Source organism: Natator depressus, chromosome 3, assembly GCF_965152275.1.
Source record: "Natator depressus isolate rNatDep1 chromosome 3, rNatDep2.hap1, whole genome shotgun sequence".
Taxonomy (NCBI): Eukaryota; Metazoa; Chordata; order Testudines; family Cheloniidae; genus Natator; species Natator depressus.
In genome coordinates, this window is record NC_134236.1 from 53,875,752 (window position 1) to 53,947,840 (window position 72,089).

Here is a 72,089-nt window from a genome sequence, read left to right on the forward strand (position 1 = left end):
TCTCGCCTCAACCACTGTAATCTGCGGTCTGGTTCCCATGCTAGTCTACCTCGCTTCAGTGTACAGAATGTTGCTGCTATAAACCACCCATCCTCCCTCCACTGCCTCCAAAAATAATTATTCATCTCCAGTAATTCTCTCTCAAATGTTAAACCAAATGAACAAGAGTTACTTACAACAATCCAGTAGGATCTAAAGAAAAGGCCAGAGAGCACCTGAAACATTGATTTTATAACCCAATGGATTCTTATAAGTAAATAAAATACCCTTTACATTAAGTTTGAAGTTTAGTAGAGAATTATTTGAATAATCACCTTCACCAGGAACATTCTTTGATTTTGTCATTGTTAATATGGAAGGGATCCAACAGCATTGGGGATACCCATGCACATTAATAAAGGAATACCTGAAATTTTGAGCATAATAGCACATCAAACCTCTTGGTCTGGGAGAAATGTTCAACACACTGTGCCACATCAATTATTGTTTCATATTTTACACAATGAAAATATTATAAGCTATTTAATCTGCTGTTTTTCCTAACTTGCATAATGGCGAACTAAGTAATCATAGTAGAAAGCCTGACTAACAATGAGGAGACTTAAGTGCATCTTAATGATTGCTGTGATGAGCGCCAACAAGCAGTGCCTGATAAATAAAAATCTCGTTGATTTAAATCAGTGGTAGTCGTCTTTGCACTGCTGGACAGATACACTGGCATAAAGCAGAGTCACTAAGGGTCACAAAATATATTTCACAAGCTTATTATACAAAAAATGCATATAAAAGTTTATGATAAAATAAAGGTGAATACATTCATCCACACAGTTATATAACAGTCACTTTATAAGCAAGATTATTTTGGCTGGTTCACTGCGATACCTAGTTTTCTACATTAGAAGTTTAGATCCTATAGCTCTGCTACCAGGAGGCCCCTTAGTTCTGGGACTGAACAGGAGGGGACCATGGGTATCTTGGAATACATGAGAGTTATTTGTACTGAAAAACTAATTTCTGCAAGTCCAAATATACTATGGGCTGGATCATCAGCTGGTATAAATTGTGGTGAAAGTCACCAGATGGGGTCATTTATATAGTGAGGTTCTTTTCCTTTAGAGTGTGAGCACTGTTCAGTGTTCCAAGTGTAGCTGCATTGCTAGTTTTGTAATGCAGTTTCTTTTTGGAGATCTGTGGTAAGCAGCAAGGGACTTTGCTCTCTGTATTAATCTCTCTAACGATAGTCAGTTCTTGAGGCAGTGTTGCACCCTGGGAAGTGAACATTGATGTTTTGCCTTGGATTCTTGGAAGATGTTGCATGTATGCTGTTTGTGATCATCTCTTATAAAGTCATATACTCTAGGGCAAGAAAGAAACATTATGATCATCCAGTCTGACCTCCTGTATACATAGGCCATAGCATTTTCCCCAGAAGCTGGTTAAAAGCATGTCATGGACGTCTCTGTTCAAGGATTGGAGTATACGGTGGAAAACAAACAAGTTGCATGAAGAAAATACCCAAAATCTGCATAATTGATTTCTCCTGCAACAGGAAACGAACTTGCAAGGCCCCAACATCTGTTATTGCGCAACTGAGGGGCAACAATATGCATAGCTCTATTGACTTCATTTTCTGGGTTCATTCTAAGGACAGCTAGTGACATCCCTGGGACCAATCAATCAGTGCTCTCTGTATGCCTGGATGACTTCATCAGTGCCATGCTGGTCATGGCAACACATTGTACCATATTCCTCATGGACAGGAACACACAGATAAAAATGTTACAAAATGTTTATGCCATCCCATAGTTTTGAGTGGAGCTATGCTGATTTCCTCCAGCTGAGGAAATTGTTCATACTCTGGCAGTATTCTTCCTGAATGGCACTTCAACACTGTCTTGCTACAAACTCCACCATCACTAGTTCTGCAAAGGCTCTAGAATCTGTAAAAGCAGTTTTAGTAATCTCATCTAAAGTACATATGTAAAAAGATTTTTTTTCCTACCTCTTGGAGTTTAATATTCTTGATTTATAATTGTCTGATAGTTAAAGACTTTCCGTATGGCAGAGTGACAGCCAACATTTTACTGCATTCTGCACCAAGAATTGGTAATTTTCACATTGCGGGCTTAATGCTTCACTACTCAGGTGTGGAGTGTTGCACATATGACAACATGGTTAAAAGTGATGAGAAAGAAATAGAGAGAGCCCTATCCTGTATTCATGAGAGTGCAGTTGCCAATGGGAGCTGCAGGAAGCGGCGACCAGCGGCGCAGCTGATGTAATAATCACTGCCTGAGTATATAAACACTCTCCAGCAGAGAGATAGCTGCTACCACTACAACCTTGGGAGGAATCTACCTGATCTTACAACCACCTCCAAAGCACAGTAGACCTTATGCTCTAAGGGTTCCATGCTGCACTGCTCAGCGGAGGAGGGCTGCCGCCACCTGTTTATCCTCTGCTGGGGGATAGTTAGGTGGAGACCCTATTCTGGGGTGTGTCTAGGGTATGGTTTGATTTAATTTGGCTCTGCTTATATAGGTTGTTACCTTTTATTATATAGGGAAGGGGCATGTTATGCCAAGGGAAGAATCGAATGATTGCAGTAAGAAAAAAACAACAATCTGAAACTTGTTTGATTTTCCATTTCATTAAAAAGTCTCAGATCAGCAACAAGTTCACTCAGGTTCATGCACCTTCCAAGCAAACCAGGTTCAAACCACACTCAACAGATTTATGGGTCTGAATTGAAATTCTATCATTTTTCACAGTTTCCCCCAATTTCAGTATGAAAGAGGAAAAAAAAACCTCGGTAGTTTTGCTTTGAAATTTTGGATTAATCTACACTTTAAAACACAGTTAGAGGGCTGCAAGTGCATGTCGATTGCAAGTAAAGTGTTTTCAGGAACATCTAGTGAAGCAAATCCGCTAAATTTGACACATCTAGTTATATATCTAAAGCAGCACAAGGTGGCAGTGTTTCAGTGTAGTGTATATATTACAACAAGGTATATATAGCTAGGGAGGGTTCTTAATTAGTTGTCAGTACTACCTTTTTTAATTCATGAAAGTTAAAATGATGCTTTCCTGAAGGATGCCCAGCTCAAGAGATTTTTAAGAGGGACTGGGTCAAGCAAAGACATGTTGAACTAGCAGCCACCTCATGTCTATCATTGAGTTTACAAGCCATGACAATACACATTAATGAAAACAGGCAGGTATTGAGCCTCCCTACATGGACATTTTTTTGAAAAAAGTCAAACGTCTAGTGTGTGGGTAATTTACAGTTGTACTCTAATGAGTTTTAACTTATTCTCCTGAGGTCCCTCAAACAATTCTTTCAACATTGACATGTCGTACACAGCTAAAGGAAAATATATTATAAACATGGCAGTTCAATTGGTTAACTATATAGCATAATATATGTTGCTTTGAATTATGCACATTTAAGGCCTAATCCAACTCTGTTGCATTCAATGGGAATCTATTGACTTCAATGAATTGCATCTTATCACAGTGTAAATTAGGGTAAGAGTTTTTGCTGAAGCATTTAATTTGTATAAAATGTCCCAAACCATGAAAAATATAATACCCCTTTAAAAGTCATAGATTTTTTTAAGCCATAAATAAGTCCCTCTCCTGGGGGGGGGATGAGAAAACTCTTATAAGGAAAATTGCTTCTGTGGATTTCTTCTCTAGACAAAACTTCTGCTAACTCTGTCTCTCCCTGAGCTACTCAAAATGAGGCTTTTATACTTAAAAGCAGAACATATAGGTGAACTAAGCCTTCTTCTTACTCCAGTGAAGTTAGACCCAACAAGGTCCCCCAGTGAAGTCATAGGTTGCCATGGGATTGCTTTAGTATTCAATAGAAATGGATATGTATAAGGCACATACAGTGAGGGAGGAAGTTCAGATTTCTAAATTACATAAGAAAATAAGATCACAGGAATGGCCATACTGGGTCAGACTAAGGGTCCATCTAGTCCAGTATCCTGTCTTCCGATGGTGGCCAATGCCAGGTGCCCCAGAAGGAATGAACAGAAAGGTAATCATCAAATGATCCATCACTTGCTGCCCATTCCCAGCTTCTGGCAAACAGATGGACCTGCCCATTCCATTCAGCAATCCTCCCTCACAATTCATTTCCCAGATACAAAAAGCTAACAAAGGGCCCTGATTTTGTAGGTCGTCTTTAACAGTAGTTCTTTACACAGATGCTGATACTGGAAGGGACTCTGCTCATGTCTAGCCAATGGGGATCAATGTAGGCTAACAAGAGTCTGCCTGTGTGGAGTCCATTGTAGAATCTGGGTCCCAGTGTGCCTGCAGGATCAAGCCCAATTCCTTTAATTGCCTTTTTGAATCCTTAGACTTTGTTATTGAAATTAATAAAAACTGAAATTAAAACAGAACTGAGGTTTGATTGAGGTATTTCTCTGAGATCTTTTAAAAAAAAAAACAGTTCAGCTCTGCTTGTGGATTCTGGACGTGAAGGAAGTTATTGCACTAAGAAATCTTTGCTGCAGGGTTTCCAACATGTATACTGGATTTTGAACTTCACAATGTGTGTATATTGTGTGCTTTCTGAAGTGTAAGGATATATTGCTATGTTGCTGATGATCTGCATTCTGTCAAGGTTCCTTCACCACTCTGAACTCTAGGGTACAGATGTGGGGACCTGCATGAAAACCTCCTAAGCTTACTTTTATCAGCTTAGGTTAAAACTTCCCCAAGGTGCAAACTATTTTACCCTTTGCCCTTGAACTTCCACTGCCACCACCAAACGTTTATCTGGGTTTATTGGGAAAACGTTGTTTGGAAATGTCTTTCCCCCCAAAATCCTCCCAACCCTTGCACCCCACTTCCTGGGGAAGGTTTGGTAAAAATCCTCACCAATTGGCATAGATAACCACAGACCCAAACCCTTGGATCTTAGAACAATGAAAAAAACATTCAGTTCTTGAAAAGAAACATTTTAATAGAAGAAACAGTAAAAAGAATCACCTCTGTAAAATCAGGATGATAAATACCTTACAGGGTAATTAGATTCAAAACATAGAGAATCCCTCTAGGCAAAACTTTAAGTTACAAAAAGACACACAGACAGGAATATTCATTCTATTCAGCACAACTTAATTTCTCAGCCATTTAAAGAAATCATAATTTAATGTATGTCTAGCTAAATTACTTACTAAGTTCTAAGACTCCATTCCTGTTCTGTCCCCAGCAAAAGCATCACACAGACAGACACAGACCCTTTGTTTTTCTCCCTCCTCCCAGCTTTTGAAAGTATCTTGTCTCCTCATTGGTCATTTTCGTCAGGTGCCAGCGAGGTTATCCTAGCTTCTTAACCCTTTACAGGTGAAAGGATTTTTCCTCTGGCCAGGAGGGATTTTAAAGGTGTTTACCCTTCCCTTTATATTTATGACAACATCTAAAGGTAATAAAGCGGTGATAAGCACCATTGCAAGATATTGCACCAAGGTCATTACTTAGCTCAGATATTTTTGTCTTGTTTCAGTCAAATGAATGAACAAGAGTTATTGCTCCTGAAGGCACAGTGTGACAGAAAAGCAGGTTCAGTACTGTTTCACAGGTTCAGGTTCAGTACTGTTTCACTACATAGTATCTAATGATAACCTTATCATAGGTTCTGACCTCTTGATGTTCTCTAATGGGTGTTGTGATTTATCCATTTCTAACTCCTTATACACCTAACTGAATGTGACCCAAGAAGCCATTTTAATTAAAACACTCATTGCCTACTCTCTGATATATGCATCTCTGTTGTTTCATTGACAGAGAAGCTGGAAATATATCAGAGAATGCAGGTTTTAGAATGAAAGTTCTCTCTGATAGCTAGGCTGCAAAGCAAAAAGCTATCTAATTTATTCATGTTATTGCCAGCCCTAGGAAACAACTTGACCTATACAAAAATCACAGATTGTCATCGTTGCTTGTTATATTGCTTCTTTAAAGATGTTTCTTTCCCTTTTCATTTCACAGAATACCTAAATCATTCTTTTCATCCAGGAGGATAAAGGAATTGTTCCATCTTAATGATCAAGTTCCTTATTTCCATGATTTTCAAACGAGTAACATGTATACTACCTGGTTAGCATTTCTACAAGTACCAACAATAAGCAGATCATAGACACACTCAGATAAATCTATGTATGTACAATAATATGATTTTTAGTAATATTATTCTTACTAAAGTATGCAAATATCATTTCGAAAATGACATGCAGAAATATAAAAGCAAGTTATTTCATATGTAGGCTCATTGAAACTGGAGAGCGTACTGGGTCATGGTATTACATAATCCATGTAGAAGTTTCTTACAACATATGTATTAATAAAGCATGGTGCTATGAATATAAAATTATACTTACTAAGAAATAGTGCCCGCTATTTTGTTACAAATAGGCATTCACCTCTGCACCTTTGAGAGTGGGCTCATGCCAAAACACTTGAACTTAAAGGGCAACTGTTAATTGATCCTACAAAAGTTTTCCCTTTCTGTTCAGCTGAGAACAGTTAACTCACAGTTTTAATACATTTCTTATTTTTATGCTCCACCAATTGATCTGGATCATAAAACAAATATTAATTTATTCTGAATCACATGATGATAGCAGGGAGAAAGGAGTATGAAATATGAATATATATTTAAAATCAGAACAGTAAATAAAGCTAGACACTATTTATTTCAATGCATGCTGAATTGAGTAGGATAGGGTGGAGTAATGTAAGGGCCTCATTTTGATCTCACTTATATTAAACTTAATTTGGAATAAACTGATTTAAAATGGGTTATTCGAATTTTAGGCCCTGATACTATATCTGGGTCTGTGCAGGACTAATGCAAAGTCCATGATGCTGCATACAGTAATAAATCCATTTGAAGAATCACACTTTTACATTGGCAAAGGAGAGATCAGAATCAGGCCCTCACACTGTGTATTCCTAAAAGACCATCCAGTTGTTGGCTAGGCCAGATAAAATATCCATCTCTGCTATGTGGCATAAACAAAATGAACAACAATAGCGCATTTAATAGTATGAATATCTTTTGTCATAGGGACAATTTTACGTTTTCTCCACACCGGGAAAATAGTGTGAGGAGCTTGAATTGATATAAATATTTTACATATGGAAGAAATGACTCTTCGTCTTCTGTCAAAACTTCTTATAAACGTGATTTTAAAGCATCAAGGTTTGTGAAATGAGACACCTCAGAGTTAATCAAAGGAAAACTAACTCAACACAAATTATATTTAATAGAACTTCCTGTGTTTCACTTGACATGTGGAGTGCCACGTTTTCCCTAACTTGTATGTGGGACCGAAACTACAGTGAAGAAAATTTGTGGTCTTTACTTTTTAATGTTTACCTGTGTCAAGGCTGATTCCCCACCCTGGCACTTCGAGGGCAGAAGGTGGGGGCCTGCAAGGATTCTAAAAATTAATACTGGCCACTCCAGGCTTGTATTAAACTCCCAAGGTTACAGCTTTTCTCTGACCTTGGATGGGTAGATGCTGCCACCATCCAAGTGCAAAACCCGTTTGAGAACTTAGGAAGGCGCACTTGGGAATTCCTTCCTGTGGGGTACCCTCAAGCCCTTATACGCCCCTCCTCCAGGGAAAAGCCGAGAAAGAAAAACAAAGGAAATCAGCTGTTGCCACCTGTCAGCTAATTAAATAACGTGCACAAAATTCTTAGGACACAAAAATTCAATGTTGTTCTTAAAAAAGGGTAATTTTTGTTAAAAAAACAAAAGGAAGAAAATATATTTGGGAACTTAGGCTATTGCTAGTTTTAAAAAGATCAATTACAATGATTAAGCATCAAGAATAGTTTCTTGAGGTCCAGCTTAAAGGTTACAAGCAAAACAAAAGCACCTGGGGTTAGCACAGAGGAGTCCACAAGCCATAAAGAAATAAAAGGGATAAACCTAAATGTGTCTTCCTAGACATTTCCTGATTTACTTACATATCTGGGGTTGTAAATGAGTAGTTTTTAGGTATGATTTTGATAATGTTTTCATACCTGGCCCCAAGCATTTTACAGCATAGTCTCTGCCCTGTGTGCCTCTCCCCAGAGAACATCAACAGACAAACAGAAGGGGAGTCTTTGTTTCAATTTTAAAAAGTTCTAGCCTTCCCATTGGCTCTTTTGGCCAGGTGCCCACTCACTTCCTTTAACCTATGCATAGCAGTGAGACTTTTTAACCCTTTAGAAGTAGAGCAATTAAAGAACAGCTAAGAGGGATTTTATAGCTATTGGCTGGCTGAGTGTCCATAAAAGGAAGCTACCGCTCCTTCATTTATCACAACATCAGAACAGACTTTTCAACTTCATCTACCCACCCATTTATTTCCCAAACTCTAAGCTAACTAAGTCAAATATTCTCCCTATATGGAAAGGAGTAGAACAACAAAATGTAAAGATGGTTCATCCTGCAATGAATTGAGCTATCTTACCTTTTTAAACAGGTTTGTTATCCACCAATAAGGAACAAGTATCTAGATGTCTCTCTTTCTCAGGAGCCTCTACCATAGTATCTTTTAAATAATAATCCTTTAGGCCCTTTTTTAAAAGTGACTGGAGATTTTGGGTGACAACTTTTAGGATGCCCAGTATGTGACACTTTAAAGCAGTGTTTCTCAACCTTTCCAGACTATCCCTTTCAGGAGTCTGATTTATCTTGTGTACCCCCAAGTTTCACCTGACTTAAAAAAAACACTTAGTTACAAAATCAGACACATAAATACAAATGTGTCAGAGCACACTATTACTCAAATATTGCTTACTTTCTCATTTTGTTTGTATATTTTAGCTTGTACTGACTTTGCTAGTGCTTTTTATGTATTCTGTTGTAAAACTAGGCAAATATCAAGATGAGTTGATGTACCCCCGAGAAGACCTCTGCATATCCCCAGGGGTACGTGTACCACTGGTTGAGCATCACTGCCTTAAAGAGGCCTGATTTTTGCAATATAGGTGCTCAGCATTTTCTGAAAATCAGGCTACTTTTAGGTGTCTCAGATTGGGCACTCAAAAATTTGAGATACCCACAATCACTAATGAAAAATTTGGCCTTAATGTTTTGTTTGGGTTACTCAAGATTCTTGGTATAGTACTTTTGCAAGTTATTTTACAAGTGGTAAGAAACTACTAGAAATAATAATGGTTAATACCAAAAATAAGGAATATAACAAACCTTTTTCCTACTTACTATTGTATTAGCAGGAATAACCCTACATTATTAAAGGGAGGAGGTTTAGGACTTGCCTAAAACTATCCCCAACACCTAAATCACATTCACCCAGATTGTCTGCTGTGCCCAGTCTCAGAGTGGTGCACAGGGAAAAATATAGACCACAAAATTGGTCCCCTTATTCCCAAATACCAAGAATTTTCAAACATACTGATTTATATTTGGTAATTGTTGTGGTTTAGGGGCTCCTCACAGCTACTGACACTAGAAAATATGTCAGAGGTAACAGCAATCAGGGATTGTCACAGGACAAATATCCAATGCATATATTTTAGAACAGTGTTTCTCAACCTTTCCAGACTACTATATCCCTTTCAGGACTCTGATTTGTCTTGCGTACCCCAAGTTTTACCTCACTTAAAAACTACTTGCTTACAAAATGAGACATAAAAATATGAAAGTGTCACAGCACACTATTACTGGAAAATTGCTTGCTTTCTCATTTTTACCATATAATTCTGAAATAAATCAATTGGAATATGAATATTGTACTTACATTGCAGTGTATAGTACATAGAGAAGTATAAACAAATCATTGTCTGTATGAAATTTTAGTTTGTATTCACGTCACTAGTGCTTTTTATGTAGCCTTTTGTAAAACTGGGAAAATATCTAGATGAGTTAATGTACACTCTGGAAGACTTCTACGTATCCCCAGGAGTATGGATACCCCTGGTTAAGAACCACTGTTTTAAAAAACTCAATTCCCCTTCAGAAAAATTGAAAAAGTCTGGAGGTTCCTTCAAGCAGAAGCATCAAGGAAATTTGCAAGAAAGGTTTAGCTATATGAAGTCACCATGATGGGTCTTGGGGGTGGGTCCTTCAAAATGCAAGTGAAATTGAACAAGATTCAGGCTCATTGTTCCAATGTCTGGGGCTTCAGCAAAAAAGCATCTCACGGTCCCCCAAGGAACTGGCATTATGTTCCTTTCTCCAGTGGAACAGGGCCAGTTTCCTTGCCAACAGAGGCACTTGCAATACACAGTAATCTGTTTTAACTTCAGAGATTCATGTTCACATTTCAGCCTCAGCTTTTCAGTTACCTAAATTACTTAAAGTAAATAAATGAGATTCTCAAAGTGTATGTGAAACTTTGTGAATGTTAATCCTTCATATTGAATACTTCTGACTTTACAGATAACCTCAGCTTATCTAATGGAAAATTAGACAATGTTTCTCTTGTAATGGAAAAGTCACTAGTTTATATGCATCAATTCAACAGTAAGGAAGAGATGGAAAACAGAGTATATTGTTTGTCTGAATACTAAAATAGCACTTTCTTTCCCCTAATATTGTATTTAATTATTTGTAATAAATTGGAGCATGTTTTATATTACTGGAAAATATTTTCATTACTGTAAAGGTATAGGAAGATTGTGCTGGAACAGATAGTAAAAGTGGTATGAACATTTTTCATGTCAGTGACTGATAATCAGATTTGTCAGACTGGAGACATTGCACCTTGATGTCTGGTTTAAACAATTCACAGGTGTGTCTATCTATTAGTGACAGTACGGAGAGTCCCAAGAGATGTTGAACCTGATTCTCCTCAAACAGGTGTAAATCAGGAGTAGCTTCAATGATGTTAATGGAGTTACATCCACTGGAAAGTGAGATCAGAACAAGTTACTTGTTCGTGTAACCCTATTCATATATATACACTGCAACGTGATGGCATCAGCTGCATCATATTATTAGATTCGGAACTGTTCCCCTCCAGAGGGGTTTATAAACCAATGCATTTTTAAAATTGCCACAGGCTTCAGAGAAGAACAACAAAAGCATAAACAGCAAAAACATCTAGGCTACTGATGGTTGTTAGTACCTGTTAGGAAATAGTAATACCTTTAGTTATTTTCTTTCAGTATATTTGATGAAAATATATTTACTTTTCTTTAGAATCTTCAGCAAAGAGTATGTATGAATTCTAAGGCCTAGAACACTGGTCTTGATCAAAAAGTAACCCTATTTAGGAATTTATTCATTATGCATACATATATAATAATGCTGACATAAGCATATATAGACGAGGGAAACTAACAAGTGATGATTGTTAAAGCACATGTTTTCTGTTGGAGAAATCAACATGGAAGAATGATTGTGGGGTAAGAAAGACCCACTGAGAGATAGTAAGACTTGTTAGTCCTCTCAGCTGTAAATAATTGTGCCTTCTCACATGAGACTGAGACTGTGTAGAAATGACATCACAACCTGTGTTTCTGGGAGAATATTCTTGGCAACTAGGTTTCCTTTGTCTGAAACCCCATATAATGATAGTGATAGGAAACCTTAGGGGAATGAACACTGCACCTCCCTTCCAGATGCAGGACGAACATATATCCAGCTCTTAGTCTGACAATAAAGGGTGATAAAGTATCTATTTATTTCTGTACTCTCTATAGTGCTGTGCTAATCTCTGATTCATAATCTTAGATTAAATCATTTCAGTTGAGCCTGTTATTTAGTCGTTAGCTCAAACACACAGCAAGGTGCAATCCATTAAGGGATTTAGGCACTGCAGTGTTGAGTGTCACAGCACCTACAGAATAACACTGTGATCCACAAAGCCTGTGTTAGTTGCTTAGGCTCCCTACACAATGAATGGACACATAAGAATGAGATCCATAAAAGACAGCAGGTTAGGCAGCTCCCTATCTAAGCTAGCCAATGGAAGATGCTGATGTGCTAAACCTTTCTCCTTTCTCAATATAGGCACCTAAGTCCTGGCTACAGAGACGGGCCTCGCTCTGCTAGCAGATTATATGTAGGAACCCCTGTCCTGGCTTAAGTGCTTATGTAGTTTCTTGTGTGAATTAGTTAGGTGCCTGCATCACTTGACAAGGAAGCAGAGGTGCCCACCTTATAACTTTGATCCTAATGGTAAGAGTACTCACCTGGATATGGAGCCAGGAGACTTGACCCCGGGTCTCCTGCCCCCACATGGGTGCCCCATACCCTGGTCTACAGACTCATTCCCACACACTCTTTCTCTGTCCTATCACTTTTTATTTATCCAGAGTAGAACAGTAAAGAATGAGGGAGGCTCAGATAAGAGTATCCCATAGGCCAATGATTACAGTACCTTCCTGAGAAGTAGAATTGAAAGTGCGGTCTCCTTTCTCCCCCTTAGCCTGGGAGTGGGGAATTGAACTTTTCTCCCATATCCCAGATGAGCACTCTAATACCTGGGCTAAAAGTGATAAGGTGGATCATTTCTGCTTGTCACCATTGGTTCTGTTTGCAATCCTATCTGACTCATTTGCTACCTATAAGCCTGTACTCATCAGTGTATGTATAAGCAGGCCAAAAACTCAGTTAACTATAAGATGACTATCATTTATGTAAGCCAAGGGGCAATACAGCTAAAAACAGACAGAGCCTAAGAGTATGGAATTGTATGCCTAAAGGAAGAGAAAGATTCCTATATATATGAATTAGCTGTATTCACTTCAGTAGAGTTTCTATAGGCATTCTGGAGCAGATCTTCAATAGGAGTTAGGCACCTAAATACCTTTAATAAACTGGGCCTCAGATATCCTGAGGAGTGGCATCGTATAAGAACCTCTACAAATAAAATATAGATTTACACTGGTGTAACCGTGATGAAAAATTGGTTCTCTACCTCAGAATACTGTAACTTTAATATATAAATGAAATGTAGACCTTGAATAGGTGGGGTAAATTTTGTTGCAACATTCCATAAACTCTAGCACTTGTTCTCTTGATTGATTTCCCCTGCCCTGTAATTGTTGGGTCTCCTATTGTGCTGATGAAGTAACAGTCAGTATTTGACATGGTGGTGCATTGATTCATTTTAACTAGGAACACAATTTAATTGATGAAGACATGTTAAAAACAGCTGTTAAAAATCTTCACTGGTGAAGACATTATATTGAAAGTAGTATCCAAGTGTTGTTTAGAACGCTTTGTTTTATGAAGCCTTTATGGTTTTTTTGAGGCTATTTTAGAAGAGAATTTCCATGACAATATTCTATACCTCAGGACTTGGGATCTGCTCCTACTCCCATTAAAATACCTACTCATTACTATTGGAGCAGGACAACTGAGGCCTTAACAAGATGTCCAGAAAATTTAAAAGAATCAGTGAGATTACATCTATGTATCTAATCCTTAGAACTTGTGGAAAATACAACCCTCTTACACTTACACACACACTTAATTAAAAATAAAATGTTTGAGCATAGAATACACCCTTATTATTTTCTTTAAAAAATTTCATGCACTTTTTTTAATAAAAAGCTCCAAAAATGTTATTGCAATTATTATCATTACCATTATTGATATATTTCATTTACTCCTGTTCCTACCTCCCTGTCTATATCGTGTACATTGCAGTGCTATCTTAGTGCCTTCCCACATGGGTGGATCCTTTGAGTAAAGGTTTGCACAAGTCAACTCTAGGCCCAAATCCTGCAAGCAGATGCGCTAGCACAGACTTCAGTAGGATTTCAAAGGAGGCCATGTTTCATAGAATCATAGAATCATAGAATATCAGGGTTGGAAGGGACCCCAGAAGGTCATCTAGTCCAACCCCCTGCTCGAAGCAGGACCAATTCCCAGTTAAATCATCCCAGCCAGGGCTTTGTCAAGCCTGACCTTAAAAACCTCTAAGGAAGGAGATTCTACCACCTCCCTAGGTAACGCATTCCAGTGTTTCACCACCCTCTTAGTGAAAAAGTTTTTCCTAATATCCAATCTAAACCTCCCCCATTGCAACTTGAGACCATTACTCCTCGTTCTGTCATCTGCTACCATTGAGAACAGTCTAGAGCCATCCTCTTTGGAACCCCCTTTCAGGTAGTTGAAAGCAGCTATCAAATCCCCCCTCATTCTTCTCTTCTGCAGACTAAACAATCCCAGCTCCCTCAGCCTCTCCTCATAAGTCATGTGCTCTAGACCCCTAATCATTTTTGTTGCCCTTCGCTGGACTCTCTCCAATTTATCCACATCCTTCTTGTAGTGTGGGGCCCAAAACTGGACACAGTACTCCAGATGAGGCCTCACCAGTGTCGAATAGAGGGGAACGATCACGTCCCTCGATCTGCTCGCTATGCCCCTACTTATACATCCCAAAATGCCATTGGCCTTCTTGGCAACAAGGGCACACTGTTGACTCATATCCAGCTTCTCATCCACTGTCACCCCTAGGTCCTTTTCCGCAGAACTGCTGCCTAGCCATTCGGTCCCTAGTCTGTAGCGGTGCATTGGATTCTTCCATCCTAAGTGCAGGACCCTGCACTTATCCTTATTGAACCTCATCAGATTTCTTTTGGCCCAATCCTCCAATTTGTCTAGGTCCTTCTGTATCCTATCCCTCCCCTCCAGCGTATCTACCACTCCTCCCAGTTTAGTATCATCTGCAAATTTGCTGAGAGTGCAATCCACACCATCCTCCAGATCATTTATGAAGATATTGAACAAAACCGGCCCCAGGACCGACCCCTGGGGCACTCCACTTGACACCGGCTGCCAACTAGACATGGAGCCATTTATCACTACCCGTTGAGCCCGACAATCTAGCCAGCTTTCTACCCACCTTATAGTGCATTCATCTAGCCCATACTTCCTTAACTTGCTGACAAGAATACTGTGGGAGACAGTGTCAAAAGCTTTGCTAAAGTCAAGAAACAATACATCCACTGCTTTCCCTTCATCCACAGAACCAGTAATCTCATCATAAAAGGCGATTAGATTAGTCAGGCATGACCTTCCCTTGGTGAATCCATGCTGACTGTTCCTGATCACTTTCCTCTCATGTAAGTGCTTCAGGATTGATTCTTTGAGGACCTGCTCCATGATTTTTCCAGGGACTGAGGTGAGGCTGACTGGCCTGTAGTTCCCAGGATCCTCCTTCTTCCCTTTTTTAAAGATTGGCACTACATTAGCCTTTTTCCAGTCATCCGGGACTTCCCCCGTTTGCCACGAGTTTTCAAAGATAATGGCCAAGGGCTCTGCAATCACAGCCGCCAATTCCTTCAGCACTCTCGGATGTAACTCGTCCGGCCCCATGGACTTGTGCACGTCCAGCTTTTCTAAATAGTCCCTAACCACCTCTATCTCCACAGAGGGCTGGCCATCTCTTCCCCATTCTGTGATGCCCAGCGCAGCAGTCTGGGAGCTGACCTTGTTAGTGAAAACAGAGGCAAAAAAAGCATTGAGTACATTAGCTTTTTCCACATCCTCTGTCACTAGGTTGCCTCCCTCATTCAGTAAGGGGCCCACACTTTCCTTGGCTTTCTTCTTGTTGCCAACATACCTGAAGAAACCCTTCTTGTTACTCTTGACATCTCTTGCTAGCTGCAGCTCCAGGTGCGATTTGGCCCTCCTGATATCTTTCCTACATGCCCGAGCAATATTTTTATACTCTTCCCTGGTCATATGTCCAACCTTCCACTTCTTGTAAGCTTCTTTTTTATGTTTAAGATCCGCTAGGATTTCACCATTAAGCCAAGCTGGTCGCTTGCCATGTTTACTATTCTTTCGACTCATCGGGATGGTTTGTCCCTGTAACCTCAACAGGGATTCCTTGAAATACAGCCAGCTCTCCTGGACTCCCTTCCCCTTCATGATAGTCCCCCAGGGGATCCTACCCATCCGTTCCCTGAGGGAGTCGAAGTCTGCTTTCCTGAAGTCCAGGGTCCGTATCCTGCTGCTTACCTTTCTTCCCTGCGTCAGGATCCTGAACTCAACCAACTCATGGTCACTGCCTCCCAGATTCCCATCCACTTTTGCTTCTCCCACTAATTCTACCCGGTTTGTGAGCAGCAGGTCAAGAAAAGCGCCCCCCCCTAGTTGGCTCCCCTAGCACTTGCGCCAGAAAATTGTCCCCTACGCTTTCCAAAAACTTCCTGGATTGTCTATGCACCGCTGTATTGCCCTCCCAGCAGATATCAGGAAAATTAAAGTCACCCATGAGAATCAGGGCATGCGATCTAGTAGCTTCCGTGAGTTGCCGGAAGAAAGCCTCATCCACCTCATCCCCCTGGTCCGGTGGTCTATAGCAGACTCCCACCACTACATCACTCTTGTTGCACACACTTCTAAACTTAATCCAGAGACACTCAGGTTTTTCCACAGTTTCGTACCGGAGCTCTGAGCAGTCATACTGCTCCCTTACATACAGTGCTACTCCCCCACCTTTTCTGCCCTGCCTGTCCTTCCTGAACAGTTTATAACCATCCATGACTGTACTCCAGTCATGTGAGCTATCCCACCAAGTCTCTGTTATTCCAATCACGTCATAGTTCCTTGACATCACCAGGACCTCCAGTTCTCCCTGCTTGTTTCCAAGGCTTTGTGCATTTGTATATAAGCACTTGAGATAACCTGTTGATCGCCCCTCATTCCCAGTATGAGGCAGGAGCCCTCCCCTCACAGACATTCCTGCCTGTGCTTCCTCCCGGTATCCCGCTTTCCCACTTACCTCAGGGCTTTGGTCTCCTTCCCCCGGTGAACCTAGTTTAAAGCCCTCCTCACTAGGTTAGCCAGCCTGCTGGCAAAGATGCTCTTCCCTCTCTTCGTAAGATGGAGCCCGTCTCTGCCCAGCACTCCTCCTTCATGGAACACCATCCCATGGTCAAAGAATCCAAAGCCTTCTCTCCGACACCACCTGCGTAGCCATTCGTTGACTTCCACGATTCGACGGTCCCTACCCAGGCCTTTTCCTTCCACGGGGAGGATGGACGAGAAGACCACTTGCGCCTCCAACTCCTTTATCCTTCTTCCCAGAGCCACGTAGTCCGCAGTGATCCGCTCAAGGTCATTCTCGGCAGTATCATTGGTGCCCACGTGGAGAAGCAGGAAGGGGTAGCGATCCGAGGGCTTGATGAGTCTCGGCAGTCTCTCCGTCACATCGCGAATCTTAGCCCCTGGCAAGCAGCAGACTTCTCGGTTTTCCCGGTCAGGGCGGCAGATAGATGACTCAGTCCCCCGGAGGAGAGAGTCCCCGACCACCACCACCCGCCTTCTCCTCTTGGGAGTGGTGGTCGTGGAACCCCCAACCTCAGGACATCGCATCTCATGCCTTCCAACCAGCGGAGTCTCCTTCTGCTTTCTCCCCCCAGACATATCATCTGGTCCACTCTCCGCAATGGTACCTGTGGTTTGTCCATCTCTTAATAGGGATTAAGAGATGTACAGGCAGTAAAATATTTGGATAGTGACACCTGGAAAAAATAGATCCTTTTTTCAAAGGATTTATATTGTTTCTGTTATGAAATGTGCATATTCTCACATGCAAAAATGAATAGAATTCAAAATACCTTTCATTTTTAAAACACACATTTGGTAAACAATAAGTACAGAATCTGATTTAATTGCTTTAGATGATTAATAACCTAAAACAGCAAAGAAAAATAAAGCTGCTGGACAGTCAAAATAAATGTTTCTGTGGATTTTCATTAAGCATTTTGCTCGCCCAGCATGCACTATGCATGCTATTTAGTTTTATATAACTATTTTTTAGGACCCAAACCTGCAATGAGAGCCACAGTTCTTTCCTGCTCTCCTGTTCTTCTGTGTGCATGTGGGCAGGAAGAATACATTACCTCACCCTTTTGTGTGAAGCATCTTATTCTGCACTGCAACAGCTACTCTGATCAGCAGTGGGGGTGGAAGCTCCTGGGAGAGGGTGGGGTGGTACTTAACTCTGCAGGGGGGACCTTCAGAACTAGCCTGGGAAGGACAGTCCCAGGGGTTCCTACCTACTCCCAGGCCCATTCCAACCCCTCCCAGGGCCTGGAAACAGGGAGGAACCCGGGTCTCTCCTTCCCAGGCCCTGTGGCAGCCACTCCAGCCCCTTTGAGTTTATGCAGGGGTGGAGCCCCCAATATTTGCATTTCAGAGGTGCTAGCCACCTCGGCACTCCCAGTTCCGCTGTCCCTGCTGCATGGGCGGTGGGTATAATAGGCCAGAGGAGGCTCAGCCTCCCCTAGCACAGCTGCTGCCACCAGACCCTGTTGTGCGTTTGGCAGGGGAAATTTTTGCTTTTTATTATGCCCCATACAGGTTCCGGGGCGGCTTAGAAGATGGTATGTGCTACTCAGCTTCCTGGGTTCATTAGTAATCTCCCTGGACTCCACGGGCATATCCATAGCTCAGGTTCTTCTTCCAGAAGAGAGAAGAGTAGAAGAGCTTTTGAATTTTCCTGCGGGGTGGCTTGGGTCTGCAGAGGGGAGGCACGGCTGTGGCAGTTGCGGCCAACCCGGGTCTCCTCCAAGCAGGTTGGAGTAGACTTAGGGCTCTGGCTGGCCCGAAGCTCCTCTGGCCATGTCCAGGGGTGGGGCTTTGGCCACAAAGGGGGAGCAGGGAGTTTTGGGCTCTGGCTGCAGGGGGGGACAGGCAGTCTTGGGGCTCCAGCTGCAGTGGGGTCAGGGGGTCTCGGGGCTTCAGCCACAGATTGGGGATGGGTGGTGGCAGGGCCGGCTCCAGGCACCAGCTTTCCAAGCACGTGCTTGAGGCGGCATTCAGAATGGGGCGGCAATTTGGCGGCAGCTCCGCCGCTGTTGCGGCGGCTGCAATTCGGCGGCGACTGCTTGGGGCAGCAAAATCGGTTGAGCCGCCCCCAGGTGGTGGGCAGAAGGGGCTAGCCTCCCTGAAGTGGGGCTTCACCCGCCACCCATGCCCTGCTGATTTGTGAGTAGGAAGGGCAGAGTTACAGCTCCTCCCACTCACCACCTCTGTTCTCTGCCTGCCTACTTGCTCACAATGGGGAGAGCTCCTGTTCTCTACCCCACAGGGGTCATCACAGTTTGAGCAAGGTCATGCAGGGGATTAAGGGCTGGCCTTACTCAGTTTTGTTCCTCTGCATGGAGAAATGCTGTGACAAGCCATCCCGATGGAACTACTTATGTAGATAAATCACTGAAGGATTGGGGACTATATATGTGAAATACTCTCTTTAAAATACAACAGATCAATGTTTAAATCACAAGCCAAAAACAACACAAGTTACATATTTTTTTCTTTTCTTTCTTTTTTGAATATACATATAATACACTTCAAAGCCCCCAAGGAAGCTGATCCAAGCGATAGGTTTTGCCACATAATTAAACTTTTTAAACAGCACTGTCCAGTAGCAATAATGTATTATACATCAGAGAGACAGTTAATATCACTTGCAATAATATTATTTTTTTAAATAAAAAGCAAATTAGATTAAACTACATGCTTACAATAGCTGGAAGCTGGCAATTTAGAGTTTGAAACAAGACCTCATTTTATCTCACAATTTTCCACTTCTGTTGATGGAATACCAAAAACCAACCAACCAAACAGAAAAACCCCAACCTTATGTGGTATTAAATCTGAAGGTGACAATTTGTGACATATCTGGATGATCACAACAGAATTTTAAAGTTACTAATTTAACTTCACAGCTGTCCAGACTACAAGTCAACTTCAGTTGCAACATGCCCCACAAAAATATAGCATCACTGAGAAGATAAATTAGCATCTTGTCTCTTTATTATCTTTATATTATTATCTAATCAATCTTTGTAAAATGTCCTTAAGAACTAATAGAGCACCGAAGCTAGGAAGGCAATATAAATAAGCAGAGAAACATTTAATGACACTATCAAATATAATTGTTGATTTGCTCTGTGTTGGGAATGAAGACAGATTAAAAAACCAAAGTTCTAGAAGAGAAGAAGGAAATTCTAAGGAGAGAAGAGTAATCTTTATTTAGACTTCTGTACCAACAGAGGAAGGCACATACATGAGGATAGACAGCCAGATGAACAGACAGATACTTATTACTTCTAAATATCTTTCTGTGCTATGAACCTTTCTTATACAATGCTTATGGATAAAACCTGCTCACCTTAATCACATGGTTATAAAAATGTATGACAATGCATCTTGGAACTACTTTATCTGTCATTGAAAATGATTCATGGGAATCTTATAATGAAACCCTGAGAGAACTGCAAACTTCTTATACTCACAGTACTTTATAACTTCTTGTTTAACTGTGGAGTAAGATCAGTCCCTCCTCCCCACACAAAATATTGGTGTTATAATTCCGGCAATAAACAGTGGTGTCTAGCAGTTCAGTTAATTAGAGGCAGAGATTACACTAATGTTATTACTTCACTCAACAATAAATTTGGTTGAATATTTTATCAAACAGACTAATAATAGGATTACAAGGGATTTCTATCAGAGGTTGTAGATAACAAATGGCATTGGGTCAGCAGACCATATTAAAGCTTCCTTGGGCAAACCTAAAGAAATATTTGTTCATAATCTGAGGGAAGAAGGAACATTTTTAAACAAATACATTATCAGCTGGGAAACTACCTAATGCAGGCTCCGATATATGTAACTGAAAATCTTTGAGCCCTGATGTTTAAAGACCAGAAGTATGAAACAAATTTTAGATACTTTTGAAATAATGTGTAAGAAATATACTTTTACATGAATCTGATTCTGCCATTGAGCCATATGCAATATTGCCACAAATTTCAAAGAGATTTTCATGAACAGAAATGACATCATTTAAGCAAGCCCTGAAGTCCTTACTCATTTGTTTCCTTAGGCAAAACTCCCATTGAAGACTACCTCATGAAATACCCACATTATTATTATTATTATTATTTATTTGCATAGTCGTGTCCAGAATGTGCCAGACTCTGTACAGAAACACAGGAAGAAATAGTTCCTGTACCAAAAATCTTGCAATGGTGTGGGAAAGGACACCACATGTAAGCAAAATTTCTAGCCTGATGCTTGGGACATCTCAGTGCTTCTTTCCAGTTTTTAAAATATCTCTTGCTTTCAAGATTTAGTAATATTTCAGCTTTCCCCTAAATTAAATCTTGTAGAAAAAATCATCACTTCTCCAACAGTCCCAGCATACCTGTCTGTCCATTGCAGCCCAAGGGATAAATGCTAGATGTTCCCCTCTTTAAAACCCTGCCCACCCCACCCCATTGATTCAGGTTCAGTGTAAGGGAGACACACATCCTTGTACAATGGGTCAGATTGAGACCAAGTTAGTGAAAGCCTGTAAAGACTGAAGGTTTGATGAGGGCTAGAGTAACATCATGCATGACTTTATCTGACTCCTTCAGTCAGTGGCAGCTCCCCCACTCTCTTTCTCTCTTCCTTATGGAGGGGAAAAGGTTGAAGGACTGTTCATTTGCTGGAGCTTTCTGAGTCCCCCATAGGAACCAAAAAACTCTGTGAGTGTTCCTCATATAGATTTGCCTCTGTATTCTTTAGTCACAGTGGAGTGAACTTTGCCTTCCACCACCTCCTCCTCACTGCAGAAGAACCAGGGAACAGGGCTGATCAATACCGATATGTTGACATTTGTTTGCATCCTGAACTGGGATGAAAAGTTCTGAAAAATTTTAATTCAGCATTTTTGAAACCAAAACATTTCACTTTGGTTTGTTGAACAGAATCAAAATGTTTCATCTTGGCCTGGTTCAGCAATAAGCCATGCTCATCTGAGCTGCCCATCACTCCTGGGAGTTGTAGCTGGGGTGCCTCCGATACCCAGTCTTCTTTTTTGGGCTGGGATCCCTGGTCATACTACAGGTTTCAGAGTAGCAGCCGTGTTAGTCTGTATCCGCAAAAAGAAAAGGAGGACTTGTGGCACCTTAGAGACTAACAAATTTATTTGAGCATAAGCTTTCGTGAGCTACAGCTCACTTCATTGGATGCATTCAGTGGAAAATATAGTGGGGAGATTTATATACACAGAGAACATGAAACAATGGGTGTTACCATATACACTGTAACCAGAGTAATCACTTAAGGTGAGCTATTACCAGCAGTAGAGCGGGGGGGAGTGGGGGACCTTTTATAGTGATAATCAAGGTGGGCCATTTCCAGCAGTTGACAAGAACGTCTGAGGAACCGGGGGGGGGGAACATGGGGAAATAGTTTTACTTTCTATAATGATCCATCCACTCCCAGTCTTTATTCAAGCCTAAGTTAATTGTAGCCAGTTTGCAAATTAATTCCAATTCAGCAGTCTCTCATTGGAGTCTGCTTTTGAAGTTTTTTTATTGAAGAATTGCCACTTTTAGGTCTGTAATTCAGGACTCCTCCTGAAGGTCGAAACAACAGACTGGACTTCTACATAGAATGCTTCCGCCGATGTGCACGAGCTGAAATTGTGGAAAAGCAGCATCACTTGCCCCATAACCTCAGCCGTGCAGAACACAATGCCATCCACAGCCTCAGAAACAACTCTGACATTATAATCAAAATGTTGGCAACGGGCTTTGTTGCAAGGATAGGTTCCGGGGTTAGTGTTTTTGTTGTGTGGTGTGTGGTTGCTGGTGAGTATTTGCTTCAGGTTTGGGGGCTGTCTGTAAGCAAGGACTGGTCTGTCTCCCAAGATCTGTGAGAGTGATGGGTCATCCTTCAGGATAGGTTCTAGATCCTTGATGATGCGTTGGAGAGGTTTTAATTGGGGGCTGAAGGTGATGGCTAGTGGGGTTCTGTTATTTTCTTTGTTGGGCCTGTCCTGTAGTAGGTAACTTCTGGGTATTCTTCTGGCTCTGTCAATCTGTTTCTTCACTTCAGCAGGTGGGTATTGTAGTTATAAGAAAGCTTGATAGAGATCTTGTAGGTATTTGTCTCTGTCTGAGGGGTTGGAGCAAATGCGATTGTATTGTAGAGTTGGCTGTAGACAATGGATTGTGTGGTGTGGTCTGGATGAAAGCTGGAGGCATGTAGGTAGGAATAGCGGTCAGTAGGTTTCTGGTATAGGGTGGTGTTTATGTGACCATCGCTTATTAGCACCGTAGTGTCCAGGAAGTGGATGAGGCAAACAAGCATGTAGGTTGAATAAGAATAATCACACAGTTACTCATTTTAGTCATGGATATAACTTAGTATCTCTGTCGATTGATTGATTAATTTACATAAAATAGGTCCATAGCAACTTGAGACTGTTAACATACAGGTTGAACTTCAAGACCACTTGTCATAAATATAAAGGGAAGGGTAAACCCCTTTAAAATCCCTCCTGGCCAGAGGAAAAATCCTCTCACCTGTAAAGGGTTAAGAAGCTAAAGGTAACCTCGCTGGCACCTGACCAAAATGACCAATGAGGAGACAAGATACTTTCAAAAGCTGGGAGGAGGGAGAAAAAACAAAGGGTCTGGGTCTGTCTGTATGCTGCTTTTGCCAGGGACAGAACAGGAATGGAGTTTTAGAACTTTTAGTAAGTAATCTAGCTAGGTATGTGTTAGAATATGATTTCTTTAAATGGCTGAGAAAAGAACTGTGCTGAATAGAATGACTATCCCTGTCTGTGTGTCTCTTTTGTAACTTAAGGTTTTGCCTAGAGGGATTCTCTATGTTTTGAATCTAATTACCCTGTAAGGTATCTACCATCCTGATTTTACAGAGGGGATTCCTTTACTTCTATTAAAAGTCTTCTTGTAAGAAAACTGAATGCTTTTTCATTGTTCTCAGATCCAAGGGTTTGGGTCTGTGGTCACCTATGCAAATTGGTGAGGATTTTTACCAAACCTTGCCCAGGAAGTGGGGTGCAAGGGTTGGGAGGATTTTGGGGGGGAAAGACGTGTCTAAACTATGTTTCCCAGTAAACCCAGTTAAAGTTTGGTGGTGGCAGTGGAAATTCCAAGGGCAAAGGGTAAAATTAATTTGTACCTTGGGGAAGTTTTAACCTAAGCTGGTGAAAGTAAGCTTAGGAGGTTTTCATGCAGGTCCCCACATCTGTACCCTAGAGTTCAGAGTGGGGGAGGAACCTTGACACCAGCATTGCCCATAAAGAGATGGGGGATGAAAAGCCCAAGTCATGGTGCTGTTAGACTCTGGTAGGGATTTTGTGGTGAGGCTAATTATTTTTGTTCTATTTATTTTGCTGCTGGGATACTTGATTTGGAGATATGTTTATTTATTAGCGTATTAAGAAAAATATCAAGAATGGTCAAAGCATAGGATGGGCGCTGCTTTAGTGGAGAGTAGTAAAATGCCATGTAAATATGTATATGTAAACATAAGATAAAGTTGTGAGCAAATAAATATAATTCATTTATGTATTGCAAAACACCTTATGTATTGCAAAAGTGAATTTACTGGTAATTATCTTATTCTTCTGTAATATTTAAATGTGTGTTATATGTACAGTATTTTCCCTTTCAAACCCTTGTTCTGAAAAAAAAATATTAGTAAAGCAGCAGGTCAGGAATAGATCGAAGCTGTGGATGTTTGTTTACTTCTTTAGCAAGTTCATTTTAAAAAGTGCCATAACACTCATAAATAATTCACTATATTTACCTGACATAGTAGTACAAAATTAACCATGGTGACACCAATAAAAACCTACATAAAATTCTCCCTGCCCCCTTCCCCGCCCCACACTCTCATATTCTTTCCAGCTTATTTATCTTATCCACTTTATGACCTCTTCATTCTTCCCCTCAGTGTGTAGCTCACCTTCATCAACTTCTCTTGGGTTCTGCAACCTTCCACCTACTCTAACCCTCTATAATCTTTGCCCCTACATCAGCCATGCCTGTGTGATTTCCCCTTTTCCTTGCTCTGATCTCTCCATCACACTATTCTGGGCCTACATAACTTTACCTTTGTGTTCAGTTGGTTTTATTTTCAGCGTCTCTGCCCCCACAACATTATTGTTTCTGTTATTCAGTTTCCTCAGCCTCCACTTGCCCTCTTTCGTCTCTTTTTCAGCTGTTCATTGCCAGCCTTACGCACAAGCAATGCAAACAACTCCTTGAAGACCCATACTTCAGGCATAATGCATATTGCCTCTTTCTGTATTTCAGTACAATTCCTTACAGCCTTTCAGGATGTTCTGAAAGCCTTTCATGATATTCTGGTAAAATAACAGCTCCCACTCCTATTTGAGAGGCATCATGTGCTAACAGTGGGAAAACTCTGGGTTCAAATACACCAAAACATTGGAAACAGTTTTATTTCTGCCTCAGAAGCCTTATTTTAGCTCTTAGAACAAGAGCCCAATTTACCAATGCCTTGTGTCAGCATTTACACCTGTACAAAATAGGTGTAGCAATTTAAACCCACTTTGTGCAGATGTGAATGACTACACAAGAAGACAGCCAGTGGAGAATTAGGCCTGACAATTATATTGTTTAACTTGTTCATAGTATTATCATTCAATATGAGTTCATCCAAATGATGCAAGTCCCTGTTCAATTCTTGGAACATCTAAACTATTATTGTCTAGAACACTAGCATATGAGACTCCCAATGATTCCTGAATAAAGCATTCATCTTGATCACACGTTTAAGAATGTCTGGAGAGGTTTGAATATTATAGCCAATCTGACAAGGAAAAAGAATGCAAAAGAGAAAATGGAAACACACTACTTGAGCCAATACAAATCTCAAAAATAAAATAAAAATTGTGTTTCAGGGAGTGGTCTTGTCTGTACGCAGCCATTGGTGTTACAAGGCTCCTCAAAGATGTGGTCTCATGGGTTTATAAAGATAAAAAAATACCCAAAACTCCACCTCCTCTGATATTTGGATATAAAGAAATGTCTAGAAAATACCAAACTTTCTCTGACAAAACTCCATCCTATTTTTCTGAGAAATGCATACTAAATCATTTCCCTTTCCCTCTATATGATGAAAAATTATTCTGTCCAGAGCACTGCTTACAATACTGAACTTTTCTTATATTACATTTAAAGCTTGAAAATACTCAATGCATAGGATTTCTCCTATGCATAATTTACAGTACTCTGTTGGTTCTTGTTTTTGTTGTAACCATGACAACAGGCGGGTACCTGGCCTCGCTTTTCCATTTTCAATTTTGAATGAAATCCTGGATGAACCTCCTTAATTCTGAAAAGTAGCAATTATAACCACCCGTCCCATCCACCATCCAGTGAATTTTTTTTATGCAATGGAGCTATGTGATTCCTGAGTGCACATTAGTTGGGGTGTTCAATGTATTACAATTCGCAGGCATATACGATCCATAGTCCTTACCGATATGAATTGTCCAACTGAATCAATAGGATGATTCATGTGACTAAGGTCTATTTTTTTCAGTAAGAGTTACAGGATTGGGCCTGAAGCATTTAGAGAATTTGTACTGCTACCTCAGCACTAAAGCATGGAAAGCAGAGTCTGATCATAAACTTCCAGAGCGGATTGGAGAGATCAGTTTAAAAACAAAGCATAAAGCAGTAGTAAAGGCAATGTTCATTTAATTTACACTATTGCTGCTCATATTGCTCTCTCTGATCCACTTAGACATTTGATGATCAGACTTTCCTTTTCATCTTCTGGTACTGAAGAACAAGAACACAATTTGCTGCGTGTATTGCATAGTACACAGTAGTTGGTAGAAGTCATTGTTATTTCACATGATTAAAATAGCAGGTGATCTACAGTGTCATTTGATAATTAAAATACATCATAATTGTGGCATTCATATGCAGGGGTTAATCATCTCTCATGAATAAAATAGATTTGACTTTTATTTTCTTTAATAAGCCAAACTCTGAATTTTAATTGACTTTGCCAAATCCCCACAAATAATTAGTCGGAGCTACATCATGCATTTATTTAAATTACTAACACATTTCCCATTGACTTTACAGAGGGCAACATAATTCCTAAATGTGAGATCAAGGTCAATGTGGGAAAGGCTATGAATCCAAATTATGCAGGTGTGTTAGGTAAAACCCCTTGAATTAACATTATTTTTAACTAAAACAAAGATTCATTATTAAACTGTATGATAAAACACATTCATTTTCATACATCAAGGGATTTGTTTAAAAAATAAATAATTTTCAAAGGTTTAAAGTTAGTTTCATGTGTACTAATGCGATGGAATGAGTTTAGAGATCTGGAGTCTGATCTTCTCACTATTACTCACGAGTAGATTGGCATCAATGAGACTTTCATGTGAGTGAGGGCTAGTCATATTCATGAAGGTTTTAGGATAAAGTCACTGAAGCAATGCAAAGAAGGTCCATTTTTTGTTGCCTCATACTGTATATGGTTATTTATCCCAATGTACAGTGAGTACTAAGTGGGCAAAAATATTGCCAAATCAAAATAGTAGAGTATTAAACTCATTTTTCATTTACTGGCATAAATAGCTATGCAAGGAAAATTGGGATATATACAAGCAGATCATGATTTTACCAAATGTTCCTATACATGTTGTTTTGACTACCAAAGCCACCTAAATACGTGCAATCACATGAATGGCAAAGTATTTTCTGAGCAGACATCTTAGTCCCTATGTATAGCCAGAGCCTGGTTTTGCCTTATGACTATTGTACATCATTCATCCTCTACAGTTCATCTAAAGATCACACACTTTAAGTTCTCACATTCAAGTCAGTTATTTACTTAAAATGTTATCTGGCTATTTTGTTCTTTACTTGTTATGAAAAGTAGAGAAAAGGTCATAAAAATTAATAGTTTTTAATTGTTAATGCCATTTGTTTTGAATTCTTGCATAATTCAAAGACATAATCAGATTGTGCAATATAGAGTTCTATCCATGAGATGTGGATAGAAATAGAAAGATGACCTCGGTAAAGACAAAGACCTTGATCATATATCCATGATAATTCACAAATGAGACATTTGCATGAGATCTCCCATAAGACAGGTGGAGTTCCACAACCTTCATAGTAACATTTCCCCTTCTTTTAGACTGCATGGTGTGTGTTTCATAGTCCAGGATCTGTGTGGGGCTAGGGGAAAGACAGTGAACAAACCAATGGAAAAGGTGGTGGAGCTGGAAGGATAGGTTGGATGGACCATCAGCCGGAGAACGGGGGTTGGGGGGCTGCGGCTGCACCACCTGGTCTCCAGGAGCACCAGGGCTGGAGGCACTGCCACCCTGCTCTCTGGGGCTAGCCGCCTAGCACACTGGGGCTGGCTGCACTGCGAACCTGCCTGGTGCTCCAGGGCTGGGAGACCTGTCACCTGGAAGTCCGGGGCTGGGGTCAGGGGCTGTGGTGGGGGTGCTCTGGGCTCCTGCGGGGAATGGGCAGAAGGGGAGTGAAAAAGGGGACAGAAAGGGAGGGGGCGGGTCCTTGGGCACAAGGCGGGGATGGGGGCTAGCCTCCTCCAACGGCCAGGTCACGTCACCCATGCTGTAGAAGAAATAACTAAATGAGTTCATATGGCTATTTTTGGAAGTGGTATGAAGGAAGCAAGTTGTTTGTGTGCATAAGTGGATGTGCTGTGTGTCTGTGTGAAGAACTTATTGAGGGAAAACTAAAAAAAACAAAGATGTGCATTTAGTTCTGAATCTGTTGAAGGCTAGTTCTCATCTTTTCTGGGAGTGAGTTCTATATTCTAAGGGCTTGTCTACATAAAAATGTTTTACCTGCATAACGAAGCATGAGTTTAAAACTCTACAGTTAAATCAGTGCAAAACATTATGTGGACTCATATATTTTTGTCTGAATGATTTTTTTCAGTTTTGTTAAAAGTCAGTTAGGAATAGATTAGGAACAGAATAAAGCAACCTACTTGTATGCCAAAATAGAAGTGTCTAAACAGCCATTTGTGCTCGTTTAACTGTACTGGTTTAAATTCACACCTTACGTTATACCCATACAAAATTCTCATGTAGACAAGTGCTAAGTCCAGGCCATGTGAAAGTTGTCTTCTACACTCATGAGTCTCCTCCTATTGCTCATCATTGAAAAGTAGCTGTCGCAGGAGGTCATGATCCCGGAGGAAAAGTGAGCTCTTATTTAGTTAGGGAAAATCTCAGGACAGAGCCTTAAGTGGTCAGTGGGGAAGCAGTTCTCATAGTAGAACCTTGAGAGGAGGTGCACTATATGGAGATGGTGTGACATTCAAATATTGCTGATTTTAAACCTTTTCTAGCCTTAGCTTTCCAATTTATTTTGAATATCTAAATATGAATGTGAGATGTGATGTGATGTGAATATACTGTTCAAATCACATACAACAACGTAGACACCCCAGTAGCCAAGATAAATCTTTTGGAATAAAAATGGAAAATCTTGTCAATGTGCATTCACACTATGTGTAAAAATCCCTAACTGTGTTATGAAAAATTTATTGGAATTAAGGAACATGTAATGCAAATACTAAACAGATTAAACTGTTGAACTTGCCAGTTCTGAAACACACTGCCGAGAGGAATATTCTGCACTAGGCAGAGAAATATCTCTCATGGGAGGAAAGTACACCGTTCCTTGCCTCAATTTCTGAAACATGCGTTTCTAATATGCTGCTGAAGGGTAAAATATGTCTCCCAGTGGAACATGACATGATTCTCCTCACTTTATATTATGCTTCCAATCTACTGCTCCATAGATTGTTCTGAATGGAACCATGTTGAAATTTACGATTTCACTCACCTGTAATTTTAATAAACTAGCTATGTGATGAGGCTCATCAAAGCATGAATAAATATGAAATACAGTAGAATCTTCATAAGTAAGTGATAAACACATACAAATGTTGACTTCATAATGTTTTGGGAATCTATCTGTGATAAATGTATTGACTTTTCTCTAAAAACAACATATTATCATAATATTGCTGGCAGAATATTTTGACAGCTTTTCTTCATAGGAGGGAAACTTTTTAATATCCATACAAGAAATAGCACTGTATTTTTATCTTTGAGGTAGAGGTGACTAATAACGTAGGCATTCTTGATTAATCTTTCTTTTGAGCAATAACTATCAAGGATAAATGCTAGGAGGAAAAACAACCTTGGGATTTCTGTGGAAATGATCAGTGAAACATAATAAAGCTTTCAATAGGTGAATTACTCAGACTTTTGAATAGTCAGTGTTCTATTCAAAAAGTCCTTCCATTTAAGGCATCCCTATTATCTCTGGTGATTCTTATTTTCACATGACAGAAAATACATTCTGCATATAGAACTGCATATAAAAGAGCTTGATTAACCATCTTAAAGGCTTGATGGCCATCCTCCCCCAGACTTTGAAAGAAACCAAGGTACAGAAAGGTTAACTTGTTGAAAAGTCATACAGTGAATGAAAGGCAGAGATGGGAATGGGGGCTACTTTCCATGGTGCCAAATTCTTTGCTCAAGACACCAGACAACATTAAATCCAGATTTGGCACTTCATTATCAAAAGTCATGCATTAAGAGCCAAATCTTGCTCCCACTTATGCCAATTTAAAAAAAAAATTCTCATTTAGATGATCCTTGTGGGACCAAGATTTGGCTGCTATATATTTTATATATATATATATATATATATATATATATATATATATGCAGTGTACTGTTAACTACATATTTAAGCATAAATGACAAATACAGATGGAGAAAAGCTCTTTCTGTTGAGTAAGGTATGTGTTAAGATCATTCACAGATAGAACGCTACACAGAGCATGTCGCAAGTGAACAGTAAGCACTCTCAAGTTAGGAACAATTTGACTTCTGTGACTTTTACAGAATACTGCTATAATGTATTCTGATCATTTTGGTACCTATGATGATTTTAAAGGTGTTGCCTCCAAATTATCCACATTGAAACACATTAAAAAAGCCCCACTGGTTCCCAATTTTTACATTAGTTTTTTGTAAGAGAGCTAGGGGCCTATTTGATTACTACTTCCTGTTTACTGGTCTTCCAGAGAGACCAGTGGAAAAATTCAAATTGAGTCTACTGGATTTTCCACTAGAGAAACTAAACTAGTGATTGTATCCCCAAGTCCATACCATATTTTCAGTTTCCGACCTACCTTCAACTAGTAACTGTCCTTAGCTTGAATTAGGGTGGATAAGGGCATACCTGAAAGCATATAAAGTAGTCCTTTCAAAAACCTACATGAGAGTTAGCCAATGATCTTGTATGAATTCAGAAGTTTTTTGTTTTTGTTTTTTAAGGAATGCTTTTCTATAGATAACATAAAAAGAGTGTAACTTGACTCCACCTACCCATTTTACACAGGCTACTATTCAGAAGTAAAATAGGAAGCAGCAAAAATTGGATAGAAAGTAGGTGCAGAAAACCAAGATTATGAAGACAGGAAACTGGACAATAGATCAAGGGTGGGCAAACTTTTTGGCCTGAAGGCCACATCGGGGTGCAAAACTGTATGGAGGGCTGGGTAGGGAAGGCTGTGCCTCCCAAACAGCCTGGCCCCCTATTCACCTGCTCCCACTTCCCATCCCCTGACTGCACCCTCCTGGGACCTTCCACCCCAAACCACCCCCTCCCAGATCCCACCCGCTATCCAATGCCCCCTGCTCCCTGTACCCTGGCTGCCCTGACCTATCCACACTCCCACCCCTGGACAGGCCCCTCGGGACTCCCACACCCTAACCAACTCCCCTGTTCCCCACCCCTGACCGCCCCAGAACCTCTGCCCCATCCAACCACCAGCTGGTCCCTGTCCCCTGACTGCCCCCCCGGGACCCGCTACCCAACCCCTTCACCGCCCCCTTACCATGCCTCTTAGAGCAGCAGGAGCTTGCAGCCCCACTTGGTTAGGTATTGAGTCAGCTGTACAGTCCACCAATCTGGGAGCCACTCACCACTGAAGCTTGACTAGAAAAGCCTCTGGATCATCCTTAGGACCTATTTTGATCACTTGTCTATCGTGGTGGTATTTGGCTTACACTGTGGGGTTGCAGCAATACCACCATCTACTTTATTGCTGCTGCTGGGCCTGGTTTTTGCCAATCAAATCAGTAGCCATTCTGTCTCCAGGACAGCTACCTTCTGCTGTTGGGATGTTCCCTCCATTCCACTCCACCACCACATGTGGCAGTGGCAGTGTGGGTGACCAGGTCCAGTTGAATTTGTGGTTCAAACATTGATAAATACTTTCTCTGTAAGTCTTCAGTGGGGTTTTGTTTAAACCTCCTGGTAGAGTTTTTCAAGACAACATAATCCTGGTTATCCAAGCAACACTGGAACTATAATTACAGTCTCAAAACCAAGTTTAGAGTCTCTCATCTTCCATGCCGTTCAGAACTGGGCCCAATAGGCAGAGGTTCTTTCAGCCTGGGGTCCCTGGACAGCATATTCCTCTCGTAAAAGTTCTGTTTCAAAATAAAAAGTTTATGGAGAATCCTACTAATACAAAGATTAATTTGCCCCAATTTTCTTCCTAATTCTCTCAGTAGTGGCCCACTCCAACTCCCACTGAAGTTAGTGGGAGTCTTTCCATCAAACTGAGTCGGAATTTGATTAGACTCTAACTGAATAACATTTGATGTCCATTTTATTAGCCAAGAGAGAGGGATGTAATGCTTTTCCTAATGAGTTACAGAATCTTATCTTTTTTCTACCAAATCTAGTCAATTCAGATTTCACTGAAGCTCTACTATGCCCCCCTTCCCCTTTCACCCATACAGGAGATCAAAAGGGGTAAAACCTGTGGATTCTGGGGGAACCTCCCTATATGCAGATAACAGGTAGGGTAACATTTCATCCCAGTCACTTGCCCACTTGTTTGCATGCATTCACAGCATATATTTCAGTGTCCCATCACACTTTTCACCGAAAGCATTTGTCTCTGAGTGATATGGGGCCGACTCCAGCTCTTTTACCCCATACATCCTGTGCAATTCACTGAATATTTGGGACATGAAATTTGATCCATCTGACTGAACACAGGGCTTTAACCACTGTTTCAGCTTCCTTATTAAATAGAGCCTCTGCTGCTGGGTACCTAGTGTGTAGTGCACTACTAACAAAATATTTTTCATTCCCCTGTTGGTAGGCTCAGGCATTGGACCAAAAATGTCCATAAGAACCCTACATGTGCCTCTTTTGTTGGAGGGAAGGGACGAAGAAGAAGAGCCCTTTGGGGATCTGTATGCTTCTTCTTACTCTGACATAAGTCACAAGACCTGCAGGAGTCTGTATGTTTGGCCACTAAAAATTCCTTTTAATCACTCATGTGTCCTCTGCAATCCCAAGTAAGCAGCAATACAGTCATGGGCTAATAGCACTAATTCCCTGTGGTGCTTGGTAGGCAGGACTTTTTTCTTTTTCCCCACAGGAGCATCTCCATACAATCTTCCCTCCTTTTCAAAAAACCTTCCCCCATTTCCCCAGAGATGATTCCCTTTATGACTTCTGAAGAAGAACAGAGAACAGACCCATCTCCAAATTCCTGCATGCTGTCCCTGTAGCTGAGATGGCTATCATTATGGAATGACTCCTCCCCTCATGCTCCTGGAGAGATCCTGCCTTCCTTTGCTGAGCAAGGGATGGAAATGCCTCCTCCCCCTCCAACTGTTTTTCTATTTTCACAGTCTCCTCTTGGACAAATGGAACATATTCCTTTTTACTGTGAGTCACTATATTAACAGCTTTGGACATCATCAAAATATCACTAGCTACAAGCAACCCTGCTGGAATGCAATCCAATGACCAACTTTTAGGGTACCTTCTAAACCTTCCCACTCAAAGCTCACTTTAGCCAAAGGCAGTGGTTTTACATTTTCACAGTGCTAAGAATTATACATTCTCCTCCGAGAACATGTTATATTACTCAACTACACCTTTTCTGACCAGAGAAATCTGGGAATCAGGTCCTCCACCTTAGGCATTCTTTCCCATTCGCTTTGGAAACTTTAATAAATTCAGAGGCAACGTCCAATGAGTCACACCTTGCAAAATTCATCAGAAGCCTCTCAGGCACCTTTGGATTTCCTGTGTTTATGACAGTTACATTAACCCAAGCTGGACAGGGTGAGGGCTTAGATTCCTTTTGCTTAGGGCAATTGTTTCTCACGTGTTCAGTAAAGTTGCATATGAAACACTTCCTTGGACCATCATCCTGTGAAGAAGATCTGTGACTATGATAATTAGCAAGGGATCAGATCTGGGTAGGTTAGTGCAGGGGCTCCCAACCACCCTCTTCCCAGGATTAAGATGGGAGCCTTCTTTTACCCTTGGTATCAGATCTTCTCTTTGTGGTTTGCGCTCATTGGACACCCTGGCTTACACATAGGAATCAGTCAGATCTGTTACTTTCTGCACAGTACCCAGGGATTTATCCCAAATAACCAGCCTGATCTCCTCAGAGCATACACTAAGAAAATGCTCTTGTGCAAAGATGTCAAACAACCAATCATAATCCTCTGCCCCTTTTCCCTTTGCTCATTTCTTCATAAAATCACACATCTTATATACATATTTTTTATGATTTATCTTACCATGCTTTTCAAGGTTTCTAAATCTTAAACTACATACCTCAGGGGTAATTTGAAACTTTTGCAGCACAGCTGTTTAAAATTCATCATTCTTCAAAAGTCATGGAAGACAGGGGACATTCCAGAGGACTAAAAACAGGCAAATATAGCGCCAATCTTTAAAAAAAGGGGGGGGGGGGCGAGGAGAAGGACATCCCGGGGAATTACAGACCAGTCAGCTTAACTTCAGTACCTGGAAAGATAATGGAGCAAATAATTAAGCAATCAGTTTGCAAACACCTAAAAGATAATAAGGTGACAAGTAACAGTCAGCATGGAATTGTCAAGAACAAATCATCAACCTAATAGATTTCTTTGACAGGGTAACATGCCTGGTGGATGGGGGGAAGTGGTAGACATGGTGTATCTTGATTTTAGTAATGCTTTTGGTAATGCTCACATGACCTTCAAATAAACAAACTGAGGAAATACAAGCTAGATGGAGCTACTATGAGATGCATAACAGGTTGGAAAACCATTCCCAGACATTAGTTATCAGTGGCTCACAGTCATGCTGGAAAGGCATATCAAGTGGGGTCCTGCAGTTCTGGGTCCAGTTCTGTTCAATGTCTTCATCAATGATTTAGATAATGGCATAGAGCAGTGGTGGGCAACCTGCACCCAGCAGGCTGCATGCGGCCCATCAGGGTAATCTGCTGGCGGGCTGCAAGACAGTTTGTTTACATTTACCGTCCTCGGGCATGGCCACCTGGAGCTCCCAGTGGCTGCAGTTCACAATTCACAGCCCCTGTGTACGGTCAATGTAAACAAACCATCTTGCGGCCCACCAGCGGATTACCCTGACGGGCCGCGTGTGGCCCACAGGCTGCAGGTTGCCCACCACTGGCATTGAGAGTACACTTATAAAGTTTGAGGTTGATACCAAGCTGGGAGGGGTTGCAAATGCTTTGGAGGATAGGATTAAAATTCAAAATGATCTGGACAAACTAGAGAAATGGTCTGAAGTAATTAGGATGAAATTCAGTAAAGACAAATGCAAATTACTCCACTTAGGAAGGTTCAATCAGTTACACACATACAAAATGGAAATGACTTACTAGGAAGGAGTACTGCAGAAAAGGATCTGGAGGTCATAGTGGATCACAGGCTAAATATGAATCAGCAGTTGCCAAACAACAAACATCGTCATGGGATGTATTGGTAGGAGTGTTGTAAGCAAGATAGGAGAAGTAATTCTTCTGCTCTACTCCACGCTGATTAGGCCTCAACTGGAATACTGTGTCAAGTTCTGGGTGCCACATTTCAAAAAACATGTGGAGAAAGTCCAGAGAAGAGCAACAAAATTGATTAAATGTCCAGAAAACATGACCTATGAGGAAAGATTGAAACGATTGGGTTTGTTTAGCCTGGAGAAGAGAAGACTGAGAGGGGACATGATAACAATTTTCAAGTACATAAAAAGTTGTTTCAAGGAGGGAGAAAAAAATGTTCTCCTTAGCCTATGAGGATAGGACAAGAAGCAATGGGCTTAAATTGCAGTGGGGGCGGTTTAGGTTGGACATTAGGAAAAAATTCCTAACTGTCAGGGTAGTTAAGCACTGCAATAAATTCCCTCGGGATGTTGTAAAATCTCCATCATTGGAGATTTTTAAGAGTAGGCTAGACAAATACCTGTCAGAGATTGTTTAGGTAATATTTAGCCCTGCCATGAATGCAGAGGACTAGACTAGATGACCCCTGGAGGTCCCTTTAAGTCCTATGATTCTATGATTATATATTAAAGCCTGTACAATTTCCATTTCAGTAAATAAACACATTATTTTACCCAAGAGCTTTGTTACAACTGTGGGAATGTTCTTGACCTCTGGAATTTTATGCAGTGCACTGTCTCTTAAATGTAATGAAGTATTCTTTCATACAGTCCATCTTTATGGATTCAGGGCACAATTTCTCCCAACTGGATGTTACTTGGGGAGAGTTATCTGCTAATTGAGCATTTTCTTTTTTTAGTTCCCATTTCTTGAGCTTTTGGTGTCATTGCTTCTCTTTCTCTTCTTGCTCTACTTTGATCCAAAGGGTTTCCAAGTGAAGTGTTTGTCTTTCCAGCTGTATCCATGCTGGGCTCAGTTGTAAGCTGGAGGGTCTGTCTCTTCCTATTGCTATAGCCTCTGGGACCTCACACATGCCCTGAGGATTCATTTGCCCTTCATGAGACTTGTACTACTCCATAAGAAAGGTTTTTTCAAGTCATTGCCTTTTTTTCTTCAGAGAATATGCAGCAACTCTTCTAACTGCTTTCAGTTGTATTTACTATACATTCCTTTGTTCTTCCTGACCTTGCTACTGTTCTATTTACCTTGTGTTTTCTTTTGTTCTATTTCCTTCACCAAAAATAAACAAACAGAAAATAAGAACTATAACCTTTTCTGACTGTTCTCAGTCTTCTCACTCTAAATCATTTAAAATTCTAGTTTACCAGTGCTTGAAGTGTGAACCTCAGTCAACCAGCAAACTGCGTGTAGATCCTGCTATCAGCTATACCACTTTTATGCTTTCTTGGTGCATCCCAAATCATAAGCTGCTGTGTTACTCTTCTGCCTCAGTACTATGTGGCAGCTCCCTGCACACCAGTTTATCTACCTCACCAACAAACTTCTAGAGACTCTACCAGTCTTAATCTTGCCTTGCAAACAACATTCAGTGAATGCCAGTTCCCGAGTTCCCCAGAGACATCTCTCTGCAATGTCCAGTTCCTCTTACTGGATGCTCACAGAAATTACCAAGTCCACTGCCTCCAAAAAGATAGTGCACACACCAGCCTGTTAGTTTAGTGAGGACCCACGCTTTAATAAAACAACTCTGAATGGTTTATAGTAAAACTGAGCATAGGTTTATTAATAAAGGACATGGATTTAAGTGATCTAAGAAAGAGAAAAAGAGACTGATCTGGTTACAGACAAAACAAAAAATTACACTTTTTAGTGACTTTAGCAAGCTACAACCTTCACCTAAGCAGCTTTCTCACTTCCATCCAGCTATCAGCATCTCCAGCCCATGGCAGAAGGATCCACCGTTCACAGAGTCAGAGGGTGCTGATCCCTTTTGTCCCTTAAGTGATGGTCCCTTTATAGTCCAGAAAGTCTTTGAAATGTATTATCTGAAAAGTAAACCCAGACAAATACAAAGCTATCCTGCTGTTTGTTCTTTGGGGTGCAAGGCACCAAGGCCCTTCTTCAGCAAATTGACCAGAAGAGGTCTTCATTGGCTTGATCACTTTGTTTATCTTACATGTAAATGTACTTTCATTGCCCTTTGCTTGTAATAAACTATGCTCTTTTCTCATCTGCCTTTTGGCTTAATCCAAGCAGACACATAAATTCTCATTTCTTGTCTAGGGCAGGCTTGTTTATTAACTGCATCCAAAACATAGTTTAATAATATTTCCAGCCCACACACATAACTCTTTACACGCAATCCATACATACATCACAGTGTGATATTTATGACCAGCGTATCACCTGTTATCATACCTTACAAGACATATGTTTGCCTAAATATTCTGACAACAGTGGGTTGGTGCATACTTAGTTGGCATATATGAGCTTTTATGGTCACAATGCTGCATAAAATTACCAGCTACTTTGAAGATAAGCTAAAAGTACATGTTATTATGAGACATTAAGCCTACCTAAGTGGTGGAAGACATATATGAGAATTTTTGAGATATCAAAAACAATTTCTGTCCCAAATCTAAGCTGAAATCTAAGCTGAAATCATAAAACTTGTCACAAAGTGAGAAACTGAAGAAAAAATAGATTAGGTCATTCTAAATATTGTCTTTCAGTATTTTTGAAATGTATCATTTTGATTTTTTATCTTTAAAAAAAACCTGTGCCATTTAGTTATTATATATTTACTTTTATATATACTTACATTTAGGGGTTAAAAAGATGATTGAACCAGAAACTTTAAAAAAATCAAAACTGGATGCTACACTTATTCCCAAACAAAACATTTTCCATTTTTTTTAAATGGAAAATTTGTTGAAACCAACATTTTCCTGAAAGTTGTTTCAACATATCAGCATTTTCAAATGAAAAATTGTTTTGTCAAAAAATTCCCAACCAGTAGGAGGTGGTATGTACCACACAGGGTAAGGTGTTAGTGTGTCAGTTCATGGAGGTGTATTGATATCATCACCAGGGTACAAGGTACATATCTAGCATACATGGCAATCTGTGGAAGCATTGTTAGAACAGCAGTGATGCACGCTCTCCACTAAGGCACTTAGTGAGTCTGCCTTCTTTGTGGATATACTGTGGGCACCAGGGTGCACTGAATCCCATGTAGTTCACCATTTGCCACAGAGAACATTGTGTGGATCAAAATCAGTGTTTGCTTGGAGAAACCCAGCAGGTTTGATAACTAGATGCTTTCTTTCAGTCCCTCAGAGCTCTCCAAGAAAACAGTTTCCCCCTGCAGTTATAGCTCTCATCTCCTAGCTGCTGTGCAGACCCACAATGGAAATGGAAAACAGCAATAAAGCCAGAGGGGAATGTGCTTGCTACTGGGTGAATCTTGTGGGATTATTGTGTGTGCTTCAGGGCATATGTCTGGGTGGCAACCTTATATCTTTCAGAGTAGCAGCCGTGTTAGTCTGTATTCGCAAAAAGAAAAGGAGTACTTGTGGCACCTTAGAGATTCTAAGGTGCCACAAGTACTCCTAACCTTATATCTTGTAAACCATCAGAAACTGACCTAATTGATGGAGGACTAGAGGAGGGAGACGGTGGCACAGAAGATTGGACTACCACCCTCCTGACAGTATATTTTCCTCCTCAGAAATCTGGAATCCTGTGGTGTTTGGTGGACTGTGCAGGAGGATTCCTAGATGGCCAGAGCTTCTTCCAAGGCAGCCTGGTATGCCACTGATGTGCCAACATGAGGAAGGAAGCTATAGGAACATGACCCTGTATTCTCCATACACATCTTTCATTATATTTGATGAATAGTATATTGGACTAACCTTAGTGACTGAGATGTACATATATTCCTTCAGTAGGGAGAGATGGTGATGTTCTTGGTCATCTTATATTTTGTTCCTCTGCAGGATCCTCTCTGGCATCCCTTTGCCTCCCACAGCATTAATTTGAATAACTACAATCTCTGGCATCCTGGATCTCATGGCTGAGCTTATTTGTTCAGTTCGAGGGCCTGCCCTAGAGACATCACTGCTGAAGAGTGTAAGCTTCTTGATCACTATTATACGCATTTCACTGCTCTTACTTCCATCAGCATTAGCCCTGTTCCCTAGTAACTGAGTCTGATCCAGAAACTACATATATGGCCATTCTGCTTGTTCTGTTCATTTTCACACACAGGCTGAAAATTTTATTTGGATGCAGGTGCTACTGAGCCCTCATGCATCATTAGCATGTGTAAATGTCCATTAGTATATGCTAATATTCTCCTCCTGGGTGTTTCTACCCATCCCTAATTGGGTGGGAAATTTTCACAGGCATTTTCAGAAGTTCCAGAGAATGCTGAGTGCTCAGGGCCCCACAAAGGTGGCCCCCATCTGCCCTCAATTCATACCACAACTTTTCTGATCATCCTTGGCATCAGAGACTAGGTCTGCCAAGCCCCATCTTAGTAACAAACAGACAAACAGGGTGAGTGCCAGAGGGAGCATTTTAGCTTTGTAAGGATTATGTTGTTTTTTCAACAGAGAAGCAGAGCCATGCATTTGAATAGGCAATGCTGCTGTGAAGTTTATCTCCTGGAGAGCTGCCAAACTCAATTTCAAAGAATGTGTTTAACACTGTGCCTGCCTGTGTGAACAATGCTTTCTGACTTCCTGTCACTATAATGCAGGGAAGGAAAAAAGAAAAGAGGGATATGGCCTATTTTTTACCCTAAATCAGTAAAGATAAAATAACCTTTGTAAATTGATAACCCTTCATGATTTTCTAGGCATAGAAGTCATCTGTGCTTAGGAATTTTAATACAACTTCCCCAATCAGAATTATCTGCATACACAGACACAATCTTCCCCATCCATTTAAACAGTGACTTTATCATTTTTCCCAAATGATTTTTCTCATTAAACTGCACACCAAACAGGATTTTAAAATTATACTTACAGTACAGAGATTGCTCACTTTACAGAACCCCAGGAGTGCACGGAGCCTTCAAAGAGAACAAAGGGAAGTGGGAGCAGGGCTCATGAGGTGCGCTAACTGTATTTAGGGCAGGGACCAGTGCGCTGGTCGCCCTGTGCGCTGGCCCTATGAAATACTTGCTCATCGGGAGTGAAGTAGCTGTCTAAAAGTGCACATAACACTTCACAGCAGCCTGAGACTGGGAATGAAGAATTCCAAACTGGATCCACATCCAGTTGGAATCTTGGTATGCAGACTGTAACTATCTAAAATGGAATTTTGACTAATTCAGCTATGAGCTATGGAAAGTGCTATGAGAGCTTTAATAAACACAGTGTATCGTTATTTTACTTTATATTTAATAAAAATGGTGCCATCGCAGCCAGTGGCCTTTAATATCATTGTAATAAACCCCATAGTAATGAATAATGTTCCTTATACTGCTAATGGCTGAGTTAAATGTCCTTGAAGCTGGTAGATGTAACTGCTGCCCTTCATTTAAGATAGTAGAAACAGTTAATTTCCTTTATGAAATAATAGCAGTCTCTGAATCAAAACTAGAGCACATTTAAGGAATTTGAATTATGGAGGGGCTTCATTGGTATTATTTTGGGTAAGGCTTTGGGTGGATGGGAGACAAACAGAGAAGCAGTCAGAAACAGAATAATCCAAATACAGCCTGGATAAGCACAGTGTGTGAACCTGAGATAAGCCTAGAGAAAGGGCTTGTGGGTTCTGGTCCTAGTCCCAGATAAAAGAGGCTTGCACCTGTGAGCAAGGAAACTCTTTCCTATTGTTTGGTTCCTCCTGTGTTTAGGGAAACAGGAATTGGTATATGTATTTTATTTTTATAAATAAACAGGATTGAATCAAAAGTACCCGACTCCTCCTAATTGGAATAACGAGCCAATCCCCACTTTTGGTTATGCTCTTGGATCAAAGGGGTAATAATACTACTGTAATTCTACCCCACTCATAAACCTGATTTGAACCAGTCATTGTTCATTAGTTCATTACCAAAACACAGACATTTGCCATTTGAGCTAAAATAATTTAATTACCTGGCGGCAGCAGTATGCTGTTTTCGTCTATATGGACTAGACCATAGAGAGGATTATGATGTTTTCTTTACAAGCATATTACACCATACTGGAAAAATATTTTGTTAATGATTCTGAGGCTGCAACTACACAAGGAAAATTTTACCCACTTTCCTCCAATAGTAAAATTTCACTGGAACTTGCAAAGGTGTAAATGGTAGTCTAGATAGGGTTCCGATATTTTCAGCACTCAGTCATGAAAAACTGCAGGTTTCCAGCCAAAAAATAACCACCGTCTACCCTGTTAAAGTTGTTAGAACTCAGGTGGTATGGCAGGCAGAAAAGAATTTCAATCAAACTATGAAATATTGTTTTTCCTGTTAAATATTGTTGGGGCCCATAAGGATTTGCATGTAATTTCAACTCTAAAAACATTCCATAGCAATTTGTATGTTTTTGTTAGATGTTTGTTCCAAATAAATTCTATTAAATAGGTATTTTAAAAAAATACACAAAAAATATCTAGGAAAGCATAGAGGCATGATTTCTTTTTAAAAAAGTAGGCAATATCTTATCTATAATCTATTTTCCTGTTAAGCTTCATCACAATGTGACTATGTCACACAAGAGACATTGCAATGCACATACAATCCCTTCGACACACGGTTGTTGCTGGTTCTTTATATTTTGTCTGTTGAATATATTTGTCACAGCTCATGGCAACTGTACCTGTATTTCCCCTCTGTGGTGCAAGGGCACCCACTCCAGGCTCCCAGCTCCTAAGCAGTCACCTTTCTTGGGAGGAGACATATCTTTCTCCCTCCTAACCAGGTTTTTTTCCAGACTGCACAGTTCCCTGCCTACTCTGTGAGTTCCCCAACAAGACAGAGTGCCTGAACACTTTTACTTTCTTAAGGTGAAAACATTATTGAGAAAATCTATTAAAAACAAGCTTACCTGAGATCACCTGCCCTTCCCAACACCAGCCTTGGGCTTTGGTAGGTGTCAGTCCTTTCTTCCTTTCCCTAAGGACAGAAGGTTCTGTCCATTTTTTGGCTCAGAAAGAAGGCCCTCAGCCAGTTTAAACTCAGATGCCCTTTATTTGTCCACTGGTCTCTGGAGAATACAGTTTGAACCAATATATGTGAGCATCACCAGGTGGAGGTGTGACGGGTTGGATCACAGAAAACCCCTTGGGAACTGTCAACTGATGTGCTGAGACTACCTCTGAGCCTGTTTTCCCTGGCTGCTTGGGACTTCAGAACTCTGCCTGGTTTAAGCCAGACACACTAGCCTGGTACAAACAGACCCAGGTCTGAACAACATCCCCCAAAAGCTGCAGGCTTAACTGAAAACAGCTTAAGAAGTGTTCCTGTCTCCAACACTCAGGTACCCAGCTCCCAATGGGGTCCAAATCCCAAATAAATGTGTTTTACCCTGTTTAAAGCTTATACTGGGTAAACTCATAAATTGGTTGCCCTCTATAACACAGATAGAAAGGTATGCACAGCTTTCCCCGCACCCCCCGCCCTGCCCTGCCAGGTATTAATACATACTCTGGGTTAATTAATACATAAAATTGATTTTATTATATACAGAAAGTAGGATTTAAGTGGTTCCAAGTAATAACAGACAGAAGAAAGTGAATTACCAAGCAAAATAAAATAAAACATGCAAGTCTAAGGCTAATACAATAAGAAAACTGAATACAGATAAAAATCTCACTCTGAGATGTTTCAATAAGCTTCTATCACAGACTGGACACCTTCCTAGTCTGGGCACAATTATTTCCCCTGGTACAGCCCTTGTTCCAGCTCAGGTGGTAGCTAGGGGATTTCTCATGACTGCAACCCTCTTTGTTCTGTTCCACCCCATTATATATCTTTTGCACAAGGCAGGAATCATTTGTTCCTCTCTGGGTTCCCACCCCTCCTTCTAAATGGAAAAGCACCAGGTTAAAGATGGATTCCAGTTCGGGTGACATGATCACATGGTACTGTAAGACTTCATTACCCACTTACCAGCACACAGATATACAGGAAGACTTACAAGTGAACAGAGCCATCTACAGTCAATTGTCCTAGTTGATGGGAGCCATCAAGATTCCAAACCACAATTAATGACCCAAACTTTGCATAATTACAATAGGCCCTCAGAGTTATATTTCATATTTCTAGTTTCAGATACAAGGGTGATACATTTATAAAAATAGGATGACCACACTCAGTAGATTGTAAGCTTTGTAATTATATCTTACAAGAGACCTTTTGCATGAAGCATATTCCAGTTACATTATATTCACATCATTAGCATATTTTCATAAAAACATACAGAATGCAACGTCACAGGAGATACCTATTTGGAGGTATTACAACCTGAGTGAATGTGCCTAATCATCCCACTCTCCCCCCACTGTTCTCAGTTCCTGGAGGGCTGTGGTCATCCTCCCCCATGGAATTACACACAATACCTGACCCACAGTAATACATAAATTTAATACAGAAAAATCTCCCAAAAATATTGTAGGAAATTGCCATTTCTCTCACAATGTTACCCATACATTGTTAGATGTTGTATATAAATTTACCTGTAAGTGGTTAAAATATTAAGTGTTAAAACACAATGTTAAGTTATTATAGTTTTTTAACCTAGTAAAGTTTATTAACCTAGTTAGAAAATTCAATCCATTTGGCATTTTTTGGAGTTAATGAACATATTTTAAAAACAGCTTATGTTATCCATCTAAGTTTTGCGTGTTCCTTGATGTTTCATCTGATTTTGGTAATAAAGAGTTGCAGTAAAGTTTTGTAACAAAGACTTAAGTTGGGATAATGATTTATCAGTACAACTTGTCAAAGTCTACTCATCAGATACATAATGTTATGGCTTTCATCATATAATTTGACAACTAATTTATTAAGATATTTGATTAACTTTTTAGGTAGTCATACTATTCTTGGAATAATAGAAGTATTTATGGAATAATGAGTGTGAGCAATACTTTTCCTACTATTCCATCAGACCTATTTATTATGTATCCAAATTATGTTAGTAAGGTAGCCAACCTATAGCACTCAGTATTACAAGTTTAGGGCCAAATATTGGTCACTCTATTTATGTAAATAATTCTATTACAGCCTCTCAAATAATTAAATATCCAGTGGTTTTACCTAGGGATTAGCTACAATTTTGTGGGAAAAGCCCACAACTTAGTGATGTTCCTGCGCTCCATCCCAGTCCCATCCACCTTTTCGATGCCTCCTAAGGTTCTTGTGGTGGACAGCATCCTGCTTAGCCACTTTTCCTTGCCAAAGGACCACATTTCAGGTTCCTCAGGGCTAGGAGACTGCTATACAGAGAGCCTGGCATTCCTAGAGGAGATCCAGGGGCAGTGGCGGCGTCATAGAATATAACAATAGCACATCAACCTCTGAAAATTTGTGAGTACCAGTTGCTCCATGTATCACACTGCAGCAATCCAATCCAGTACCGGGAAAAGAGATGCTGGTGACATGTATGTATATGTATGCCCTTGGCCTTTTGCAGATCTAATGTCATTCAAAGGGCCTGTGGGCTGTCCTGAGGTATGATTCACAGGTAGGAAAACCATGCCTACCTGATAAAATGGGGAGGAAAATAACTGAGAAGGAGCTCATGGTGGTGATCTCCTCTTTAACATCTCCCCGTGGACTTTTCCATGGGAGCGGTGATCAGGATCTTTGCTTCTGAAAATAGGCACTACATTTCCCCTTCCCCATCCCTTGACATTTCCCCAATAGCCCATTAGTGTTAAAAACAACTGTCAGTGGTACCCACAGGATGCAGATAATCCAGAAACAGATTTTTACATTCATATTTTAAAATAATCCACTTACCTGCTTTTACTAATATATTTATTTTTGTAGCAGGATATTCCTTCCTCCTTAAGTGTTCAACCTCTTTAGTACGTTTTAATTCTATTGAAGACAATTTTTAAGAGTAATTAGATCAACTATCTTTGAAAATTAATGTTATCCCCATTTCACTGTCTCCTTTGTAGTTTTCCCCCTTTATATATTTATCTCCTTTTTACTCCCCTAAAATATTTTTACAGTATCAACTCAATTTCACTTTTTTGCTGCTTATATCTTTTCCCATTTAGCCCTTTATATTTAGTATATTTTCATTCAGTTACCTCCATTTTTCCTCATTTCAAATAGGAATTTTATTTATTTTTTTTTAAAAAAACACCCTCAGATCTTTCATGAAGTCCTTTTGCAGCCACACTGGACAATTCTTTTTAACTCCATTCCTCTGTTTCTGAGGAATTCTAGTCTATTGCACCTTAATCGTAGTGTCTTTCAGGATGGGGCATTAGTTCAATACTCACTCAGAGAGAAGAGCATCTCCAACTGAGTCGCTAGCACTACCGTACTTGCTGCAACAGTGAAGTGTTCCTTGGAGGTCTCCAAATCTGGTACTAACTCAGCCTGAGCCAGTTTACCTTGTTAAATCTGACAGGATTACAGCACAAGGAGATACTGGTGCCTGAATTCAGACAAGTTTGTGGAGCATTTTACAGAATATTGCCGATAGAAAATATATAGACACACTCTACATTTTTCTAGTAGATTAACAGATAAATGGTCATCTTAACAGAAATGAATGTGTTATAACTCCTCCACCCCCCCTATATAAACAGAAAATTTGTGCAACTTCTGAGTTTTTATCTTGAAATTATATAGAATAATTGTTAAACAATATACTCTAAATCAGTATTTATCAACAAAGCAGACCCATTGTGTAGAAAAAGGGACATTTTCTTCTAATGCTGTACATTCTAGCATTTGCCGGTTTGAAAATTCAAAGAATTAAGGAAAAAGCCTGGCCAAACAAAAAAAGGCATCTTCCACACTGGCTGTGATTTCTTCCTGGAGCTCTAGGAGAAACCAGAGTTAATAAGACACATGCACCTCTAGATATACTACCAATTATATAAGAACTAGCGGTATTTCCCACATTTCAGGGACGATTTTAACCAGTTGATTCTGGGAAACTTTCACGGGAGAGTGCATCATGCAGTTTGTTAGAAGCTCCTGAAATGTGTTGTATTTCAAAATCAAAATCTTGGAGAGCTAAACTCCACCAAAGAAGTTTCTTGTTATTTTCCTTGACGATATGAAGCCACTTCAGTGCAGCATGGTTGGTCTGCAGGTGGAAACACCCTCCCCAAACATGGGTGTAGTTTCTCCAGAGCATAGACAATGGCATAACATTCCTTCTCTGTGGTTTACTAGTGGCTTTCCCTCTCAGACAGTCTTTTGCTGAGAAAAAATGACACAATGGAATTCTTGATCCAGTGCTTCCTGCATTAAAACTGCTCCCACACCACGCTCAGACGCACTTGTGGTTACTAGGAAAGGTTTGTCAAAGTCTGGGGCCCTTAGCCTTCTTAGGGAAAGGACCCAGAATATCCACAGCTTCTTGCTGAAATGGAACTTCAATTATGGGGAGTGGCTGGAGAGGGGCTTTGACCTGTTCTTGAGGCTTTCCCACTCTTTGGCACACCTCACAAGACCAGACATAGGTAGAATCGACCTTGCCCAATCCCTCACAGTGGAAGGACCTCCCGAAATGGTCTTTGGTCCTGTTCACCCCAGCATGGCCACTAGGATGATTGTGGGCTAAGCTTGAGAGCTTTACGTGGTACTTAGTTGGAATGACCAACTGTCTTTGAGGATGCCTTTGAGTCTTCGTGGTGCCCACCAGAAAGAGTTTCCTTGTATAAAAGTCCTTTTCTACCACAAACCAGGATGAATTAGAAGAGCTGAGAGGCGATGGGTTGCTCTGTGCCGCCGTCCAAGCTCCCTTGAGGCTCTTATCTGCTTCCGCTCTGCCTGGAACTGTTCCCTTGAAGTTGGAGACATTAGTTCCTCACGGGATTGTGGACCTGGGCTTGGTCCCCCTGGAAGCGTTGCAGGTGATGGGGCTGTTTCTGTTGACTGTGAACTGCTCTCCGCTGGTGCACTAGGTTGCATTTCAGGCTTCAACTGAGCCTTTTGCGCAGGTTTAGCTGCTGCTGCCAGTGCGGGCTCGGTGGTGCCCTCTGGGGTTGGGGTTGCAGAGGGGGTTGCAAACGCTGGATCCAATGCTGGCAATGGTTCTGGTGCTGGTTGCTCTGCCAGTTCTGGTTGGGTCTCTGGGTCTGGATCCACTACTGCTGTCACAGATGTTGGCATGGGGTCCGGTTCCACCACCTCAGTCTGGGTCTCTGGTAACACAGACGGGGCCCTTGTAGAAGGCTCAGGAAAAGGGATAGGTGTGACAGCTTGCTTATCCAGGCCATGGATTACCATTCCCACCCTCTTGCCTAGCTTTACAAGGTTGGTCAAGTCTTCCCCCAGCAGCATGGGAATGGGATAATCATCATAGACTGCAAAAGTCCACCTTCCTGACCAGCTCTTGTACTGGACAGGCAAAATTGGTTGTAGACAAGTTAAAAGAGTTTGCTTTGAAGGGTTGAATCATCACTTGGGCCTCTGGGTTGATGAATTTGGAGTCCACTAAGGATTGGTGGATAGCTGACACCTGTACTCCAGTGTGCCTCCATGCAATAACCTTCTTCCCACCCACACTCACAGTTTCCCTTCACTCTGACAACATCTGGGCCTGAGGACCTTTGGTGTGACCCCACTGCAATGAACTGTAATCTGTTGGGGTTCTTGGGCAGTTGGTCTTCACATGCCCCAGCTCATTACATTTAAAACATCACCCAGCTGATTGGTCATTGGGGCAAGGTGGGTTGCTGGAGAATGGTGTGGTGGGACGATAAGGTGTCTGGGGTTTTCCTTGTGGTGGTAGGATATTTGTTTGGGGCGTCCCTTCTGGTATCCGCCCAAACCGCAACCGGGGTTGTTCCTCTCTGCTACCTCCACTCGTTTTGTTCCAATTTGCTCCACCTCTCTGACCATCTGGGGCAGCTCATATTCATCAGCAAAGGAAGCAAGACTTTCTGCTGAGTCCATTTTCTTATCCCATAAACACTGTTTTACATCAGCATTGGACATAGTCAGGAACTGTTCCTGTACAACCAAATCACACATGCCTTCAAAGCTAGCTACACCTCTTCTTTGACTCATTTTTCTAACAGATCCTTCATCCGGTTTACATAAGCCACATTACTTAGTACAGCCCTCTCTTAAGGGTTCTACATTTTACTCTGTAAGTTTCAGGGGTAATTTGAATAGTTTCAAAACCAAATCCTTAAATTCACCAATAGGCATCTTATTGAATAGGTCCAGAGCTCTTCCAGTCAATTTTGCAACCAAAGTAGTTATCTTCTGATTATCAGGAATAGAGTGGATGGTACACAGCCTCTCAAAGGTGATGAAATAGTCAGCGATGTCAGTAGACTCCTCATATGCTGGGCACAACCATTTCTACTGGTGGCTATTTGGAAAGTTGGATCCTACTACATCGGGATTCTGTTTCTTCCATTCCAGTATAGCCAGTGCATTGTCTTGTTCCAGCCGTTTCAGCTCCAGGGCTCTCTCATGAGCAACTCTTTGAGCTTCCCATTCTTTCTCCTTTAATTCCAGGGCTCATGTTCCTTCTTTTTCTCTTGATCCTCCAATCTGGCTAATTCCAGTTTCTTTCTGTTGGACCTCACTTTCAGTGATTTTGCTAACCTTTCTGCCCTTACTGTAGCCTAGCCTGAGAGCTAGGGAAAAAAAAAACAGCTTGTGAATTCCCTTGCTGTAGATTAATTACTTTGCCCTCAGGCAAAGAAAAAAAAACTCCAGCTGCTCTCAGATTAAAAAAAAAAAAAGAAAAAAAAAGTGTCCCTTAAAAAAACTCCCTGTTTTTTTCAGGCTGAGCCTTTTGCCTGCCTGTTCTTCCTCAGGCAGCAAAGAAAGAAACAAACAAAACAAAACCCTCCCTGGCTTTCAAGCAGCCAAAAGGAAAAAATGTGTCCTTTTAAAATCCTGAGGTCTGTGCTTCTGGTTCAAAATGATCCCACCGCACTGCCACCATGTCAGGGTCCCCCCCACCCCCACTCTGAACTCTGGGGTACAGATGTGGGGACCCACATGAAAGACCCCCTAAACTTATATTCTACCAGTTTAGGTTAAAACTTCTCTAAGGCACTAATTCCTTAGACTAATATTGCTGCCACCACCAAGTGATTTTACACAAAATATTCAGGGAAGGGTCACTTGGAATCCCTATCCCCCCAAAATATCCTCCCAAGCCCCTTCACTCCTTTCCTGGGGAGGCTTGAGAATAATTACCAACCAGTTTCTTTAGCAATGTGAGCACAGACCAGACCCTTTGTCTTCAGGACACTGAAATCAACCAGGTTCTTAAAAGAAGAACTTCATTTATAAAGAAAAAAGTAAAAGAATCACACCTGAAAAATCAGGATGGAAGGTAACTTTTACAGGGTAATTAAAAATATTTAAAATACAGAGGATTCCCCTCTGGGCTCAGCTTCACAATTACAGAACAGGAATGAAACTACCTCTTTAGCACAGGAAAATTCACAAGGCAAAACAAAAAATAACCTAATGCATTTCCTTGCCCTATTTACATTTTCTATGGTTTTAGTTGAATTATTTTAGGTATGGTTTTGGGAGATAGTGTACCTGCTGGCTTTTCCCTCCATCCAGAGAGAGAACAACCCACAGAACAACAAAACAAATCCTTCCCCCCCCCCAGATTTGAAAGTATCTTCTTTCCTCATTGGTCCTTTTAGTCAGGTGCTAACTAGGTTATTTGAACTGCTTAACCTTTACAGGTAAGACAATCCAGTACAGCTGCCAAGCATACATAAAGGTTGCTACCCTTCCCCCTATATTCATGACAGCACCTGAATGAAATGGCCAGGTTTTCCAAAATGCTCAGCACCCAGCAGCTTCTGCTTGGTGTTGAGCTCTCTTGAAAAACTAGGCTCATAATTTAGATTGGCTACCAAATGTTGTCTCTGTTTTATGGATGAAAAACTGAAGCCTAGAGAGAATAAGCACTTCAGTTTTGCAAACAGTTGCCATCTACTGAGTGCAAAGAACATAGTCTAACTCCTAAGTGCTCATGTGCTTAAACTTAAGCATGTTGATAAGTGTTTGCAGGATTGGGTCTTAAGTGTTTTGTTCTTGATCATAAAAGAAGACTGAAAGATCTGCGAACAGATATCAGATATTCTGATTCAAGACAATCCTTCTGATCTGGGCTGAGGCCTTTGAGCACAATAAAAAACCACACACATTTAATAATAAAAAGAAGAAGTAATAATAGCAGTAGTATTTGGGAGTCTTGGTGGAAAAGGAATGGCAAGTTCCATGCTTTCTGCACCCTGTGTTATACCAGCAAAAGCCATGTCAATTACATTGTAGTCAATATATATAATAATACTAATAATAACTTATATACCACTTTTCAAAATAGATCTCAAAGAACTTTACAAAGAAGGTTAATGTTAGCTCATTATCCCCATTATCCCTATTAATGTATACAACTTGTGTCTTCAGTGTAATTAATGTAACTGTACAAGGTTTGCAGTTTTGCAAACTTGAGCTAGCTTTGCGCATCATTTTGAACACGAAAATTAGTTCAAGTGGCTAGCAAAACCTTGGAGTCCACTGGGTTTTCTCATCCATATAGAAAACTTCACATTAGCTGTGGGTAGAAATCAATTTCCCATTTATGGACATACTGCTAGGCTGCAACACAACCCCTCCATGGCCACTTTTCCAACATGTGGTGTAAATTAGTGGAAGCTACCCTCTTAGCATTGATATGTTCATCCCAGCTTGACCTCTACACAGTCCACTTACATTGGTTTATATGGGGTCACCCCATAAAGATCCCCACCCATGCCATCAAAGAGGTGCAGAAGCCACTCTGCACACAACCTTCTTCCTGAAAAGGGCTACTGTAAAGATTAATTGATGTGCTGGACTCACAGACACACTGCACACTTATGAAGATTAATTAATTCCCTATATATGAATGAATGCTTCTGTATCCCAATGGAGGTAAGGGCATTATTTATGGAGCAAAAGGAGAATAAATGATACTGGTATTTTGCAAAAGTTTCTCGGCAATGTGCTTAGAATTTAAGCACCTGAAGTGTCAACTGGGACAAGGAAAGAACTTACAAGATGGGCTCTGATATACCTCTTCTTGTGTATTTTGAAAAACTATTGTTGATTATTTACTTTTTCATGTAGTAATAAATTTTACTTCTGTGGGCAGCAGGAGTAATTGTTGTGGCTGAACAATAAAATTGACTCTTTAAAAAGTTTTACTCCATGGTTTGCTCAATTTTTATAAGCTATACATTCCTGGTGATATACATTTTTAAAAGATTCCTGGTGGCTTTACCCTTCCTCCTGCCTCTGCATTTTAAAATATGTATGCTGGTGTCAAAGCACCAAGAAAGTAATGGTGCTATAGGAAGATAAGAGTAATAAGGTTGTTTCTGAAGCTATATATATGTCCTATTCTCTTTAACAATGATTGCTATTGCTTTGAAACTGCTCTGGCAGTTTGCAAGCAATAAAATGAAGTGAAATCTCTTTTCCTGCATTTTGTGCAGTTGTAGCGCTGTTTTTAAGGGAAACAAAAAGGTCTGTTTAAAAGGATCCCCCCAGAGCCAGAACAGACTAGTGTTTGGTCTATATACATATAGGGCTCTTATCCTGCACATCTCCATTCTCTGATTCTCATTTATGCAGTGTCTTCTTTATAACCTCTGGTAATGTAAAGGGGCCTCAAAGTCAGAATAAATTACACAAACACCCTAAATTACACAAATACCCTAAACACCCTAAACTACTCTGCCAGTGTGGTGTAAAGGGGCTTTGGTGTAAATGAGACTTAGGCCCAGTGAACTCACTACCTGCACAGGTCCAAGTATCCTCTCTAACAGATCTGATTGCAGGACGGGGGCCCAAATTTGGAATATAGAAATGCTCCCTTTTCATAAGGAATGGAGTTACTGCCACTGTGGCCTGTGCTCCCTTTATATTTAATTATATTCATATTATGAATCACTACTTTGATTGAACATGTTCAATCAAAAAACCCAACAAAACCAAAAGCAATTATTTTATTATTAAACCCAATAATTAGCGTAGATTATTGATACAAGAAATGAACAGACAAAACAAATGACAATTTAGGCTCTTTCTCTCTTTGAGCACAGTGCTGTTCTTCTAACCTTTACCTTTCTTTCATCTTCCCCATTACCTTTGTTTTTCTTGAAGATGGTTATTACATCTTGCCTTTAGCTAGTTTGTTCACATTTTGAGACAGGAGCCATGTCTTCTACCTATTCCTTAAAGTGTCTGACAATTTTGGGGGGCATTGCAAAACAATCTGTAGTAATAATAGTAATAATAAATAATAATAAATAATAATAATTAATAATAATAAATAATAATGGTAAAGTGCTGGGGAAGAATTATGAAAAGAAGCACATAGAAATCAAGCAAAAATAACCATAATTAACAATAAATATAAGTCAGCAACAGTGGTCCTGGGTGACAACAACACAATGTGTGTAAAAGAAGAGGCAATGAAGAGAAGCTGCATTTAGAAAGAGAAATGGAAGAGGTTTTTTTCAGATGGGATTGAAATGCCAACTAGTCAGAAAAACAAAGGATTGAAACTAATTATAATTTAAGACTATGGATTTGTCATGGCAAATTTTAGAAGCTATGGTAGAAAGGGCAAAAGTTCCATAAATACACTTTTGAAAATCAAAAAGGTCACAATCTTTGCTTTCTACCTCACATAACTTTTATGTTTTCCATGTTTCATATCACAACAAAAGCAAAGATCATCAGAAAAACATAGCAAATGAAACACATTTTGGTACGGATTGTCCCGTAGGCAGGAAAACTTGCTTATGGAACAGGAAACTCCATCAAATCACAACTCAGAGATTCCTATGAATCATCCAGTCATCTCATCTGGAGAACAGGAAATGAATTTGGTTGCAAAACTACTAAGGGCCGGATTCTGTTACTCTTATCCCCAAGATATCCCCATTCACTTTAATGGTACTTTCAAGAACTAAGGCCTGGTCTACACTACAAAGTTAGGTCAACATAAGCCGCGTTAGGTCGATTTAATAACGTATGTGTCCACGCTACCTTCTGCCGACCAAAGTGGCCTGTAAAGACAACTTCTGTACTCCACCTCCGTGAGAGGCGTAGCACTTGATTTGACATCCACAGGTCAACATGGGGATAGTGTAGACACTGTGTTGTAGAATTCAAATGAATTGGCCTCCAGGAGGTGTCCCACAGTGCTCTGCTGTCACCGCTCTGGAGAGCACTTTCAACTCCACTGCACGTCAGCCAGGTACACAGGAAACAACCACTACCCTGTTAAAGCTCTGGGAGCTTTTCAATGTTCATTTCCTGTTTGATCAGCACGGAGAGCTCACCAGCACAGCTGATCATGGAGACTCCAGGCCACAAATGTGCTCCAGCATAGAGTACACAGGAGGTGGCGGATCTTATTGCTGTGTGGGGAGAAGAGCCTGTGCAGGCAGAGTGCCGATCCAGCAAAAGAAATGTTGACTCTATGCCAAGATTGTGCGGGGCATGGAGGAGAAGGGCTACACCAGGGACATGCAGCAGTGCCATGTGAAAATAAAGGAGCTCCAGCAAGTGTACCAGAAGACAACGGAGGCAAACTGTTGTTCTGGTTCTGTCCTACAGACATGTCGCTTTTACAAGGAGCTGCCTGCGATTCTCGGCGGCAACCCCATCACTATCCCAAAACACTCCAAGGATACCTCCCAGAAGCCCCGGGCGACCTCCAGCAACAATGAGGAGGACATTGTTGACAAAGAAGTAGAGGAGGAGGGGAATGGGAGGCAGGTAAGTGGAGGATCCAGTCTTCCCAACAGCCAAGAACTGTTTTTAACCCTGAAGCCCATCCCTTCACTGGACCAGTTGGTGGTGGAGCGTGATGCTGGGGAAGGCACTTCTGGTGAGTACACATTTCCAATCAAACTGTAGGGGTTGCATGTTATTATTTTTTATGTTTAATCTGAACAAAAAAGTAGGTGTAGTGGGTATCGGTGGACGTCCAACTACGTAGAAGCTGCTCTCCGAAAAAGACTGTTTATGTGCACAGGGATGGCTCGGGAATCCTCCATTGAGATCTCTAGGAAGATTTCATGGAGGTACTCTGCAATCCTTTAGAGAAGGTTTCTGGGAAGGGCTGCATTATTGCTTCCACCATGATAGGACACTTTTCCACACCACTCCAGTATTGACTTTGGGGGCATCATTGCAGCACATAAGGACCAGGTTAGTACCCAGATGCTTGCAGCATCTACTCCCTTGCTACCTCTGTTATCCTCAGGAGACTGATATCACATAGGGTCACCTAGGGAAAACGGGGGAAGTTTTCAGTGCTAGCCCTTCAACCACAAATTATTCAACAAGTAATCCACCCCTGTTTGGTGAAATCTGGGTCACACAACCATGCTTTCCCCAACGTGCCATGGTTGTGTTTGGAAGGGATCACCGTGTATTGCAACCAGCATTTAAAAAAGGGGGGCAGCTTCCCATTTGTTCCCTTCTCCCCCAAACCCAGTACTGCTTTTGTAAAAAAACAAATTATTTGGGAGGCTTTACACTGGTGCCTGTCCTCAAGCATCATCCAAGTTGCTAGAGGAAAGGGGACATTTCCGTTCCAACCTGTGCTCCCAATGATATATTCACAAAAGCTGCAGCACAAGACCTTGTGGCCTCACTCACCATTGCTGGAGCAGCAAACTGACTTTTGCAATAGCCAGCAGTTGTGATTATGTTGTGGCTTGCAGTGAAGTGTATTGAGGGGTGGTTTTCTTATAAAAAGAATTAACCTTGCATCAGAAACAATGTATTCACTGTCAATGCTACCCTTGTACTTTGTATTCCTTGCAGCTGAAACCTTGTTTGTTGATGCAGCCCCCACACTGGGACAGAGACGTTCCCAGATTAGAAGGCATAAAAGAAGACTTGGGAGGACATGTTCAATGAGTTAATGGCACACCTCAGAGAGTGACAAGACAGAGCTCAGAGCATGGAGGATTACACTGTCTGAGAAATTGGACATGGACAGGAAGGACAGGAGAGCACGCAGGGAACAAGAGCGAAGAGATGCTGCAGATTATGAAGGAGCAATCAGACATGTTGAGGCATCTGGCTGAGGGTCAAGAAAGGCAGCTGGATGCTAGAGTCCCTCTGCAGCCTATGCTGAACCTGCTGCCATCATCGCCAGTTCCACATCCTTCTCCTCCAAACGTCCTATGAGGCAGAGGGGCTGGGACCTTCAGTATCCCTTGCACTCAACACCAGGGGAGAGTACAAGGACCACAGAGAGCCCATTCCCACATCTTTGATTGTTATTGCAGTACATCTGTAAGTAAGCTGTCCTTGTTTATCCCCCGTCCCCCACAGTATTATCAGTCATTTTGCCCCAGGCTATCTTACTTTTCTTTGCTGTCTCTGTGTGTTTGTGTGAATAATAAAATGTAACAGATTGAGGAGAAGCGGCTCTTAATTCATTCAACACACAGTGGTTAGTTGGGGGTGGAGTTTACAGGTTGAGAAAATGCAAAGAAGGGGACAGTTTGGTAAGGAACAACACAGAAAAGTGTCACTTACTCTGGCTCATTGCAGAAACTGGTTTTCAAAGCCTCACAGAGCCCCGCAACGCGCTCTTCTTATTGCCCTGGTGTCTGGCTGCTCAAAATTGGCTGCCAGGTGATCTGCCTCAACCCCCCACCCTGACGGAAACTTTTCTCCCTTTGTTTCACAGATATTATGGAGCACACAGCAGGCAGCAATAACAGTGGGGATATTGCTCTCACTGAGTTCTAACCTAGTAGGCAAACAATGCCAGCAACCTTTTAAGCATCGAAAGGCACATTCCACCACCATTCTGCACTTGTTCAGCCTATAGTTGAACCAGTCCTTACTGCTGTCAAGGCTGCCTGTGTACGGCTTCATGAGCCATGGGATCAAGGGGTCTACCAGGATCACAACTGGCATTTCAATATCACCAATTGTTATTTTGAAGTCTGGAAAGAAAAGCCCTGTTGCAGCTTTTTGAACAGACAGGAGTTCCTGAAGATGCGTTCGTCATGCACCTTCCCCAAACACACCATGTTGATGGTATGTGAAATGGTTCCTGTGGTCCACCATTGCTTGCAACACAACTGAGAAGTACTCTTGTCAATTTATGTACTCTTTGGCAAGATGGTCTGGTGCCAAGATAGGGATATGTGTTCTGTCTATCACCCCTCTGCAGTTAGAGAACCCCATCGCGGCAAACCCATCCACTATGTCCTGCACATTTCCCAGAGTCACTGAGCTTCTTAGCAGAAGTCTGTTGATTGCCCTGAAACCTTGGATCACAATAGATCCCACGGTAGATTTACCCACTCTGAATAGATTCCCCACTCACTGGTAGCAGTCTGGCATTGCAAGCTTCCACAGATCTATTGCCACTCGCTTCTCCACAGTCAGAGCAGCTCTCATTTTAATACTGATGCACTTCAAGGAAAAGCTCTTCACACAATTCCATTCAAGTGGCCTTACGCATTCGAAAGTTCTGCAGCCACAGCTTGTCGTCCCATAGCTGCATAACAATGAGGTCCCACCAGTCAGGGCTCATTTCCCAGGCCCAGAAGTGGTGCTCAACCATGTCAAGGTGATGCGTGACTGTCACCAGCAATTGCGAATTGCTCCGCTCTTATACGTCTTATAGCAGGGCTGCTTGTGTGGCATCACATTGTGACATGCGGTGGCTTCTGTATCTGTGTAAATACTGTAGGATAAGGCATGAGGTGTTTATAATGCTTACAAAAAGAGTGTGCAGCTGAGTGAGGTCCATGATTATTGTGCTATGGCGTCTGTGCAGGTAACCCAGGCTTACGAAATAAGGCGCAAAAAAGGCTTGCTTTTTTGCCCTTGATTTCAGGGAGGGAGGGAGGGAAGGAGGGAAGTGCATCATGGGAAGCTAACGCCATATTCCCATAACCAACCTCGCAAATGTTTTGGTCCCATAACGCATTGCAAGCCCAACCCTAAATTCCACTCAGCTCCATGCACTGTGGGATAGCTACACCCAGTGCAGTGCTCCATGCGTTGCTAGTGAGGATGCACTCTGCCGACACAATGAGTATAGTGTGGACATGCAGGACCAATTTGCTTAAATTGAAGGCTCAATGTTGACTCACATAAAGTCAATTTAACTTTGTAGTGTAGGCATGGCCTCAGTGTTTGGCCCTTTATGTTCCAGCCTCTGCATAGATTTGAAGACTCACCAACCAGTCCCATCTTTTTTGAGGACTCCCAAAATGGATCCCAGTCCTCTTCCTCCAAACCCACAGCAATTAGCATTCTAGCTGGGCCTGGCTGCTTGCAGCTCTCCTGAAATCTTTCCTCATCAGGAAGGTCAGCATTCTTTCACATGGGCAATCCAAGTAGGTTTCTGGTTTGACAATGCTGAGGATTGACTGTTCCCATACCTACTATATTAGATACCTACTATAAGGTCCTGATATTGACAGATCCATGGAACTTCAACTGCTTAATTCTCATGTGGATGGTGTCCATCATCCCATAGGCTAGAGCAGTGTTTCCCAAACTTGGGACACCACCTGTTCAGGGAAAGCCCCTGGCAGGCCGGGCTGGTTTGTTTACCTGTCACGTCCGCAGGTTTGGCCCATCACGGCTCCCACTGGCCGCAGTTCGCTGCTGCAGGCCAATGGGGGCTGCAGGAAGCGGCACGGGATGAGGGACTTACCGGCCACTGCTTCCCTGTGCCGCTTTCCGCAGCCCCCATTGGCCTGGAGCGGCAAACCGCAGCCAGTGGGAGCTGTGATCTGCTGAACCTGCGGACGCGGCAGGTAAACAAACCAGCCTGGCCTGCCAGGGGCTTTCCCTGAACAAGCAGCGCCCCAAGTTTGGGAAACACTGGGCTAGAGTCATAGAGAGAATCCTCCCTCTTTCTGCATGGCTAGGAAATTTTCCACCTGAGGTTGTCCTCCTCCACTCCATGCAGTAGAAAAGAGAGTGTTATATGATGTATAAGTAAAAACAGTTTTAATTTTGTATACAGAATCTGAAGCAAGACAGTAAAGAATGGCAGAATAAAAATTTGTTTTCCTAAATGTGAACATGTGAGGTTCAATTTCCAGCCTATCCTTAATCGGGCATCCATTTCTGATGTTAATTACTTGATTGTGGGTGCAGCCAGGGATTCATGTGGCTAAATTCCTGACTGCAGCTGCAAATAATTACAGACACAAAACTGCTCTGCAAATGCTGGAAGTAATAATGGAAGACACTGTTTGAAAAATCTGTCCCTTCAAGCAAAACAAAAAACAGAAAACAAAGAAAGACCCCTCCCCATCCAAATAAATAAGTAAATAAATAAATAAAAACCAAACAAAATTAGAATTAAATAGAAATTCTTAGTAACAGAAAAATGAAGGAACTCTTCTTCATTAAACCAAATCAGACCTTTAAATAAAAAAAAAACACGGATGCTCTCCATGGTATTGGTGTTCTTGTTTAGAAATAGCCACTATTGCCCCTTAGTTTGTAATGTTAACCTCATTAATAATATCACCACTGGCAGGGACAGAAAGAGAGCTCTGGGTGCCAAACATGTGGATCAGACAACGGCAAAAGTGAAATTGGATAATATTTTTAGCAAATATTGGTAGATTACTGGAGCACACTGGAGCGGGCAGAGAGGACAGCTGGCTTCTAGAGCAAACGACAAAATAAATGTTAACTGCATGTTATGAAACACAGAAATCTCAGGGAGAAGCAAAAAAGGAAAGACCTCACAGGAAATAAATGTTTAATCTTTTTCTTATTATTTACCCAGCTTACACTGATTACAACAAAACAAAATGAAACATTTAAAAATATTGCAAAATAGAAATATTATTAAAAATCTCTCATATCAACTGGTCAATATGCATCAATTGTGTAGTTGCATTGACATTATTTTTGATGTTCAGTAAAGGAAAGTAAATCATCCCAAGTATGTTATGCCCTGTCATTGCTACAGTGGAATGAGAATTTCCTACTGGTATTTTATAACACGAGTATATATTATGGGCTAGATCTTCAACTGGTGGAAATCAGTGAAGTGCCATTGAATTTAAGGGGTATGTCAATTTACACCAGCTGAAGATTTGGACCACGTAGTGACATTATTTATAAACAGAAAATTGTATTTTTCTTAGATGAAAAATGTAGCTTTTCAAAAGAATGTGTAGCTATTCAGCACAACTTCTCCCAACTGGTCCAAATAGTGCATTAATTACATTCCTCATGCCTCTTTTTTCACTTTCAAATCAGAGCTAGGCAGTCATTTTTTTGGGTAGGAGGTGGCTATAGGTAGGAATCTCTGAGGTAACAGAGCCAGGTCTTAACATCATGGATGCTTCTGTCTGGAGCATCCTGCCCCTTCTAACCTGCAGGGTTTTTTCCATGTAAGATATCGATTATCCTATCAGTATTGTGTTATGCAGGTGTTTCCAAGTCCTCTGAAATTCTCTTGAGATGAGGATGATGTCTGGGATGATTTGGAATTTTTTAATATCTTTTTGAATAAATTTCATGTTGTGAATTAGCATGTTATAATATCTGATAACCCCCTTATCATCAAATATATCTAAATATGCGTTATCCAATTATGCATAGCTATTAGCATCAAAGGGCTACTATTTAACTTGAGAACAGAATTTCCCATCTACTTATAGCTTTCAAAATATCTTTCCCTAATTTAAAAATAAGCTTTGGACAATCTCCTTCCCTCTAGAATTCAATATGCCTCTATCAGTGGAATTTATATATCAATGCACTCCAAGTAGACCATTTCAATGAAATACAAATATGATCCAAAAACTTCAGCAAACAAATGTCCTTTTCTGTTCATTTTTGTTTGACATTAGGTTTTAACGAGCAATTAGTTTTCTGTCTCATAAGAGACTTAATTTAGGTTAACTGACAATTCTTCAGACAAACATTTCCTTGATCTAACACTTACATCGGATTCCAACTGAAGTTTATTATTGTATATTTCTTTCCCTAGTTTTAGAATATACACTTTTGTATAATATGCTGCCATCTATGATTAGCTACCTCAGCAATACCCAATTCTTGCTCATTTTTACTCTAGGATTGGATCTTAAGCCATGGGAACTAATAGATCAAAGTCTGCTCAAACTTATATGGGTGTAAAAATGGAGTTGTTATGGAATTGTAAATTGAGTGCAAAACAAAAGCAAAATTGCCCCCAAGTGTAAAACAGGCAGATGGAAATAGGTATATCGGCTATGTGACTCTGTGGGATCAGATATAAATGACGCTATTGTAGTAGTTAGTGCATTGTAAAACTGTAGTATGCTAACTTGATTGACAGCTAAGGTATGGTCAAGTTGCAGCTCACAGAAGCCCACAGGGACAACACTATCAGACACTGGAACAGCAGATGTCAAAGGCAGAGACAGTGATGGAGAGGCACCCAAGCCAAGATGGCTTGCCAAAGCAAATGCAGGCATGAATCCCATAGAGGGCTGATAAATGTAGGAAATGGTGCCAATGTACAAAAAAGCAACTGTGCAACACTTAGACAGGGCTGACTAAGGCACTGCCATCCCCAGACTAGTTGGGCAGCAAATTAGAGAGAAACCAAAGGATGCTGGAAGCCAATTAATGTTGGATTTAAATCATGGTTTGGGTATTGGAACACACATTGTGTTTTTACATATAAATTGTGCTGGTTGTTGTCTCTCACTAGACTAGTTCTGTACAATGTGCTTTACATATTTCTTTTTCCTATTGCACTTTTCTTCTTTCAATTTTTTTAGTGCTCTCCTGCAATGCAAAGACTGGGCAGCTTGCCCCGTCCCACATTAACCAGTGTGTTTCTGCATCACTGGTCACAACATTGGCTGCATGCCATTGATACTGCCTCCAGAACAGCAAACTTCTCTGACCATGCCATGCGGTGTCCTTCCTTCTTGGGTATTTCTCAGGTTGTCAGGGTCCCTTGCTGGAACATGACCTCTGTAGCACAGTTTCCTAATACACAACAGGATCTATGCAGGGCTCAGTGTACATGTTTTTTTTATGCAGGAGATGGGTATGCTTTCAGTTTAAAGCAGAGAGATACTTTAAATTGATGATCATCATGATCTTAGTCATGACTTTTCACCTTTAAACTATTTCTACAGGCAATGAAAGCTAACATTGTCAAAGGGGCCCCTGATTTTTGCTACCTCCCGTTTTTTGGTGGCCCAACTTTAAACAATTTAAGATTGATTTTCAGGGGTAATGAGTTCTCTTAGCTCCCACTGACCTCAGTTGGAATTGTTCATTCTCAGAACCTCTGAAAATCAGGCCAAAGATGTCTAAAATTGATCACACATAAAGGAAGGCTTCTAAAATTACAGGATCTTAAAAATGGGTCTAAATGACAATTTGCTGTGGAGCAATTTCCTTTTTCAGCTATCTTCTTTGTGATGAATTCCTGTCTGGGGTAAGTTATCACAAGTCCATTTCTTTCAATGGAATTTTACCTGCCTACATTAGGTCTGAAGTTGACCCCTTACACACACACACACACACACACACACACACACACTCCCTGATCTAAATTATTTCAGTGGAACAGTTTGACCTTTTCCTTCTTTGCAACCCTTGATTAGTTACTTTGTTCTAACCTGGTGACTTGCACCACTACATTCTTGAAGAATTTTGTCCATTGTGTTTTATGCAAAAAGCTTAATATTTGCCTTATGTTGTTTCAGTGTTGTGTTCATTGAAAAGAAAAATAATTTAGGTGTAACAGGAATCTTGAACTTTAGAAAGCTGTATAATCAACTTAGATCACATTGGACTAAAAGTCATCTGCCAGAGGACATGCCCATTGCATAGAAATCTGAGTATTACATTGTCATGCAACCCTTGCAACAACCCGCGGCATTTGAGACAGTAAATCCTTCACAATAACTAGGCAGAAATACGTCCTGTAGAGTATTTTCAAAAGTCATTTTTTTCATGTTGCAAATTGGCACATTATAAACAACAGACCATATAGAGTATGTGCCTGTCTTGATTATTTTGTAGCAAGCCAAGCTGCTGATTCTGTTGCTTAATAATTTGCGTCACTGTATTCATAGTACATTTTTCATTAATACATTTGTCAATGGAAGAAATCAGGTTGTTAAGAAAAATGGAAAAATTAAGGGATTTTTGGCCTCAGCAAATATTCTGAGGGCATATTTTTGCCTTTTCTAAATCAGAAAATTATGCAACTGTAGATACAAATAAAACCAAATTATTTTAGATACTAATAACAGGTAAATTTGTTTATTTGATGTCAATCAGAACACATCATTTTCCACCAAGGGTTATCATTAGCTACTTGAAAAATATGGTCAGATGAAAGCTAAAGATTCTTCACACAATGTGTATGAATCTCCTGCTAGTGTATAAGGAGGCTGACATCAACCAACCACATACATAGACATGAACAAAGAAAGAGGAAAAGAGAAAGAGACTAAGACACCTGAAAAAAAATTATCCTATAGAGGGAAAAGAGACAGAAAATATTTACCACTTGACTGGTCAAAGGATCTGAGAATAAAAGGATCTGTTAGATGTGGAGAACTTTTGAAAATATGGAAAGAGATTCACAGCTATTGTAAATCAGCACAGCTACATTGCAGTCAAAGGAGCTAAAGGATTTGCTCTATGACCCTCAATTTCTAAAATATGATTTTTTGCTGTTAAACGGAAAGCAGAGGAGTTTTACTGTATGTTCCTGAAATCCTGCATTTTGAGGTCTTAAAGTGCCAGATGTTCAATTACTATTGCTTTAACCCATACAATATTTTTGATCATTAAATAAAATGCTTTGGACCCAAATATCCTTGCATTTTTCATTGCATTCATTAAATCTACGTCTTGGTGTTTAATATGTATAAAATATGTAATATGCATAAAAATATGTTTACAAGAAAATAAGCTCAAACACCTGATAGCCAACATACATTACAGTAGAATTAGATGGCAGGAATATCTCTCATTAGATTATAAAGTATGCTAATAACAAACAATAGGACCATTCCTTAAGGAGATGTACTTAAAATCAATAAGCCAACAATAAGTTTCTATGTAAAATCAAAGAAAAGAAAAACAGCATAAAACATGCCGTCAGTTCTCCACTTTCTTACAATATGTTCAGAAAAATTGAATCAGATTGGGCATTTAGAATGAATGACATAAACTCAGTCTGTATATTAATAGTTTTCATAATGTAGATTGTCTCGTATTCGTGCTGTCATTATGGGTGCTGAAAGAAATATTTACAATATTTAATCTATATCATTTGGTGCTGGACAGTGAATCCTGATTGGGCCTCAGTCATTTACCAGCTTCCAGTTCCCAAATAAATGTGAAAACAAAAATTATGTGAAAACAAAAATTAATCTGCTCTGTTCTTCTGACATTTGACATTATTTATTGTCCCATTAAAGTTTGTATTGCAGCTTCAGAAATGCATTGTTACTTCTATTCCATGCTTGTTAAAGATTGCCTTGTTCCATAAGTAAAATAATTCTTTTTAACAAATCTATGCCTATAGTAGGTGTTTAAGAGGGCTACCTTGTTATACTAAATTGACTTTTGTTGGATGCACTGAAAACTTACTAACATATCTACTTTCACTTTCATGTGCATTGAAAGTTTATTGTCCACTGACTGGACGAAGTGAATATCCATGAAAGAAAATAACTTGTACTTCAGTTCATGGAAAAATCTATGTTTAACTGCTCTGTTCTCTTTGAATATCTATTTCTATGGATTCTAGATTTGAGTGGGAAGAACTAGGGGAAAAACTAATGGATAAGAAAGCTCTAGAGATTTTGTTTGTTTTTTAAAGTACTAAAGCTCAGATTCTGCTTGTCCTTTATACAGGTGCACAGAATAGTCAAGGACCTTATTCTGCCTTTATTTGGTCTGTGTAAAGGCTGGGAAGAACTACAGATCCTGCACTTAGTTAAACAGAGTGAATGCTCCCTCATTAACTTCTCACAAGCACCAAAGGGAGTGGGAGGGCCGGGAGATATGACAAGGTATTGGTTTTATTCACGTGTCACCCAATGGAACTGGACAGTCACATGGGAACAAAGGGTGTCGCAGTGTGAGCACTCCGCAGATTCACAGATGATAGAATGTGCAGCATCACGCTGCTCATAACAAATGCCATCCCTACCAATGGCACAATTGAGCTCCAAGTTAACAGTCATAACCATTGTGCTGCTGCTGCTCCTCTTGATATGGATGAGACATTGAAAAGCATAGAAAATAATGTAAAAAAGATGGCAACTTTAAAGGCACATACTATGCAAAGGCTGTGTTCTGAGGAGCAGCACTTACAGAAATAGTCCTGTTGAAGTCAGGGGGACTATTCAAAGTGAGGAGAGGTGGCAAAACTAGGCCCTCAGAAGAAAGGGTATCACCAGCAACACTGAATGTGTTCTCTCTTCAGACTCTACCTCTTTAGCTCACCAGCGCACTGAGAAAGGTAAATGGTAACCTCTCTTTTATCCTCTGTCCAACTTCTTTATCAGAGAAATTTCATAACAGCCTATTAGCATTGTGAATTACTTTCAAGGGTCTTACTGACATGGTTGTTATTTCTGAATATTTACTGCTTTTATTGTTACAGCTCCACTGAATAGATTGTGAAGGTTTGGAGAGCACAAGGCATTACCCTTTGTCTAAGGCTGGAAGCAAGTGTAAAGTCTGAATTTAGGCAAAATGGAAACAATTTACTTCCTTGTTCTACTTACAATATAGAGTTCTGTTGGATAATGTGCTGAGAAGAAGTTGTGCCTTTCTCAGAATATTTCAGCAGTTAGTTTCCTGGAACAAAACTTTTGAAGAGAAAGGATGGTGGGTTTTGTTGTTGTTGTTGTTTCTGAATAGCATTGGGCAAACGGAAGTCTGTGGGAAAATTCAGTCAGTGTAAGTGTGTGTGAAATATTGACTTTGATGGAATTGGTCCTATATACACTAAATAATAATGTGGTTCTCTTGAGCTGTATGGAAAATTATCTCTAAACTTTAATAGTCTGATCCTACACCCATTGAAATCAGTGGCAAGGCTCCCTTTGACTTTAACTGGCTTTGGATCAGGCCTCAGATTGTGAAAAAAGTCTTTGCAGTATCTTTTATTATGTATATTACTCTTACACTAGAAAAAAAGGTAGTTTTTGTCTACACATCACTCAAACAGTGTGTGTGTTGGCCACGAAAGCAGGGAGGGGGTGAAATATGCTGTGAAAGTGGGAATTTGGTGTTCCAGCAGACATTTTGGGTGGAAATATCATATTTGAGTCTACAATTATTAATGTGATAACCTGCAGTGTAAAAGTGTGCATCCCAGTAACCCTTTTGTCTAATCCAGGGGAGGAAGAGACAAAAGGAACAAGGAAGAACACCTTGCCTGCATTGCGGGGGCGGGGACACACATCTCCAGGAATGGGGGAGGGAGTGTCAGCTCCTCTCACCTCCAAAACAGCCAGAGACAAGCAGCCTTTGAGAATATTAGAGAAGAAGTTCATAGCAATGTCCCTACAGAGGGGAAGTTTTTATGGAAGATGTATGGGTAAGACGTACAGGGAAGCCCCAGCTGGTAAGACAAGGGACCTGAGGAATTCTACAAATAACTCCTAGTGCCCCAAAAGCATAGGGCAGCATTTAGCCCATGCCAGTCCATTTGCTGGACATGTAGGAGTAAAGAAGATGTTTGAAAGGCTTCATAAAAAATTACTTGACTGGTGTAAATCCACAAGTTAAGGAATTCTGTAAGTCCTGTGACTTGTGCCAAAAGCAGAAAAAGTTTACAGGTATCTGCAAATCCCCATTGCAACCACTGCCTGTAACTGGATTCCATACGGTTGCCATGGACATTAGTGGTCCATTCCCTAAGCTGTCCAAAAAGTAGGAAAAAATATATAGTGACAGTAGCTGACTCCACTACCAGATACACAGAGACAGTTGTCCTAGCTAATATAGAGGCAGAAACTGTGGCTGCACTCCTTGACATGTTTAGAAGTGTAGGTTTCCCAAAAGAAATATTGTCCCACATATTCTCTACATTGTAGAAAAGGTGTTGGATAAAACAATTGAAGTCTGCCCCATATCACCCAGAATACATGGGTTAGTTGAATGATTTAATGTGGTTCTTAAATCCAGGCTAGCTATATATGTAGAGAAGAAGGCAAGGGGTTGAGAGGTGCTACTGAGCTACCTATTGTTTGCTTATGGAGAAGTACCCCAAGAGTCAACAGGGTTCGCCCCACTCAACTTCTTGTTTGGAAGGCAAGTTAGAACCCTCCTAGAGCTAGTCAGAGGCTCCTGGGAAGGTAACATTTTCTCAAAAGGGAAACCAGTGACTAAATGTGTATCTAACTTCAAGGTAGAGCTAAAATCCATTATGCAGCTGGTACAGCATAATCTTGACAAAAACCAAGCTGTACAAAAAGCATGGCATGACAAACAGGCAAGCAAAAGAGCCTTTGACAGAGGTGATTTGGTTCTGGAAGTAGCCCCTGTAAAAAAGCATAAATACAGTACTCATACGAGGGTCCTTTCAAGATGATATGACTCCTTTTGAGACTAAATGAAGTAAATTGCCATGTACAGAAATCCATGGTCAGTGCTTACACCAAACTATATATATTAATAGATTGAAAGTTTACCATAAAAGAAAGCGTATAGTAAACATGATATGCTATCCAGATAAGGACCACAAGTATCACCTCTCCTAGACTTAATGTCTGAGAGTAAATAGAAGACCCCCTTAGCATTAATTTAAGTGAAGGGATAACCCCATTGGGAAAGAGAGAAGTCACATTGATACCAATGAGCCACACCAGTAATTAGTAGGGCTTACAGAACAACATAGATGTGTAACCCTTCTGCCCTTCAGAGTTGACAGCAACAAGGGCCGGGTTCAGTATCTAGGGGTTTCATTCCAATAACACAATGCAAAACTGGTTCGAGCCCCCACCCAGTGACCTGGGACAAATATATACCACCCCCGCTGGGTGCCTCCAAGAGGCAATACTTCCCCTCTCACAAGCACAGAGTCTGAGTCTAGCAAAAGCCTTTTAATAACAGAGAGAAATAATGTGGCATTATGTTGGGGAAACACCACCAACAGGATTCCTAACACAACCCATGAGCAAAAAAACCCCACCCCAAGCAAATTGGGGCATGACCTTTCCCTTTGGTTCCTGAGTCCAGCAACCCAAAGTCACCCAAAGTCCCAAAAGTTCCAACAACCCAAAAGTCTCTGTCCCTGGTCAGTGCAGCACCAGAGTTCGAAAGTTTATCTGCAGAGTTTTACCTCCCAACCTGGGTGGAGATGGGGGTGGGAGTTGAGGGACACCTACCTGGTCCAAAGCCGATTGCCCCAACCTCTCCATGGGGCTCCGCTCCACTCCACCAGCCATACCATGAACTGCTCCACTCTACCAGCCACCCCCATGAGCTGTTCCAGCCATCCCTCAAACCACTCTGTTCTGCCAGCCATCCCGCAAACTGTTCCACAATATATCTTCAGGCTCCCCCCCCCTACTTAACACAACACTCAGTGATTTCAGCTCTTAGTAAGTTTAGCTCTTTTGTGATTTCAGCTTGTAGTAGGGGAGCCTCAGAGACAGTGCACCATTGGCCCAAAATTAATTCAGCTTAGCAGCCTGTAACTAGACTCCTAATAGAATCAAAATTAGCTCTGATATTCCACAGTGGAGAAAGGAAGAAATGCAATTAGCATGCAAGGCCCTCACCAGACAGCCCATTCAACCAGACATTAAAAGCCTCTCTCAGTTCACTGAGTTTTGGAACCCACATCCCTTGCTTAGTGAGTGCTATTTAGTTGATGGCAAGTCCCTCCATCATAACAAAAGGCCAAGTACAGTTCCACTGTCCTTGATTCACATAATCTGGATAATAACAATTTATTCTTCCTGCCCCAATAACAGAGAAACCGGGGATCCCACAGCAGCCAAAGTGACCATTTGGGCAGCTATGGGCTCATGCTAGGCGGGTGTGCCTATGCAAATGAGATCAGCCCCTGAAGTTCTTTTCCACAACTTGCCACAACTCACCACCAGATGTTAGGGTGGAGCTCATCCTGACTCTGCTTACAGACACATAGATTTTAAGGTCAGAATGGATCATTTTGATCATCTAGTCTGACCTCACCCACTTACTCCTGTAATAGACCCCTAACCTCTGTCTAAATTACTGAAGTCTTCAAATCATGGTTTAAAAACGTCAAGTTACAGAGAATTCACCATTTACATTAGTTTAAATCTGCAAGTGACCCCTGACCCTCTGCTGCAGAGGAAGGCAACCCCCCCCCCCCAGTAATTAGTAGGACTTATAGAACAACATGTACAATGTGGGAACAGATAAAAGGGATGTGCAAAGCCTGCTAGACATGGGAATCATAGCAGTCTCAGGCAGCCTGTGGATAGTCTTCCTAGTCCTAAAGAAAGACCATACAGTAGTTTTGTGTTGATTATAGAAAACATAATGCTGTTACAGTCCCAGATGCTTACCCTATGCCTCATGTACATGATATGTTAGATATACTTAACATTGCTAAATATTTAACTAGTCTAGATTTAACCAAAGGGTACTGGCAAATTCCCTTGGAAACTGAGTCACAGGAAAAGTTTGCATTCATTACTGGTGTGGGACTTTTTGAATTAACTAATGCATCAGCCACATTTCAGAGGCTGGTAATATTACATATTATCAGATATTACATGGGTTCAGGGACTTTTTTTATCAGCTACATAGATGATGTTGCTCTATTTAGCAACACCTGGAAGGAGCACAAAACTCATGTGGGGAAGGTATTGAAAAGCCCGAGGGACCAGGCCTCGCAGCCAAGGTGTCAAAGTTTATCATGATGGAAGCAAAGAGCCCTTACTGGGTGCCTGGGTGGGTGGAGGGCAAATCCACTCAGATCCCCTGAAAGTGGAAACTATTGTAAATTGACTTGACAAAACTAAAAAGGAGGTTCAATCTTTCATAGGTCTGAGTAACTATTATTGAAAATTTGTGGTTTCAGTGGCATTGTGTCTCCCATCACTAGTCTATGCCAGAAAACAAAACCAGAAATAGCTGTCTGGTCAGACATGTATCAAAAAGGTTTTGACACGTTGAAAGAAATTTTATCAAAGAAACCCATTTTAATCAGTCCAGATTTTACAAAAAATGTTTGAATTGTGTTCTGATGCATCCAACACAGGCCTCGGACCCAAATTAAGGCAAACCTGTGAGGATAACAAGAAACATCCCATTGCATTTCTGAGCAAAAACTGACTCCCTCTGAACAGAATTCATCTCTGTTTGAAAAGGAGTGTTATGCTATTGCATAGGCTGAAAAATAGCTCACAGCTTAGTGTTCAATAAGCTGTTAACAGATCACTCATCATTAGTATGGCTTTATGAAATAAAAGGAATCAACTTCAGAGTGCTATGATGGAGCATAGCTTTGCAGAAATATGATATGGAAATTACACATATTCAGAGTTGGAGAACAAAGTAGCTGATCCCCTATCGAGAAAAGAGAGAGAGCAGAGGTGGAACTTACATCATGGCCAGTAATAAAAACTCCAGCATCAGTCTCAGAAAGAAGTGTGACAACCAGGGTCCACTCATGCCATGGGAAGAACAGGGCATCTGAACCTCAAAGAATAAACAATTGAAACAGCTGATTGTACATAGTGTTATTGTGAATAAAAATATGTTAGTAAGGTATTTTATGAAAGCAGGTAATATTCTGAATTTGATAGTTATTATGAAATACATATAGTGACTGTAATTATGAATTTACGTATTTGTGCGTATATAAAACTATGCTCATTATTTGTGCTGCAACATTCAGTTTATCTAAATTCAAAGTGTAACATCTGTGGTTGCATTTTTATATTTATTTCATGTGCAACTTGTACATGTTTGCTATTCCTTACTATTTTATCTTTGAATCTGATCTTTTTATAAAATAAACACAAAGTGACCTGATAATCAGTTTCACTCATTCGGGGTGATAAACCAGACAGGAAATTTTTGAGTATCTGGTAGTTAAGAACCCAGGAAGGACAGATTTGGGGAGACTTGGGACTGGAAGTGCTGTTGGTATCAGCCTAGATGGAGTAATCAGGCTGGTGGAAGCCAGGATGAGACCTTGTACTTGTGGGAAGACTTCTGATATCAGGGTTGTGAACCGAAGCTGCATAGCATAAAGGCACCCAAGTAACAGAATTCCATACTGGTCTGGGTGATCCCAAAAAATTACAGATGCTGGAAGCCAAGAGTGCCTTAGCACTGCCAGAATGTATGTCCTCTCCCTTCCTAGAAGAATTTATTGCACTAATATGAGGTTCTAATGTAAGGAGGAAATTCTGTTAACCCAGTAACATGCTGAGACCACTGCCTGCAGCTGGAATACCAATTGTTATGCTTATTGCTGCAAGTAGATAAAAGGAGGCCTTTCTGATACCTGAGCACAATTGACAGGCCAGGAGGGGAGTGGGGAAGTGAGTGACCTCGAGGAGTAAACATGACCCTGTGCCCTCCTGACTTGAGTTTTTCGCTGAAGCCTGTGGTTTTGCAAGATGGAAAGTCTGGCAATGGTTAACTATTGCTGTGTGAAATACAGCTGGTTAACTGATGGAAAGCTACAGTCTGGAAAACTCCACACTTTACTTAGCTTCTGCTCAGCAGTTTGTTTTGATGAACAAGCTATGTAATACTAACAAATTGAGTATAAAAAGAGGAAGAAATCTGAGCTAGATGGACACTTGGACACCTCTCAGGTTCCCATGCAGATGGAAGGCTGGCCACTGGATGTCTACAGTTATCCTCTCGTGACCTCCTCAGGGTAAATATGAATCTGGGGGTAATTTGTGGTGCTCTACTAACCTGTTGCAGATGTGTGTAAGTGCTGGAGTCTAAATAAAATAAAAGCTTTGAGTGAAAGCACTTTTGTTTGCCTGCTTGCGTCAACTACCTATCCGCTGGTCAGCCTTGTCCCCATTCATTTATTTCCTGCCACTACCTCACAAAGAGTACAGTTACTAAGAGCTTTGGGTTCAACAAAACCCTGAGTGACACTAGTGGTCACAGAGACTTTCAGAGCACAGATGGACCATCCCTGTGAGGAATGCTGGGCTAGACAGTTCAGGCTATCATGGCTAGTCCGCATCAAGAAAGCCTGAAGAGGTCATTGCTTTTGTCACTACTGCAGTCTCCACTACTGCTGAAGAAGGGTATATGAGGAATGAAGACTTTCCACATCTCTCCACTCTTAGATATCAACTTGCCTCCAAA